The sequence below is a fragment of the Mytilus trossulus genome, chromosome 7 (genome assembly GCF_036588685.1).
Source record: "Mytilus trossulus isolate FHL-02 chromosome 7, PNRI_Mtr1.1.1.hap1, whole genome shotgun sequence".
NCBI classification, from domain to species: Eukaryota; Metazoa; Mollusca; class Bivalvia; order Mytilida; family Mytilidae; genus Mytilus; species Mytilus trossulus.
In genome coordinates, this window is record NC_086379.1 from 68,224,883 (window position 1) to 68,278,426 (window position 53,544).

The 53,544-nt window shown below is 32.6% G+C and overlaps 3 protein-coding genes across 3 annotated transcripts; 1 reads left to right on the plus strand and 2 right to left on the minus strand.

Moving 5' to 3' along the window:
* Positions 1–2,326: 2,326 nt before the first annotated feature.
* On the minus strand, positions 2,327–46,329 carry LOC134725656 (aconitate hydratase, mitochondrial-like). Its single transcript, XM_063589652.1, has 20 exons — positions 46,215–46,329; positions 32,008–32,073; positions 31,031–31,110; positions 29,711–29,777; positions 29,164–29,235; positions 21,534–21,653; positions 21,155–21,247; positions 15,611–15,769; positions 15,040–15,190; positions 14,100–14,204; positions 13,707–13,798; positions 13,187–13,292; positions 10,584–10,741; positions 7,394–7,652; positions 6,894–7,099; positions 6,414–6,511; positions 5,327–5,420; positions 4,649–4,781; positions 4,237–4,358; positions 2,327–3,525 (listed from the first exon to the last, which is right to left on the minus strand). The coding sequence occupies exons 1-20, from the start codon at positions 46,245–46,247 to the stop codon at positions 3,391–3,393; spliced, it is 2,349 nt and encodes a 782-aa protein (XP_063445722.1). The 5' UTR covers positions 46,248–46,329; the 3' UTR covers positions 2,327–3,390.
* LOC134726070 (uncharacterized) lies at positions 22,023–28,684 on the plus strand. The gene is made up of 4 exons (XM_063590466.1): positions 22,023–22,227; positions 23,126–24,620; positions 25,707–27,194; positions 27,707–28,684. Exons 2-4 carry the CDS (start codon positions 23,141–23,143, stop codon positions 27,724–27,726), a joined length of 2,988 nt encoding a protein of 995 aa, XP_063446536.1. The 5' UTR covers positions 22,023–22,227; positions 23,126–23,140; the 3' UTR covers positions 27,727–28,684.
* On the minus strand, positions 37,821–45,242 carry LOC134726071 (uncharacterized). Its single transcript, XM_063590467.1, has 5 exons — positions 44,825–45,242; positions 43,676–43,853; positions 42,937–43,034; positions 40,629–41,753; positions 37,821–39,907 (listed from the first exon to the last, which is right to left on the minus strand). The coding sequence occupies exons 1-5, from the start codon at positions 45,240–45,242 to the stop codon at positions 39,108–39,110; spliced, it is 2,619 nt and encodes an 872-aa protein (XP_063446537.1). The 3' UTR covers positions 37,821–39,107.
* Positions 46,330–53,544: the final 7,215 nt, after the last annotated feature.

Consider the following 53,544-nt stretch of genomic DNA (forward strand, 5'->3'; position numbering starts at 1 on the left):
ACAAGGTGTGAAATTGTTAATCAAGTCAATATCTATCTGCCCTGAAATTTTCAGATGAATTTGACAACTGGTTGTTAAGTTGCTGCACCAAATTGGTTATTTTTAAGGAAATTTTGCCGTTTTTGATTATTATCTTAAATACTATTATAGATAGAGATAAACTGCAATAATGTTCAGCAAAGTAAGATCTACAAATAATTCAGCATGACTCATCAGTGAATCTAAAACGTTTAAAATGCCAAATTAAGCACGAAGTTGAAGAGCATTAATAAGTATCCAAGATTCCAAAAGGTTGTGTCAAATACAGCTAAGGTAATCAATTCATGTGGGTTAAAATACCTTGGTATTTCGAAACATTTTGTTTCGTGAGCAGTCTATTTATAATATGATCATATCAATGATTGGTTCATTGCAAGTGCTGACTGGGCTGGTGCAACCTCCAGCAGCAGTAGCATCGAACTAGTAGTTATCAATTATCAAATGAACAATTGGGACACAACTTTTAAGCTTGATACAGCTTTGTATTTGGATTGTGATTAAATAGTTGACAGCATAGGTTTCTGACACAGAAAGAATGTGGTCTAATGAACCTATATTTTTTTTAAACTTTTGAGCAATACATTATGCTGTCAAATATTAATGCCAGTCCAGCTGTGTTGTTTTCTGTCAACAATTTGTTCAAGTTTTAGGGAAAGCCTTGGTGCTAAGCCAATGATATTTAGTAAGCAATAGTACAAGAATGAATGGTTAATCTATACACAAATTCAGACGAAATTCATGTTTGGGTAAACTCAACCTTGTTTTTGCAAGAATAAGGAACAAATCTTTATAAAGGATGCTAAATTTAAAGCTGGCTTGCTTCAAAACATTCCTTTTCAATGGTATGTTGCACAATAATACAGGCTCAAGTCAGCTAGCAGTTGATACACAGTTAATTGTATCTGTCGAAAAGATTGTCAATGAACCCCAAACATATGTCTTCAGTTTAAAAAAGGTCAAGTAGTTAGAACAAGAGGCTCTCAACAGCCTGAATTGCTCACCTTATTTTTTTTGCATTTATCTTTGGTTTAAGAGTGCAAGTGTCCAATTTCATCGTAGTTAGTTTTTTTAGTTTAATGTATATTAGTGAGTGTTTGAAAATGCAGTTTTTTTTATCATACTTTCTTCACCTCGGTTGGAATTGGTTCAGTAGTTTTAGAAAAGAAGATTTTTAAAGTTGGAAAACATGATAAACACATTCTGTAAAATTGCCCCTAAAGTGCAATAACTCGTTAAGGGGTCAATTGACATTTTTGGTCATATAAACTTATTTGTAAATCTTACTTTGCTAATTAAACATATTTGCTGTTTACAGTTTATCTTTATCATTAATACTATTCAAGATAACCAAAAACTGCAAAATTTCCTTAAAATTACCAATATAGTGGCAGCAACCCAACAATGGGTTATTAGATTCATCTGAAAATTTCAGAGCTGATAGAACATTACCTTGTAAACACTTTAACCCCATTTCAGATGAGATCTAACTGCTTTAGTTTTTGAGATATCAGTCAAAAACTGCATTTTACCCCTGTTCTATTTTTAGCCATGGTGGACATGTTTTTTGACTAAACAGAAAATAAAACATGAACTTTATGCTTGATACCAGAGGAGATGTTTGAAATAGTTTACACCAGACGGATGACAACGAGGGACAGCAAGTGATGGCTAAAGCTCACTGTTCCGACAGTTTCACATACTTTATTGTTAATAGTTATCTAAGGTACCAGGCTTATAATTTTATACGCCAGACACGTTTCTTCTTCATAAGACTCATCAGTGAAACTCAGATAAAAAGTTAGAGACTGAAGCAAGTATAAATAGAAGAGCATTGAGGACCCAAAATTCCAAAAAAAGTTGTGCGAATACGCCTTATGAAGTATATATGCCTGGGATTAGAAAATCCTAAGTATTTCGAATAATTCATACTTTTGCAAACAGTAAATTTATAAAATTGTCCATAAAATTGATATTCATGTCAACACGGAAGTGTGGATTACTGGGCTTGTGATACACTCAAAGATGAAACATCCGCCAGCAGTGGTATCGCCCCATTGGAGTTAATAGTTATCAAAGGTATCAGGCTTATAATTCAATACGCTAAACGATCATGAAACATTATTGCTGAAATCTGCATGTTGTACTTGAAATCTCAAGAATGATTACATTTAAAAAGCATACCAATGAAAGCAGATAGATAGTAAAATGTACTAGCAATAACAAGTCAGATAACTCATAAAGATGGTTACCTGGTCAGGTAGTCCACAAAATAAACAAAACAATGGTATAAAAACATAATCACGTTTTATTACAGAATTAAGTCAAGTTATATACAAAACTATCAGTAATCTGCTTAAATCAAACATGTATACACACTCATGTGACTCGTATTCTATATATCTGATTATATACACAACAAATGTGCCTTTACTTTAAAGGTGGGGTTTAATATGGAGGGTCAAGCATTTCATTACACAGCAAAAAATTATAAATAATGTAAATTAAAATCAATAGTTTTACTTTGGGTATTTATATGACTGGTCAGTATTCAGTGGATCTAAATTTATCTATCAAAACAGGCAACCAATTTTTATAATGAAAAAAGGCCTTAAAATACGGTTCATAGGCAGAGATTCAAATTGTAGACCCTGGAAAAGTGAGAAAAAAACACCGGAATGAAATTAAAATTAATTAACTGAATTTCTAATAAGTACATTATATTACAATAGCACAATGAGGTATAATAATTCAACAACAAAAAAGACAAAACTTGGCACTATCACATGTAAATGGTAAATTAAATCAAGTACTTCAACTTGACATAGCCTGCTATATCTCACCTAGCCATAGTGAGCCATAGGGTCATTCCTGTTCATACATGGGAAAACTACCCTGGCTTCAGTTACAGCAATTGCTATAGTAAGGTTATATTCCAATATATAACTTCTAAGAATTATGATAGTTTAGAGTTGTTCTTTTCTTATTCTTAACAGGCAGTCCTCTTCAAACTTCAAAACAACACCATTATTAGCCACTGCATTTGAAATAAATTATATTGTCCACCCTAAACATTTATAAAAGCTTCTAGACTTTACAAAACTACATATAGTCATCTTTTGTTTCAAATCAAAAAACCTATTTTAGCATTTTAACCTTTTAAATCCTCAAGTGAAGATGAATGAAATCGAAATAAATATGGCTACCGTCGATAACAATACTGTAATTTTGTAATTTTATAAAACAAATGCCATCTGTTTTTCATGATAAATGAGGTTCATATCTAGAATATCTGATGTGAAAATGACTTGTAAATTAAAAATCTAATAAATAAAGATCTATCACAAAAACTGTTTATTTGTTGACTTCCTTCATTCTGTTAAGTGCACTGCCAGCCTTAAACCAGGTTATTTGTCCTGCATTAAATGTATGATTCAGTTGTATAGTGTCTTTAGATCCATCTGAATGTTTTATTTCACATGTCACTGGCTGCAAAAGAAGCAAAAGAACCACATCAGAAATTCAACAATATCATCTGATATATGAGATCCATTCAATATTTTTCAATAAATTTTGAAAAAAAAAATATCTTTCATAAGTGTTTTTTTATAGTTGTAAAATAATTACTTTTATGTTTCTTTTGTTTAACATTTTGTTTTACCACCGAAAACACACAAAGATATAAGAGAGAAGGCTGGTTTCATTGATGTATGCTTTATATTTCCTTTATTCATTTCAAATCTCTAGACTATTATTGACTTTGCAATAAGACATGTTCTGTTTTTTTTTTATTTCAGCAGTTTTAATTGTGTTTCAGTGGTGAAAAAAGAAAAAAAATATGTAACAATATAATATTAAAGGAAATCACTCATGTTTGTAACATAACACACAATTTATTCAATAAAGTAGGGTGAAACAGGTTAACATGATTCTTTTTATCTTTAGAAAACTAAATATAGAATTGTTTTACGAGAAGTGGGTGTATTGACAAAGTGTGTAAAATCCTGCAATAAATTATTGACATTATTCCACTTTAGTAGACTTGCAGCAAAGTAGAGCTTGTCAACTGGCGTGAGTGATTCACAGCATGATGGAATCTACATATAAACATTATAATTTTGGTGTTGATGTCTCATACATGATGTGTATGTATATATCTCCTTTAATTGATTTTTTTTTTTAAGATGACACAATACATACCTTTCCAGGAGCCATACTACTAAGACCTAATAATGATATTTTATCTGTAGGCTGAATTTTATCATAATCTGATGGATTGGCAAAAGTCAATGGCAACATTCCCTGTTTCTTCAAATTTGTTTCTGAAAAAAATAAACACATTTCAAATTAATAATTTTGCTGCACAAAAAAAATATAATGTGATACATTTATTTAAAGTGTTTTAATCTTAAAGACTTCACAATCTCAGTATCCAGTAGTAATTCTTAAGTTACCATTGGGTATTATAGACTAGCTCATAACTAGCTTTTCATCTTCTAAAACATTCTTTATATTATCACATATCTCTTCTTTTTCTAATTTGCATATAAAGAACTTTTTTTTCTTCATTTTTACCACTAATTCTGAAACATTTGATTCTTCAAATACTGACCATGAATTCTGGCAAAACTTTTGACAATGACAGCCCGACCACCTAAATGTCTTGGTTCTAATGCTGCATGTTCTCGACTGCTACCCTCACCATAGTTCTCATCACCAACAACAACCCATGGTAAGTTCTGAGCCTGTAAATAAAAAGGATAAGTATCATAAATAAGAACCAGGCATTATTCTAAGCCTGTCAATTAACCAAAATTTCAATACTAATAGCAACCCAAGGTTTATTTGGAGTCTGTAAATAACCCAATAAGCCTGACACCAATAACAAACCAGGGTGCATGCTGTCATTCAAACAATATCCTGATACTAACATGGACTCATGCTTTATTTTGAGTCGGCCATAACAAAAGATTTAACTGAAAAATCAGTATAAGGGTTTTCCAATAGATATTCGATCTATTTACATGACTACTTCAAGATTTCACAAGAGTCATTGTCTATGGAGGTCTATTTAAGACTACAAGAAGGCAAATTTATAACTGAGATAATAAATTTTGATTCAATTATTGTTGTAATATCTGCTTTACACAAATTCAGTATCTTGTAATTCAGTTTATGGAAAGGTTCTAGAATTTAAGTTGCTTTAACTCATGATCTCGAACTTAAATGGAAACCATAAAACAATTTCTTTTGAAAAAAATAATTTACAGATGATAACATTAAGTTTTACCTTATAGTATCTACCAGTGGCTGGAACAGCTCCATATTCTTCTGTTAATAGATTCTTTACTTTGTTGATTTCACCATTTTCTGAATTTGTTGCCCTGTAACACAAAAGATATTCTTTCTATAACATACATGTGTAGGTAATTGTGTATTAGAATTGATTTCCTGTATTAATTGTTCTGTTTACACTCCTTTTCTTTTATTTTGAGGTTACAGTAATAAGGAATACATGTATGCAATATAATTTTCTTCACTGACAACAGGCATAATAAGCATTGATCCCTTTTTCAAATGTTACAGATATTTTCAATGGAATTACATAAATTTTTCAGCTTATTCACCTTTAAATTGACAGATTGCAAGTTTTTCCCTTTGAAGGTTGGTGATTCTCTCAGATTACTCTAGCTTAAAAAAAAACCCAAAAAACAAACATACAAGCAACAAGAATGTATCCCCAGTACATGAATGCCCCAATCACACTATCATTTTCTATGATCAGTGAACCATGAAATTGGGGTAAATACTCTTATTTGGCAGTTCTAAGTTTGAAGTCTGTTGGACTTTAATTTCATCAAAAACTACCTTGACCAAAAACTTAAACCTGAAGCGGGACAGACGGACGGTCGAATGAATGGACGCACAGACCAGAAAACATAAAGCCCCTCTACTATCATAGGTGGGAAATAAAAATTGATATTTTCCTTTATTCAAAGTGTCCTTGCTTTTATAAATATAATCTTACAGTTTAAATTTGCCAATAATTTAATTTTGGATGTAACCCATCTTCTGATTGGCTGAAGTTGTTTTGTTTATCAGCCCATAGACATAATTTAGTCACGAGACAACATTTAGTCAACATTAACTCTGGTTTAAAATAAAATTTAGAATTAAATTATAAGAAATAACTGTAATATTTTATCTGTCTATACGAAGTAACATACAAAATGTGGTGCACACTGAATACCCTGCATCGCGGGCTATTTTAAAGTGTGCACCACATTTTTGGTGTTAATTCTTCATAGAAAGTAAAATATTACAGTCTTTCCTCAAATATTCTTACTCACAGTATCAAAAGGTCATGAATTACTTACCCGATCATAAAGTTGTTTGATATGTTATCTAAATGACCTCTGTATTTAAGCCATTGTCCTGCAGCACTTATGTGGTCAGTTGTACATTTTCCTTTTACCTTAAAACAAACATGGAATCATTAAAAATTTAACACTGTATTTTATGTGTACAATTTCCTACCGCAAGGCAATCGCCTTATTACAAAACCACATATTATATAATATATATATTATATTGCAAAGCACAAATGTGATGCATAACTCTCCCAAACTAGAACTGAGTTATTTTTAAAACATACATAATTTTATAACTTCATTCTGTGTTTTTCATCGCAACAACCTGCATACCCGGTATTCACTTTAGGGATTCTACTGTATTGAAGATTAAGCAGGTGTTGGGTCACTGTCCTTTGTAATCCATAATTTGAGTTGTAAATTTTGAATGAAATAACAATATTAGAATATTGACATGAAGCAAGAATATCTATATGGCATCAATACCTTTATAAGAATTAAAGCATCTGTGATATCTTTACCATCCCATTTATTAAATGGAGTGAGTAGTTGTAACCTCTGACTCTGTTCATCAACGTTAACTTTCAATGCTGAGCCATCTGATGGTGGTGGTTGGAAGGTATCTTCTCCAGGATCAAATCCATTGGCTGGTAATTCATCTCCATAAGGTGTTTCAAATTTGAATTTTGAACCTGAAACATGAAAGTATTCTTTGAATTTCATGTTGAACCTGATTAATAGGGTTTATAAATGAGGAAATTAACATTTTCTTGAATAACTATCTAAGACGCTATGTAAATATCTTTTTGCACAAGGCCAATTCCAATAATTACCAAATAGTTTCATATGTTTCAATTTAGTTAAAATTACAATAAGATTATAGGTAATAATAATGAATGGTGTACGCAATTTAAAACTGAGAGTGATTTGAATATGGTAAATGCAGCAGATAATTAGTTTCAAGACCCCTCTAATTGATGACTTACCATCAGCAGCTGTTAAAAAATCAGTCTCAGGATTGAATCCTAAATCTCCAGCGATAGCTAAAGCTGTGACAAGTTCTGGTGAGGCAACAAAGGCATGAGTGGCAGGGTTGGCATCATTACGACCAGTAAAGTTACGGTTATATGAGGTTACAATGGTATTCTTCTCTCCTTTCTTTACATCTTTTCTGTCCCACTGGCCAATACATGGACCACAAGCATTGGCTAATACAACACCACCAATTTCTCTAAGAACTTTGGCCTGAAATCAAATTACAATAAATATAACAAATTTAGGATAATCTACTGGTTCCATCTCAAAATATTCCTAAAACATCTAACTGTTTAACGTAGATTGAGGGTTTTCCAACATCTTGGATAGAATAATAATAGAAGACAACATTTGGTTTAGATCTTTAATCAAGGGCAAATTTTGAGGCTAATTTATGAATGTGTTTATAGATAAATGTTTTTGTGTTCTGTTAAATTGTTCCTTTCAAAATGGTTACATGATGATGACTGCTGAACCCGTATTTTGACTATTTTTTTTTATTATGTCTGTTTAGTTCACCCATCATTGTAAATATAACGGAATTTGATGAGATTGTCATCAAAGTGAGAGGTTTAGTGCTTTAAAACCAGGTTAAATCCACCATTTTCTAAATTCTAAAATGCCTGTACCAAGTCAGGAATATGACAGTTCTTGTCCATTTGTTTTTGATGTGCTTTGTCATTTGATTTTGCTATGTGATAATGGATTTTTGGATTGGATTTTCCTCCGAGTTTAGTCTGTTTGTGATTTTACCTTTTTAGTAAGATTTCTTATTCAAATGAAGAAAATTAGTCCAGTCAAACTAAGATTTAACCTCAAACTAATTGCAACAGAAAATGTGTCAGTTCTAATCTATAGTATTATGCCCTTTATATAGCAATTTTACCTGACCATATCAGGAAATAGGTATTTAGTCGGATCTTAACACGTACGTGTGATTTGTTTAAACCGGTTTTCGATAAAAAATATACGAAGAAATGTCAAAATGTTTAGGACTTAATTAAATCCGTATTTCGGTAAGATTGTGCAAGCATACGATTTTTATTGCGTCTTACACTTTGAGAAGCGAATAATCTGTAACTACTTTATTCAAATATTCTGTAAAATGTTAATTTTGAGCTATGAAAGTCAAGTGGCTAGAGAATTTTTCCTGAGAAAGTTTTAAAAAAGTGCAAAAAAATATTTTTACAGTGGGTTAGCTTTCATTAGTCTTCACTATCTTTAGATTAACAACTTTTGGTTATATTTATAATTCAGAATCATCATTGAAGGTGGAGCGCGATTGCGCAGTTAATTAATTATATGGAGGTGCCATTTGTATGATGAGTGACATTCTGTGGTATTATGTGCCAATTCGAAAAAGTTATACGAGAATTGTCTCCCCTTAACAGGTTCATTTATTTTTATAATTATGTTTAGGTTTCTGATATAATTTTGAATAATTACAAAATGAATCAATGCAATATATTTCAGTTTTTGTTATTGATGTATCAAAACAATTGATGTACGAATATAATTTCATAAATTTGAAACGTTTAAAATTTTTACATACCAATATAAAGAACTTTTTATAATTTTTGAAATAGACTATGAATAAAAATTGCAGGAAATTACTTCCCTTTAAGATAGATTGATTGGGAAATGAGTCAGAGTAATCTATTTGTGATCACAGAGAGGGACTTGCAAGCAAATTTAGATTGCAGCTAATTCATTGTTAAAACAATATTCCACTATAAACGGTTGTTATTTTATACAAATATAAGGACTTAGTTAGCTAAATCTACATATTTTATTTGAAATTATGAATTTTTATTGCAATAGATTAATATGCTACTTTATATACACAGAAAAAAGTCCCATAGAATCTTACTTGAGGAAAACTCAAAATCAGCATTTGAAATTTCCTATGGAAATTAACATTGGGAGGGGAGATAACTCTTGCAAAAATTAGTCTTTTTTGTCAGTTTTTGGTTGTTTTTTCTTGAAATTTATGTACAGTATGCTACTTTGATGGGGTTATAAGTTTGTATTTGACTAAATTATATAATCTTCTGCTCATGAAATGTTATGGGTAGTTTTATTTTTTTCATACATTTTTCAACAAAGAAATTACTTTGTAACCATTTTGAAAAAATAATGTGAAAATTTGGTATTGCTTTATATCCGTATATTATATTTTTTCAGCAACTTACTTATCTTAGGAAACTTTAAACCATAAAAAGAAGAATACATGCTTAATTATTTTTATTAAATTTGAGATTCTTAACCTTGACATGTTGAAAAATTCAATAAATGGTCAACTAATAAATTATGAAATCTAGATTACAGCTTGTAATTATATATATAAAATATATGAAAACACCTTTAGAGGTGTTTGTTATACTCTGAAGACCGCTAAAAATTCAAGAATCAATACATTCTGATGAATAGAAGCGGTAAAGTTATAATTTTGTATCAATTTTTATTGATATTTCTGCCTTTTTTGCAAGAGTTATTTCCCTTTTCAATGCAAATCTCAATAGGAATTTTAAATGGTGATTTTTTTAGTTTTCCTCACGTTAGATTTTATGGGACTTTTTTCTGTGTATATTTGGGGTATAATGCTAAAGATTAAAACTTAAAAATCTTCTGTTGCAATTACTTTCAGGTAAGGGTCAAATTTATGCTAGATTGACTGGACTAAATAATGTTATTTTATCCCATTTTATGATTGTTTTTACAAATACAAAATATTTCATGTTTGTTTCAAGTTGTTTTCAATTTTACCAAATAAAGCAATAAAGGTCAGATAAAAGAATCTTTTTTTTTTAGACTGTACAGAAAATATTATTGTTTTGTTTAATTTTGTATCAAGAAAACAAGTTTCCTTATCCATATTTATTTTTATTTTCCGAAAGCACTTCATAAGAGCTATTTTTCCACTTGATTTAGAAGTTTATTGTTCAAAGTTTTTATGTATTCACAAAAATAGATTTTGTTCAATGTATAATCTTTCCAAAATCTGACAAGTTAAAAGTTTGGTTGGCTTGCTTGCTTTGTTTGTATCAATGCTTGCTCAAATATTGTGAAATAAGATTGACATTGGCAAATAATATAAGTAGGCAAAGTTTTATATACATTTAATATACAGTGTATATATACCTGTCCATCCCTTTCAATGGTAGCTCTAATTTGTTCTGAACCAGGAGTTACTGTGAATGCTGCTTTAGATTTGATACCCTTGTTTACTGCCTGTCTGGCAATACTAGCTGACCTACTCATGTCTTCATAACTGCTGTTTGTACAACTACCAATCAAACCTGAAACCAAATAATTTATTCAATAAATTATTTACTTATCCTGGAACGATGATTTTGATTGTTACATGTAAAACCAGATGCTCAGCAGGGCGTAGCTTTATACGACCGCAGAGGTTGAACCCTGAACGGTTGGGGCAAGTATGGACACAACATTCAAGCTGGATTCAGCTCTAAATTTGGATTGTGATTAAATAGTTGACACAGCAAAGTTTTCTGACACAGAATGAATGTGTTCTAATGAACTTAAAATTGTTGTTTTCTCTTAGAGCAATTCACTATGCTGTTGAATATTAATCCTCTCAAAAAAATGTTTGAAGAAGTTTTCTTTTTATTTATGAAATTTCAAATTAGAAAAATTGAACCCAATTTTTTTAATCACATCCCCCTTTCCCTTATTCCAAAACTAATCTCAATTAAAATTTCTAATGGAGTTTGCAACAATAACTACTCATTTAAATACATCATAAAATATTAAGATGTAAAATAACTGCTTGTTATCACTGAATGGTAAAGATTATTTTAATTTATCAGTTGGTAGTAAAAAGTAAATATACATTGTATATTTATATAACAAAGATTTAAGTTGATTCTGGACAAAGAAAGATAACTCCAATTTAAAAAAAATCTTGCTATTGCACAATATTGTGCAATTAGATATTTCTTGCTTACTATTCTGGACAAAGAAAGATAACTCTAATTAAAAAAAATTTGCTAATTCACAATATTGTGCAATTAGATATTTCTTGCCATTACGCAATACTGTGCAATTGAAAAGACTTGCTATTGCACAATACTTAATATAATAATTTAAGATCCTGATTTGGACCAACTTGAAAACTGGGCCCATAATCAAAAATCTAAAAACATGTTTGGACTCAGCATATCAAAGAACCCCAAGATTTCAATTTTTGTTAAAATCAAACTAAGTTTAATTTTGGACCCTTTGGACTTTAATGTAGACCAATTTGAAAACAGGACCAAAAATGAAGAATCTACATACACAGTTAGATTTGGCATATCAAAGAACCCCATTTGTTTAATTTTTGATGAAATCAAACAAAGTTTAATTCTGGACCCCGATTTTGACCAACTTGAAAACTGGGCCAATAATCAAGAATCTAAGTACATTTTTAGATTCAGCATATCAAAGAACCCAACCGATTCATTTTTTGTCCAAATCAAACTAAGTTTAATTTTGGACACTTTGGACCTTAATGTAGACCAATTTAAAAACGGGACCAAAAGTTAAGAATCTACATACACAGTTAGATTCGGCATATCAAAGAACCCCAATTATTCAATTTTGATGAAATCAAACAAAGTTTAATTTTGGACCCTTTGGGCCCCTTATTCCTAAACTGTTGGGACCAAAACTCCCAAAATCAATACCAACCTTCCTTTTATGGTCATAAACCTTGTGTTTAAATTTCATAGATTTCTATTTACTTATACGCACGTTATGGTGCGAAAACCAAGAAAAATGCTTATTTGGGTCCCTTTTTGGCCCTAATTCCTAAACTGTTGGGACCTAAACTCCCAAAATCAGTACCAACCTTCCTTTTGTGGTCATAAACATTGTGTTTAAATTTCATTGATTTCTATTCACTTAAACTTAAGTTATTGTGCAAAAACCAAGAATAATGCTTATTTGGGCCCTTTTTTGGCCCCTAATTCCTAAACTGTTGAAACCAAAACTCCCAAAATCAATCCCAACCTTTCTTTTGTGGTCATAAACCTTGTGTCAAAATTTCATAGATTTCTATTAACTTAAACTAAAGTTATAGTTTGAAAACCTAGAAAATGCTTATTTGGGCCCTTTTTGGCCCCTTATTCCTAAAATGTTGGGACCAAAACTCCCAAAATCAATTCCAACCTTCCTTTTGTGGTCATAAACCTTGTGTTAAAATTTCATAGATTTCTATTCACTTTTACTAAAGTTAAGAGTGCGAAAACTAAAAGTATTCGGACAACGACGATGACGCCAACGTGATAGCAATATACGACGAAATTTTTTTCAAATTTTGCGGTCGTATAAAAATGCATACTATGGCACCACTAACACTTAACATTCCTAGAATGAAAGATCATTTACATTTATCTTTGTAGAAAATTATTAAGTTTCCAAGTCTGGAAAAATCAGGAAAAATACCTTGAACAATTCTATTGTAGCAGGTACTAACGTATATGTAATCTTCCTTGTTTTGGTATGAGATATGCCAAAAAATACTCAATAGCATTCTTGCTGAAATAAACATAATTTTTTGGGGAAATAACAAGTAAATGTTAAAGCTCATAGCTATTAACTTGCAAATAAAACATCAATGCATATTTTCTTATAAATATCTTTTAACATTTTTTTTTCAATTTTTATTGTACCTTTATTCTGATGATTTGATCAAGGATACAATCTCAACAAGTGAATTATATGCCAGAGTAATGACTTACCAACTCTGATGTCCAATGGCCAGTCCTTCTCTTTAGCTATTTGACCAAGTTTTGAAATAGGATTAGCCAAATCTGGAGTAAATGGTCCATTAACATGAGGTTCCAACTGTCAAATGCATGAAATATTAATGATTCATTAAGTTCTCAAAATTTACAGACATCATAGTAGAGTATTTTCCATATTTTAAGTTAAGAAACCAAAATCACTTAAGTAAACTCTAATCATAATGCAATTGTATCTTACATTCAAAAAGCTAAAAATATAAGATCATTGAATATCTATATTACTTTTACACATTTGGTCATATTAGTGAGTCAGTTCAGTGAATTTTATAAAGATTCAAAGTAGATATAGCTTGGTTGATTGAACTTGATTCAGGCAAAATTAAGTTCAAATTGGTTTAGAATCTTTTGCATAATAATTTACTAATCACAAGATGTGTAACATAAATATAGTTTGAGCTGTTTGAAACTGTTTTTTTGTGTGTCAATGTAAGACAATATAAAGCACAGTATTTACCTCACTGAGATTTATCTCTATCAACTCGTCATATTTACAGTCAGGATCAGCTGATAACAACCCTTTGTAATTGTTGGCTAGATCAGCTATAGCTGTAATAAGAAATGAGGATCTAAATTAGAATTCTGTATTGTAATCATTGCTTTAAGTTAGTCAATAAAATCAATAATTAATCATTTTTTTGGGCGAAAACAATAGAATGGATATGACACAAGTGCACCCATCACACTCTCCCAGATAGTGTCATAATAAAACTAACATACTTAAATATGAGCATAATTTTTTTCAAACTTATAAAAATATAGTTTTGTAGTTTGGCATAAAAACAAACTATATATATGTTTTCTTGTTTCAGTATAGATTGTTGTTTGAAAGAAATATATAATAAGATACCTGATCTTTCAGTAGCTCTAAGATAGTCCTGCATTCTGTGGTTGTAAGGGAACACTGATGTTGTAGCTCCTATCTCAGCACCCATGTTACAGATGGTACCCATTCCTAATAACAACAATGAAAATAATCACTAACAGCATTTTTATTTTATCATAAACATCTCTAATTCAAATATCCTATATAACACAGTTGATATTGTGGAACTGTATAAAAGCAGCTGTCTGAATGAAATGTGAATAGTACCTGATATTAGAACACACATACCTGTTGGATAAACAGACTGACATTTATATCTTATTCTTGGAGCACACCTTTCTTGAACTTTTAACTATTGACCCCTAAATCAATCAGTTTCTTCTACATTCATTTGTATAAGGTTTTTTAAGATCAAGCAATGGAACTTGAGGTATCATCTGATCATGTTTTGAACCCACAGATAGACTGACTGTCAGACTACTATATGCTTTAAAAACAATAATTCCAGGACCATAATTACTTATTTATGCCAGAAAATTAATACATTTACTGTGTAGCTATTAAAAGGTATACCTTTGTGAAAAATACCAACTATTAAGTTGCATATCATTCAAACACACTTGTTTTCAATGTCCATAATTCTAAAAGACAATATCGATAAGTCTGATACCCTTTTTTTAAGATTAATACTCATAAATGTTTGCAGTATAATACATGGTATAGGCACTTCTAAGCCTAACCACACCTGTTGACTACATGTTAATATAGGTCTTTAGTGTGTTTATCTTCTTCTGGTTACGTTTACTGGAACAAAGATCTACAATAATGTAGTCTTGACACACACTAAAGACCACAGCTGACAATATAGTACAAAACGGAAAAAAAATCATCCTTCGTATAAGAAACAAAAATACAAAAGAAGTCTGAAAATTACAATTTGATAATTTCTGTCTGCAAATCTTACCTGTACATGAAATAGAATCCACACCTGGACCAAAGTATTCAACAATAGCACCAGTTCCTCCTTTGACTGTAAGTATACCAGCAACTTTAAGAATGATGTCTTTTGGTGATGTCCAACCACTCAATTTTCCTGTTAGCTTTACTCCTATCACCTTATAAAAGATGGAATAATTACATGATTGACTAAACTGCATACTTGATTATGACTGACAAATATTTCAGAAGTGTTTGACTGTGTATAAGATCATAAACTTAATGGTATTTTAATATTAATCTCATAGAGGGCTTTGTCTTAATGGCATATGTCCATTATTCAACATGTTCAATGACACAAATATGTCATTTAAAGTGACCTTCCATCCTTATCAATGCAATCAAAAGGTTATCCATTCCATCTGACCATAATGACCAAACTAATCCTAAGCTGAAAACTCACAAATTTATGTAATTGCAAAAGTTATTTGACTTGCTTGGTTTGATTTATTGTTATTTAGAGCAAAATGCTTTATCTTTCCAGGATATGACTTTATTATATGTTATGGATTTGTGACTACATGGAAGACAGTTGTTACCTTTGGACATTTGAGTTCCCAGGGGAGACCAGCCATGACATCTACAGCATCAGCACCACCTACACCAATACACAGTCCTCCTAAACCTCCTCCATTAGGTGTATGACTGTCAGTACCTATCAGTAACACTCCAGGGTAGCCATAATTCTCTAAAACTATCTGTAAATATACCAGTTCATTATACAATTTACATCTTTTCTGTTTCATAATATCGGGTAACATAATTCTTCATCATTCAAAATACAGAGTTGATTAAATTAATTTGTTTGCTTGCTATAAGTATTTTTAATGTCTGTCTGTTGATATACTTTTGTCCTCTGTAAGTCTCCAATGTAATTAGTCTACATGTATGTGCAATCCTTGCTCAATCCTAAGTGATTCTAATAAAACTTGTTTTTAGTACTTCATGCTGATCAAGTTTTATCAAGCTGTTACACCCCTATCTCAGGTAAGTGGAGAGTTGACCACTCCCAATCATATCTTATCTTGTCACATTCTGTATGAGCTTGCTGAAGTCGGGAGCCTGTAATTCAGTGGGTGTCATTAGTTTCTGTCCCCATGTGTTTTTGGTTTATATTTTTTTTCTTATATCAGGCCATTGGTTTACTTGCTATAATTGTTTTACATATATCAGGCCATTGGTTTACTTGCTATATTTGTTTTACATATTGTCATGTCAGGTCTTTTAATATCTGACTATAAGGCCAACTAAAATAAATAAGCAGATTTTCATCCAGATCTTTTTTTAAAATGGGGCGGGTGGGAGGATTTTATTTTTTGAATTTTATTTTATATGAAACCCTCTTATGACCAGATCTTTATATATGCAAGTAGAATAATAAGCTTATATCATGTATATACATGAATAAGGAATCGTACATAATTTTTCAATTAATCTTAGATAAATATCTCTGATGGCAACCACTGTTCTACATGCAATTGCCGCTTTAGAAACCTATTTATAGTACAGCAAAATATTGGAGAAATGCTCTCTTCAGTTGGACTACCTTCACCAAATTTATTTTGCTTTCTAAGCTATGGTTTGTTATCCCCTTTAAATGAAGCAAATACATTGGTATGCAACACAAGTATTATGAGTACAGAATAAAATGAAAACTCAAACAGTGTTGAAAATCATAGGATTGGTGCTTATGTAAGATGCAAATATGATTACAACGTAAAACATGATTTTAACAAAAAAGAAGTCATTGTTTAATGGCTTTATTGAGGGTATTGGGACAGAGGGTGTTTGATGTTTGTCAACAAAAAATGACAGTCATGGGCAATTCATGGGCTTGCAATAATAGATAATAAAAATGCGAATGTTTGTCGACTTTTTTTCAACTCAAAATATCAAAATACGGTCATTAATATATCAAGTTTGTGCTTGTGTCAATTTCTTTAACCCTTTCAACGCTACACAAAAAAATAGAAAAATGGCTGCTGCTGCTGCATTTTTTTTGTGTTCATTCATTAGAACAGTATATTCTTTTTCAGACTGCTGTATCTTTTTTATTATATGAGATACAGAGAAAGTTATTGCATGAAAAATGCTCAGGAAAGCATGAACTGTAATGTTAGGCAATTATTTTAATGAAATTATTATCAGGTTACCTGCATTTTCAGGTAATTAACAGGTAAAAGGTGTAATTTATTACTTTTGTATTGAAATTTGAATAAAAACTACTTTTAGTTTTCATTTATTTTGTTGTTTTATCTGCCATATAATAAAGAAGACACCAGTTGCTCGATTCCGTAGCGTATTGCACCAAACATAATGTTTTATGTAATCGAGGCACAAATAATTGGCTCCGTCCTAAAAAATTTCAGTCAACCTCCGTTTTCCCCCCTTTTTCTACGTCTCGTAATGATCGATCAAATCATATTTCCCACACGAATTAAATGTAATAAACACATTGAGATAACAAGAAACCTTTTAACTAATCCTCGTTGTTAGTTTCGCCATAGAAATGCTGAAATATTTCCATATTTACAGCTTCGTTTCCGATTTCCGCCATTTGCATTTGTCAAAATATTTGTTTTTATTTTCCTTCTATTTTCCTTCTACTGCATGATTTTACAATAAAAATTGCCGGGATTTCAAGCGCAAATGAGACCTTGTATATCCTAGATTCAAACTAGGAAAAATTAGAGAGAACCCAAATGAAAACCGAATGGTTTAAGAGTCCTTATGAAAAATCCTTTGTCATCGCGGCATATGCCGCGAATAGCAGTGGGGAACGGCGTACGTCATCGTGGCATATGCCGTGTATAGCGTTGAAAGGGTTAATCCAGTCATGTTTTTGTCCCAATGTGTTCAACGATTCTTGCGCTTAGGATATTATTCACAGTCCAAATTTCCTGACAAAAGTCTTTGCATAAATAACAAAATCCACGGTATTCTAATCACAAAAATTTGTGACATCCCGCGATTTGCGTTTTTAACCACAGCGTTTTACGCGTAACCCGAATATTTCATGCCCATCTCGTAATCAATCTCTATTCTTGGTAGATGATGGTGTCATCATAGAGCAGCAGAATATGTCGACTAAATCATTTTGGTTAGATTACTCAAAGAAATACTAATCAAAGAGCTGAAAGCTCTGAAGAAAAATGACGCCACTGTCTCTAATATTGGGATAGTTTTTATGCAAGTCTTGATTTTCACATACCATAATTAGTTTAACAATGCAACATGTCTTGTGAGCATATAATTGATATTCGTATATGTGTGTGTGTGTGAAGTGAAGGTGAAAACTGGCTGTTTTTTCTAAGGCAAATGAATAGGTCAAGACTACCTGAATTGTACAAATAAATACCGTAGAAAGGCTTGTATATTTCTCACTGGTAAATAGTCTGAATCCTGGTCCGTTCGCGCCCATTCACGTTTGCGCCCACTCATGTTTGCCCCCTCTCACTTTCACACCCTACATGTTCGCACCCAATCTTAATTGGTTTTGTGTTTAATAACTCTGTAAGCAAGTGTTTTCTTATAAGTATAATTGTTGTCATTGTCTCAAAATAAAGTGAGACAGCAGTTTTTTTGTGTGTTGAATAAATCTCAATCATGTTTTGGATAGCGTATTGTTAAAAATAATAATAATCCTCTCTAAATAAAGTGGTATTTTGTCAACGTTTTATTTTGTGTTGAATAACTCTTAATCATGTTTTGGTTAGTGTATTGCTATGATTGCTATAACTTTGTTTCATTGACTTGTTTCAAAATGAAGTGAGATTCTGACTATGTTTTTTTCTGTGTGTTGAATAAATTTTATCATGTTTTGGTTATAATAGTGGATTGCTATATTTTGGTTCCTATATTTTATTGTTTCGTTGTTTCAGATCAAAGGGCCCAAGCTGTTAAAAACAATTATCTTTTGTGTTTTTCCTTTAAAATCTTCAATGGTTTACTCATACCAAGCTATAAATACATCCAGTATTTACACCAAAGCAATTTAAAACAACAATCATGATTTTCCAATTATTCAACTTGAATTTGAATTAAAATTGGGCGCGAATGAGTAGAGTGCGAACAGACCTTGGATGCGAATGTGCGAACGTGTAGGGTGCGAAAGTGTATTGGACGTGAACAGACCTGATACCACATAGACTGAACCCCCTTCTTCCACAAAATATCAAACATTTGTCAAAGAATTCTAGTCAAACCGGCACCTGGACAAATCAGCACCTGGTTAAATCGACACCTGATATAGTCAATTCGTCACCCATGTTAAATATATATTTTTAACAGTATTTTAAGCAAAAAGAGTAAAAATAAGAAAGGGTTGCCAATTTTTTTTTCAGTATTTAAGCAAAAAGAGTTAAATACTAACTTTCACATTTTTGGGTGTTCATGTACATTTTGTATAAATTTATTTTTCTCAACTAAATGACTTTTTTGGTATATTTTTAATGATATAGATATGAGTAGTCCAAATAATTATTACGTCTGGCAAGGCTTTTATAATTTTATTCTGGGACACCTTCCTATGACCGCAAGGCTATGTTAATTTTTTTCTGGGACGCCTTCCTACGAACGTCGTAGGAAGGCATCCCAGAAAAAAAAAAATAGCCTTGCCAGACATCATAATTATTTGGACTGCTAATACATGAGATATTGGATATTTTTATGCATTATTTTAACCAGTTGAGCATTTTACAGGATTGTTGGTTTAATGCTGTTTAAACTTTACTGAAAAAAAAACACCTTAAATTTGCTAATTATTTGGCATGAAAGTTTGATTTATTGAAAGGGAATGCTGTTTAAACTTTACTGAAAAAAAAACACCTTAAATTTGCTAATTATTTGGCATGAAAGTTTGATTTATTGAAAGGGACTCATAGTTTTCCATTTTATTTTAATAATTGTCCAATTGTTAAAACAACATCTTCGGTAAGGGCTTCGTTGTTTACCTTTAAACACAACAACATATTCACTTTGGTTTCGTTGTTTACCTAAATACACAACAACATATTCACCATGTACTTGGTAACAGTTATTAATTAATTGAATAGAAAATATTATAACAAATATTATTGGATGCCGAATTGACGTCAAATAGGTGCCGATTTGACTAGATGCCAATTTAACCAGGTGCCGACTTGACTTGTAAGTTTCAATTCCTCTGCGATCGTTTGCGGTATTTTCTTGAGAAAACCTATTTTCCATCATCAAAGAGAACATGAAACTGATTGAAAATGATTCTGGAACGCTTCATGATTGTTAAAATAAGTTTAATTCACTCAAAACACAATTTTAAAACTTGCGATGTTTAAACAGGAAATTTCAAAAGCACGTGTGAGAGAAGAAATTAACCGGTGAGAGAGGAAATCGGTACATGACAAATATCACTATAGTACGACTTTGAAAGCAAAACAGTTCCATCCTTTTGTAAAACAGTCTTTAATATACCTATCACATTAATGTTTGAAGGTTCTTAAGCTTATTCAAACCATATAAGTCGGTATGAAACACCAAAACGGAATGAACAATAACCGATTACGTTTTGTAGTTTACAAATTCTAAACTGGTTCCTGGCTGATTACTACACAATGCTCATGCATAATGATAACACAAGCAGATTCCAGTTTGTATGGAAAATAGTAAATACGAAACCAAGCGCGGTAGGCAGAGAAATGTTAGCTTATGAAGTTCAGGTCGCCAGTAATGGAATAATGACTGCGTCATTTTCCAAAAAACGAAATTTGATACAGGAAGTTATGAATGAAACGAAATTATCGACTGTTACCGGTAACGGAAATGAACAAAATCCAGAAATTGGAAATTTTTACAAAATAAAAAATATCGGGGTGTGAAGATTTCAGAGGGGCGGGTGGGATGAAAATCTATCAATTAATTTTAATTGGCCTAAAGAATTTGATTTGAAAATTGTTGAAGGCAGTACAGTGCCTTAACATTGCTTAAATCCACATCATTTAAACACTCTTCAATAGTTTTCTAACTGACTATAATACCACATCTCTCTCATTTTATATCAGCACTGACTTAGGCAAGAATTTACCTCGTTGAAAAGCTAAAATTACCTGATGGATGATTCCACTGCCTGGTTTCCAGAATCCCACACCATATTTAGCACTGGCTGAGGCAAGGAATTCATATACCTCTTTATTGATGTCCTGTCATAAGAAAAACACCATCTGAGTAACTTAATATGTTTTAAATAATTTACCACTCTTTTAACACTGAGACATTAGAATTTTTGATATTGATAATTGCTGTATTTCCTCTTAAAACAGTTAAAAGAAGACTTGATTTGTACATTTGATTGTTTGTATATTATACAGATACAAAAAATAATATCTTTCATTAGTTTATAGTTGGTACCTTACAAATGGTCATAGCTGAAAATAGCATTTGATTTAAATTTGATTTTTAAAATATATGATTTATTATATTTCTTACCTTTGCTCTGGCTAAATCTTTTTCACCTCCAACCTGAGCTTCTATTAAATGGTCACAATGAATAGTGGAAGGGACTGCTACTTTTGGAAGTCCACTGGATATAAACTGTAGCATAGCCATCTGCAAAATTAATAATCAATATCACTTGAACTATGCCAAAAAAGTAATCAAGACTTATAGCAAATCGTCAGAGATACGGCTGTTGTAAATCTTCTGTAGTGAACTCTATTTAAAAAGTTATTTGATACAAGAATATCAAATTTGTCTTACTAAGATGCTTTCTGTTCAATATAACTTTCTAAACTATAATGGTTGTTACAAATACATCTTTTATTAGGGACTCTGTGGGATTACGACGTCAAAGACGTTATATCTGCCACTGGACAAAAAATGAAAAAATGAACTTTCTTTAAACTGCCGAATTAATGTTTTGGAGGCAGAACATGTGAATAAAAATAGATATTTAGGAAGCAAAGATTGTATTTTTTCTCAAACTGTAATATATGTGCATGAAATAAAATATTTTTTCACCTTTATTTACGTTTACAAGAGTTTTATACGCGACGTTCGGGAAAGACGGCCGTTTTTTAGCAGCACTAGACATATTTCGTCTGTTCGTCGCTTCAAGCCAAGCAATCAGAAATACACCAGAGATAACTAAAAGTAAAGTTTTTTAGCTCATTAAGATTTTTAGGTAGGTATAAAGCTTGAAATCAACCATTAACTACCGTACATTTTATATTTTTACAGGATTACCAAAAAATAGTTATATTCCCTTATCTTTCCGTAGCTTATACCTAGTTCATTCGATTGTGTGAAAGTTTTTCTTTTAGAAACCGGTCTTGTACAGTAATAAAATTTTAAAAGATAAAAGCGATTTTTGTTTGAAGTACCGCATGTCACTCTAAATTGGTGAACGTTTTCGCTATAAACGTCGTCCAGATGCAAACGTAAAAGTTGAGGGAAATGACATTATCGGACATTTCGCTTGCACACATAGGTCTAAAAGTTGTTCAATTGCAAGCACGGGAAAATAATAATGCAAACAATAAAACTTCCCGATTTAAAATTGAGATAAATCCTACAAAAAAGTAAAGCATTAATAAGGTACGGCATTTATTCATATATTTTTTAAACAATCTCCATACTTTGTATGCAAAGTACTGCAAAGGCAAAGTGTCGCGTAAATCGATTTGTTTACGATAGCTTAGCAACCAATAGGTAAAATAAATCTTGCTTCCCCGATCAAGACTATTTATAGACACGAAAATAATAAATTGTATTCATATATTTATATCATGAAATAAATAAAATAAAGGAAATTAAAGCATGTTTTAAAAATTGTTTTACAAACATATTTACGCAAACTTGTAACAGCTGTTTCAAAACTGTACTGGTCAGTGGTAATAAAATCCGTTTTTTCAAGAACACAAAGAAAAAGAAAAATGTGAAATAAAAAAAGGCAAACCAGAACTTTTTTTAAATTGAAATACTTATTGAAAAAATAAGAAATTATAAAAAAAAAATATATAGATCTGTAGATGAAGTCTATAAAAAGGTATGTTTATAGAATATGTAAATATTTATTTCAGAGAGCCGAAAATAAAATGAAAGAAAAATATGGGATGCTTAAGAACATTGGATTTAATACTGAAAAACATGAAGCATTAAAACTGAATGAAATAAATTTTAGCCAAATTGAAATCAACTTATTTACAAATGGCGTTTTGTTAGAACTAGATCAGTTACGCAGACAGCATGGAGCGTCACTTCGCTATCTTCTTAAATGGTCATTTCAGCTTCTGTCAATTAAAGACGACCTTTGTGATAACAATATTCGAAAGCTTAACTTTGGTTTGCGCAAACTTTACAAAGTAAAATTGAACCTGTCCAAAACAAGAAACGGGACTTACCACAACAGAAAAAATGAGTTCCTCCATAAAGTTTACTGTAACTATCCAAATGAAATAATTGTTGACAGCAACGAATCAACCGAAAATAGTACTGTAAATAAGGAAACTCTTACGAAATTAGAAAATGCTTTCAATAAAGTAACAATACAGAGCAAAGTTACAAAAACAGAGAATACAAAATTAAAGATAGAAAATATCAACCGAGAAAAAATAATACAAAACCTAGAGAAAAAATTGAAAATGTCTACCAATGCAAAACAAAATAACCATGAATCTACTAAGAAAAGAGATGCAAAAAAGAATATACACGTCCTTAAAACAAATATTAAATCCTTAGAAAAAAGGTTGCTGCTTGAAAAAATGCATATTAAAACAGTTAAAACCATATGCAGAATGGAGAAGAAAAGGCTGAATGGAAAAATAAAGTATTGGGAAGGTATTGCCAATAAAACCCGTCACGAAAAGCTAACAGCAATCAGCACTCAAGAAATACAGATACAAGAACTTAGAATAAAAATAAAAGTAAATGAAGACGAAATTAAAAGATATTCAAAAATAGTAAATGAGCAAGCCGAGCAGATTGATTATCTTACAGATTTAAATGACCGTACAATTGATCTTACTACACAATCAAAAAATGGTCAATACACTTATAACAGTCAAACAGATCAGTGTGTAATGGACCTTCTTGACTGTGGACTTTCATTTGAGAAAGTTGGACCAGCAATTAAAAATGTTTTAAGTATGTGCGGATTAAGATCAAAAGACGACCGATATCCTAAAAAGGATTATGTTTCTAATTGTAATATGAGGCGTTTAGCAATATCTCAAGTACAGACTGCAGAAATTTGTACAGCAGCTGCTAATCAGACATTGTACACCGACGAAACTCGAAAGTTTGGAGAAACATTTTCTTCTTTCATTACAACGGATGAGAATAAGACTCCTTTTCTACTCGGTCTTAAGCAGATGTCCAACAAAGCTGCCCAGACACAATTAGATACTTTGAAAAGTATTCTTAATGACATAGAAACCAGGATTAATTGTCTAGTCGATCAGAACTTACAAACATCCAAATCATTTAATATACTAAAAAACATTAAATATACAATGTCTGATAGAGCTGCTACAGAGATAGGCAGATTTTACAATAAGAAGGAATTATTGTTTTTTTGTATCCATCAAAAAAGCAATTGCTGAAACTGTGAAACAGACTGTGTAATGGAGTAATGCATTATGTTATTGAATAAAATGTGTCTTTCTGAGTAAATAAAAATAAAAATTACTCTGTGCTTGTGTTTTTTGTTAGAATTAGAGGGTTTTCAATTTCAAAATATTGGACATGGAATAGACATCATGACCTACTTTACTGACATCCAGCTTTTTTGGAGTGGAATTTTGAAGTATTATTTATAAGTTGAGCCTGATCACATGGACTTATATTTTAATAAAAAGTCTTCTTTTGTGTTTTAATCATAACTTTAAGGCAGATTTTTATTGGTAAAGGCTAAAAAAGGTAATTTAATAATATTGTTGCTAACGTCACGTCTTTTCCGTCCATTGTGGTATGTCACGATCGCAATTTTCTTGTTGGTTCTCAGACAGGCAATTGTAGTTATTTTTATCCCGGGTTTTATAAATAATTGAAAATAGCAATCATATTAAATTTGGATGACGTAAGGGGGTCAAAGGACTTGAGGAATCAATATCATTGGCTGTTTTATTTTTTGCGAACGTTACTACTTGAGGTTTCCGTCCAAATCAGTGTCACGTGAGCAACATATATTTAGATCTGTAACTCTCCTGTATAGGAGTTACGATATCGCCCTTTGCAGAATTAGATTCGGAGTCAGTTCCTTCACATGATGGGGTAGCAAAGAAGGTTAGTTGTATGTAATATCGTTACAAGAGGACCTTAAATGTATTCCGTCCATCAAAAAGACGTTCGCAACAAAACGTAATGTCATGATAGTAGATGTTGCTAATGTTACTATTACGAATTGGTTTCATGTGTATTCATTTGATATAAAGTACACCTGCAAATGACATTCTGTATATTTAGAAATTCTAAACCAGACTGTACAATTTTATTACTTCAGGCATATATTAAACATCACTGTGTGCATACATTTGAACTTTTAAAGATGTTGTTGCTCATGTTACATGTCCAAATGTCGCTAACGTTACTTATTTTTGTCTCCGTCACGTTAGCAACATGAAAGTAGGAGACAGAACACAATACTGTAAAATCTGCCGATAGTTTTTAACCAGCTTTTAAAGGACTACCGAGATAAACTTTTGAAGGAACATGTGGAACAGTACGATGATTTGCCTGATGTTGAAAAAGATATTCTATCGCGTATGTACAACTTTTTCTGTGGTCTACATCTAACAGTTAATATTGCAGATGTTATAAATAAAGTGTTCATGCAAACAAAAAATATCGAAGATTTTGATAGCGATTTCAGTCATGAAAAAGCAGGTGAGGCCGATATTCTTAGAGCTTTAAGATGCGTTTGCAAGGCTTTCGCAGTTGGTGGTGATGAAAAATGCGGCACATCTCTTGAATTCAAAACTTATCTGAATCGTAATGACATTAAAACTGTAGATATCAAACCATTTCACGGAAACCGTTTTAATATAGTTTTTCATAATGGTGGAACAGCTTTTCATTTACGAGATTACATTCATAAATTTTTAACAGAAGTCAAGTCTGAAGGACATGTATCTAAGTTAAATGGTTTGTTAAGAGCTGTTCTGAAATCCATCAAAGTCCCAGAAATAATTACAGGATTTCGTGCACTTGGTATATGCAACAAATTTATAACTACTCCTCTATTGAAAGTTCTAGAGAACAAATCTACCCATATCTTTGATATGAACCAACGATACCAAACTTTGGTCACTTATCTTGAAAACGTATCTGTTGACCTTGAACGTACACAGGAACTATTGACAGGAGAGTATGTACCTTTCCCAGACATCGCCATAAAAAAAGATGATGTTTGGGCTTCTTTGGTGCATAGCGAAAATGATGCGCCCTGCGCAGCTCTTCTTGTTGAAATGTGCTCATCTGTTTGTAAGGCTTTGAAAGATAAGGTTGCTGACCATTTAGAAGATGGGCAATTTTCTGGAAACCACGAAACTGACCGTGAGCAATTTTCATCAGTTTTACCCCACAATAAATTGCCAGAGAGGGTGTTTGGGCAGTTAGACTGGTTACTGAGACACAGACCTAACGCAAGTAAGATAGCAAATGAGGCACATATTATGTACAGCATGAATCGGACAGCCAACTGGTTGCAACAAAAAGACGACAAAAAAGTCGAGGAACTCATTTCATGGTCCAAAAAAAATTTGAAAAGTATGAAAGAAACTGAAAAACTAAGAATACAGGAACTCGATTCAAAATTAAAACAAATCAGCATCGATAAGGAAAACAGAACCAAAGCTTTGGCAGCAAAATCAAAAGAAAGAAAAGAGTCTTTGACACAGGAAATAGTGAAACTTGGCTTTTGGGATAAAAAGGGTGTTGTAAATGCTAAGTTAAAGAAATTAAAGACACAAACAGCTAAACGTAATGCGTTGAAATATCAAATCAATTTCAGGAACTATGTTTTGGAACAAAAAGCAGACATAAAATATTTCCGAGTCACCAAATACCAAAGACAAACTGTCACAATTAATCAGTTGAAAACCAACTTATTGACTCTGATTTCCATGACAACGAACAACTGTGAAAGTAGAGGTAAATATATATTTTGTTTTTCGACTAAAATGTTAAAACTTTTGTTTGCATATTCAAATTTCAAAATATAAAAAATAAATCTTAACGAATACTTGTAGAAAAACATTACGACTTTAACATTGGTTTTTGCTCCTTTGCTGCTCAGTTAACAAATATTAAGAGACAGACCAATTACATGATCAGGTGTAATTCATCTAGCACTATATAAATCAAACTTAGTGTGTCCTGTTTATCGAGTACATCGCAGGTGTTATATCCATGTTTATGTTTTTTATATATTTGTAATAGTTGCCACTGTTCGTTAAACACCGCATCTATATTGGTAATCGCACTTTTAACTAGATTGTACCTGATGAATATTATATCAGAATCTCAAAGGTGTCACGAAATACAGCGATCAATGAATAATATATATATATTAGAGAGATATTCTACGGCTTGACAATTAATTGAGAATGACGGCAGAAATATGTTATTTTAATCTTAATCGAGTATTTCAATTTTATTTGTAGAGAACAGAAGTGAGGAATAAAAGTGATCGAACGAGAAGAGGAATGTGCTAGTGATTTTAGACAATGTGATCTTAAGCTTCCAGAGTCAATAAATTCATTCATTCAAATCACCTGATATTAGTTGAAGAGGTTGCTATGTGTGACCTTGGTTGTTTGTTTTTAATTTGTTATTTAGTCATGGCCTTGTCTTGTTTATCCATTCGTATATCCGGTACACAAATATTGAGAATTGTTCTCCATACGTTACTTAATAAAGTAAGTTTAATAGTATCTTCTCTAAGTAGATAAAATTTTATTCTCAATCTGTCTCCATAATACAATACGTAATGAAGATATTGCATCTTTTATAACCCTGCCAAATTGTCATATAAAAATATGGAGCTATCCACCAAAGTACCAATGAAGTGGATGTAAAAATAATAGATAACCGTAAGTCCTTCAACAATGAAGAAAAACCCATAACTTATAGTCGGCTATAAAAAGCCCAACATTACAGTAATAGGAAACAAATAGATTGAACAATCAATTTCAGGTGTATAATTTACTTCATAATTTTATGTAATCAATTTCACGATTTCATGGATCATTCATGGAATTAAAATGAAAAGAGTTACCTCCCATTCAAGAAATGATTTTGGTGATAGTTATGCACAGTTGAAGTTGTCTATATATAATAATTCATATTATACACGTCTCAAAACATGATCTAATAAATATTCAAGCAATGCTGTGTATTATTATAAACATGTCCAAATATTTGCAAATGCCAGTTTTTCACATCCTTTTAGCGTTTTTGGAAAGTCAGTATTTCTTTGAAGTATATCATTTTTTTTCATTGTTTCAACAAGACCATGTGTACAAGAAGTATCCTCAATAAGACTACGGTTGGTATTCCATATTCCATCGTATTTAATGCATGATCGGTAATGATGTAGTCATATAAAAATAAAGTAAAGCATATTTTTCAGAAAATAGAAATTTGGCAGAAAAAAAATGCACTTGCATGAAAATCATACATATGCTTAAGGTCAAAGGTCAAACAAGAATATAAAAATGTATGGCTCATTTTATTTGTACTATGGGGTACAATAAAAAAATATATACTTTATGTGTATTTATTGCTTATGAAAATATCCCACAGAGTCCCTACTTTTATTGTGAAGTCAATCAAACTATTCCACAGAATCAGGATGAGTTTACCTGTCCATTAAAGATTATGTAAATAGCATGGTCCCATTGAATGAATACAATCATTTGACAATAGCTCTTGTTCTCTATGGAGTTCAAACTTTAAAATTTCTACCTTTAAAACAAACCATTCATTTATTATTTTTGCTGTACAAAAAATAAACTCATAGTGATGAAAAACCATACACCAATTCTGGAGAATGACTCATATCAGAACAAGAAATAAAATTACAAAATTATGTCAATAAAAGACTATAAATATCATATACCTGAGCTGTGGCATCTTGCATAGCAACTCTATCTGGTCTCAAGTTCAAGTAACTCTCCCCTCGTTCTACTTCCTGTAGGTCAACAGAGTGCACTATTAAAATATGTCTATATATACCTTATTCAGAAATGTGACTTTCAGTCTTGATGTTTAAATAAGAAATCAATTTGTTGGTTTTCTTTTTCAAATTGTTTACATTTTGATATCCCATGGCCTTTTATAGCTTCATATACAATGTATGGTAAGGGTATTCAATGTAGCTCATTGTTGAACGTTGTACAGTGACCTGTAGTGGTTCATATCCATATCTTTTGGTTGATATTTTTCTTATTGGCAATCCTACTTCTTTATTTATATTGTACTCATTTCAGTAATTTCTCATGGTGATTTTTCATCATATACATCATCATCTTAGTTCCAAAATTATTTTTAAATTTACAAATTATACTAAACATTTATTCCATATTCTTTCATATTATTGATTTGAAGTGTTGTGATGTTGAATTATAAAACCTGACAAAAATGTACAAGTAAAATGTTGTTCCTACCTGATTCTTTGGGCTATCTATGTGGCTGTATAGGATCTTCTCTGACAAAGTAAATGGTCGGTTTAATCTGAAATAATTGGATATTTTTAGAACAGTTTAAAGTGGGTTAAAATCTCTTTTGAGCTTATGCCATGCCTTTGTTTTTATACTTTGTCATCTCTAATAATTTATTATTTAAATTTTTATTATTTGGTTACTATATCAATGCACCATGCACTTTTTCTATAATTTTCTTCACAAGTATAGTTATAGACCTATACATCATTTTGTAAATTCAATATGTGAGTATATAAGTTTTTTGAAATGTTTATGGATATACATATGTACCAGACAAATATGATCACCAGACTACAGACCGGAGATTGATAAACTGTTAAGGTAGTCACAGGAAATATGATCACCAGACTACAGACCGGAGATTGTTAAACTGTTAAGGTAGTCACAGGAAATATGATCACCAGACTACAGATAGGAGATTGATGAACCGTCAAGGTAGTCACAGGAAATATGATCACCAGACTACAGATCGGAGATTGATAAACTGTTAAGGTAGTCAAAGGAAATATGATCACCAGACTACAGATCGGAGATTGATAAACTGTTAAGGTAGTCACAGGAAATATGATCACCAGACTACAGACCGGAGATTGATAAACTGTTAAGGTAGTCACAGGAAATATGATCACCAGACTACAGATAGGAGATTGATGAACCGTCAAGGTAGTCACAGGAAATATGATCACCAGACTACAGATCGGAGATTGATAAACTGTTAAGGTAGTCACAGGAAATATGATCACCAGACTACAGATCGGAGATTGATAAACTGTTAAGGTAGTCACAGGAAATATGATCACCAGACTACAGATCGGAGATTGATAAACTGTTAAGGTAGTCACAGGAAATATGATCACCAGACTACAGATTGGAGATTGATGAACCGTCAAGGTAGTCACAGGAAATATGATCACCAGACTACAGATCGGAGATTGATGAACCATTAAGGTAGTCACAGGAAATAAGATGGTTATAAGCATTTTGCCTCAATTTTCTTTGTAAAGGATGTTGATAAGTCACCATTAAAATGAATGAATTAAGCTCAAACCATGAGTGCTATATTGATTAATAAAAGCAACTTTTGTTAAAATTATCATTCATTTAAAAAAAAAAAATGGAGAATTTTTACAATGAAATTGAACAAGAAATCAAATATGCAAATATATTGAAAAAAATCAGAAAACATGTTGGTGTTGAATTTAAAACTTTCAAAAGCTCTTTAATTACATGTAAGTAAAAATTGTAAATAACAATAATATTTACCTTTGCTTGACAGTTTTAAGATTATGTTCTAGTTTATCATAATCAAGACATCTGTCTGTATCAAATCGACTCATGGCAACCTAAAATAACATAAAGTTCTACATTAGTGTTTTTTTTAATTTTACTGTGGGTTCATTTATTTCCATGGTTACCAATTTTACTGAACTGAGGAATATTTATATTTTCATGGATATTTGATTTTGTGGTTCTACCAAAGTCTGCAAACAAGCCTATAGAAAACATTTTCTTTGTTGTACTTTTAAATTCCTGATGGCCTCAAACTCTTCCAAATATTGGTTTCCCACAAAATCTTAGTTTAACTACAATGTAGACCATCCCTGTGCAGTTGTACGCAAATTGCATGCAAAATTTTATAAAAGATTAAAAATTCAAAGTGCCTCACTGGACCCATGTTATCATGGTTATGTTTTAAGGACCTGCCATTATAATGTAACTATATACAAACTGCAACTTTTTAAAAACAAGTGAAACTGCGAGCTACTGCTCACTGATGATACCCCCGCCGCAAGTGGATAATATTAATAGTGTAAAAATATGCAAGTGTTCGGTAAACAGGAAGTTGTTGAGTGATGAATCTGAAAACGCATCACACGGTATAGCTGACTTATATAAATCCTGAAACCAATTTCAGAAATCCTTGTATTGTAGTTCCTGAGAAAAATGTGACGAAAATTTTCAACTTGGCTATCATGTGTAAAATCATACAAGTGTTCGGTAAACAGGAAGTTGTCAAGTGATCAATCTGAAAACGCATCACACGGTATAGCTGACTTAGATAAACCCTGAAACCAAATTTCAGAAATCCTTGTATTGCAGTTCTTGAGAAAAATGCGACGAAAAATATTCATGGGACGGACGGACTGACTGAAGGACAGACAGAGATAAAACAGTATACCGGGTTACCCCCCCCCCCTTTTTTAAAGCGGGGGTATCATAAATAATTATTTATATATTACCTGAGAAGCTGATGCTGCTGGGGAGCAGTTGAAACATCTTGTTTGGCCACGAAGACCAGATATCCCCTGAAAAATCATAAATAAGTAACACTTTGAATTATCATTCTTAATGATATAAGCTTTAATTGTCTATCTAGAATTTGAATCTTTTATATTAATATAATATACATGATGTATATATATCAGGGATGGAATCTCACAGACTTACAGATGTCCAGTAGCTAATGGCTTCTAATATTTGAGCTGGACAACTAATGTTTTCCCTGTTTTAGCATTAATTGTGCAACAGCCTTAGTATACTTCATTTGGTAATCAAATACATTGTACAACACATTTCTTGAAAACCATTTGATGATCCTACATGTACCTACATGTATACTTTAAACAAGGTGCTTAGACAAACAACAACAAAAATTTCTGCACAAATGCATGAAGCTTTTGAATTTTTGTTACTATGTATTCTAAAATATTGATTTTCTTTGACTTTTTTTAATACGGCACTTTCTACTGTTATTGAGGACTTCATCCTGACAATATTTCCATGGGGCATATCTCTTTTAAAAATAATTGTCAGAACAGCACTCAAGACATTTTCTAAATGATTTCCCAGAATTTACTACCAAAATATGTCACTTCCGAAGAGTATAAAATATTAAACTTGGTATCATTTGATGGACCTGAATTTCCGGAATGTTCGATTTGAATTATACAGAAAGTCAGGTCTGTCAAATATTACTGAGTTTAATATTTTATACTCTTCGGAAGTGATATATTTTTGTAATAATGGGAAATCATTTTAAAAACAAAATGGATATTTGCCCACCTCAAATGGAATCGTATTTCATTTTAGCATTCCCTTTGGATATTTTGGGAAATATTTTGCAACAATAAGCACAAAAACGTTAGGACTTTCTTACTATGTAAAACATTTAAAAGTCTCTCATGTCTCTAGATGGCAATACAAATTTCATGCCAAAATAAGTTGTCAAAGTATCCCCCAAAATTTGCTCTCAATGACCAGCGTGACGTCGTAGGAATGTGTTCTAGAAAAAAATAGCCTTGCCAGACATCCCCTAATCTAGACCGAGATTACTCTGACGATCAACTGCTGTCATGCCAGACAAGCTGGGGCCGTGGGACGTCAGAGCTTGTCCTGTATCAAAAAGTGGATATTTGCCCCCCCAAAAAGGATGCGCTGCTTCATCGCTTCTGGAGCCGACTGAGGGCCTTGGAATTATATAAATCGGGCATCAATCTCTTCATTTTTCATTTATCTTTTCATATATGTAAGTTCACCTACATTTTGTACCTGCCAACCTTTTTTTTCTATGTTTTAACAGTTTTTACAGAGACCAATCGGTTTATGCATTTTGACTTTCACTTTCAAATGGACATCAAGTTACGAGAGAGTTCGTGGCCTCAAGACTCAAATATGCAAATATTTGTATTTTTTAACCTCCTTTATAGGAGATCGATGTGTTAACATTTAGAAGCAACCACATTTTTTTCACCTCCTTTACAGGAGATCGGTAGTAAGCATCTAGTTCCGACCATGATTACAATCGGAAGCTCTGGGACATTTAGGTAACTTGCATCGTAAATGAACGAGGTGTTACATTATGGTCATTTGCACTGTTTTCTCGTGGTCACGTGATAATCTTTGAAAATGAAAGGCATAATGCATTAACCGATGGGTCTCTGTAAAAACTGTTAAAACATAGAAAAATAAAGGTTGGCAGGTAGGTGAAACTTACATATATGAAAAGATAAATGAAAAATGAAGAGATTGATGCCCGATTTATATAATTCCAAGGCCCTCAGTCGGCTCCAGAAGCGATGAAGCAGCGCATCCATTTTGGGTGGGCAAATATCCACTTTTTGATAACGGACGAGCTATGACGTCCCACGGCCCCAGATTGTCTGGCATAACAGCCGTTGGACGTCAGAGTAATCTCTGACTACCCCTAGTCTAACCCTAACCATGCCTGAACCTTAACTCTAAACTATAGGGATCCTAGTCCAAATAATTATGACGTCTTGAAAGGCTATTATAATTTTTTTCTTGGACACCTAACGTCGTCAAAGAAAAAAAATATCAAAGCCTTTCAAGACGTCATAACTACAGCTAGGCAATATTCCCCAATCGGGAGACAGTCTCCCGATCTAGAGATGCCTCCAAATTGGGAGACATGGAATAATGTAATTTGTCTCCCGATTAGGAGATTTTCTCCCAATCAAGAGACACATTATAAGATATACTATATAAAACTGTGCTGGCGCAAAAAAGTAGAGATCGGCGGCTTTTTTAAATAACATTTTCAGAAAGATGACGAAAAAAGATCGGTAATTTACCGTTGTTCCAAAAAGGTGCACCGTCGATTTTTCAAGTTATTGCTTCCCAGAGACATAAAAAAGGATAATGTTAACATTTTCTCTGGTATCTTGCTACTTCCATTCAATTATTTGTGTACATGTTACTAAGTTTCTGTCCCCCCTAATTGATCGTCGGCCATATTGCAAATTGTATATAAATAAAAAACAATTCCGGATTGATGTCAAATACGGCCCAAAATTTTAAAAGGGTGTGAGTAAAAATATTTTTTTTACATGCATTTTCATGATCTGTATTAAATGTGGTCAGTATTACAATCAGTGTGGCATATATAACTACCAGCCAATCACATGGCCAGGGGGTCAGTGCTGGATGTCATGTTTATTAAACTTTTAAAACAATTATTCTGATTTTTTTCAACTTCTTTATTCTTCTTCTTTTGTGGGGGAACTTTTTTTTCTGATTGTGTTAACAATTTAAAATTCTCTGTTTCTTTTATGGGGGATGTTTATTCTGATTATTTTAACAATTTGAATAGTCATGAATCAGACTTAATTAGGTATTTTTTTAAAATAGCATTCCATTTGAATCTCAATAATCTGTTGTCATGGTTGTTATACATCAAAATTGGCTTTTTTTTAAGTGTTAGAAACATTGACCTGACAGCACCTAATGACACATGTCTTTGGAAATGAGACTAAATTGATCTAACATTTATTTTGACATACAATCTGAATCATGCATAACTATTAATGGCTTAAGTTTGGAAAACTATGATATCCTGAAGTTCTAACTTCTAGAGAGAGAAAAAAATTGAATATTTTCTTGGAATGATAATGGTTACATTTAGCTTTGAATGACGACATCAAAAAATATACTCAGCAGCCTTTGCTACTTTGAATGGTGTGTCTCCTTCCTGTATATAGGGTTTCCAAATAAATATTTTATTATGTTCTGGAGGTCTATGAGTTAACAATTTATCAGATTGTCTAGTATGCTTTCAATATGCTAAGAATATGAATACAGTCATTCCTTAGAGAATAAATGCTTCTTGGTTGCTCAATTTGGCTTCAGTATTCTCACTAACTTTTCAAAGTTCTCCAAATCATCACAACAAAGCAACACTGTCACTGGTTGGTGGGTGCCATTCTCTAATTCATAAATGCAGGCATGGCAAATAGAATTAGTGCATATTGACAACTAATTATATCCTTTTCCATGTTGTTGAGTTATTTCATAATGAAATTTTAATCTTCTTACAAATGGTTATGTTGAAGAGGGTGGGCCATCATTAGAGGTCTCATCATCATGGAATATTGAACTCACATTGTTTCAAAAAAAGAAATTACCTCCTTCATTTTTATTTGTTTTTGGTGCCAGGCATTGTTATAGTAAAACCTACAAATGAAGTTATGAACCCACACATTTAAACTCTCATACATATAATGAAAACATTATTGTATTTGTAATAGACTTTTACAAATTGTGACTTAGATGGAGAGGTGTCTCATTTGCACTCATACCACATCTTCTTATACATGTATCTATAATCCACTTTTACTATTAATTAAAATTACATGTACCTCTTATGTACATTTGAAGATTTTTTTTCCTGCTTGTCAAATGCTCCATATTGACTGTGAAACAAAATAAAATCAAGCATACCAGGTATTTATGTCTCTGATTATCATGATTATTGAACATGTCAATTATAATTATTTCTAATTATAAAGAAATTAAATCAGTAAAGCATGCTTAAGGATCGAACAGAGGAATTACTGTTCCTGTAGCATTTATTTGAACTGTAAACTTGAACCAGGCTTATTTTAATACTTTAGTTTTATCAAACATGATGAACCATCATAATCCATATAAAAATAAGCCTTAAATGAAATATATATAACCAGGTTAACTTATTATGCCTTCTCACTATACATATATACATGGAAAATAAAACTTGTCCATCTGAAAAAAATCCATACAATTTGATTTACTATATATATATATATATATATATATATATGTTTGTGCTTGGGTCTCCATTGGGAACAGCTGCTGATGTTTTTTTGGTCTTTTTAATAATTTTTTCAAAACGACATTTCTTGGTAGAAAAACTTGTTGTCTAATCCATTTGTCCTTGTTGAGCAATGAAATATGTTATATCTTTATTCTCATCACCAAGTACATAGGTACAGAGAAGACATGCATATATAATACAATATATTAACTACATAAACATAAATATACAATATATACAACAACAACAAAGACAAAAAGAACTTATTCAGGGGGACACAGTACTGCTTGTTTATAATTCGTTAAAACTAAACCTGATAACTCAATACATATGTCCAATTATAGTTTTTAATCATAATTAAGCTTGGTTTATATATGACTATGATACTTTCTACCTCAGATTTCTTCACTATCTTTGTCTTTAAATTTGGTACTGCTCTTATCAGCTTATGAGATTTCTGTCTCATACAATCCTTTTCAGTAAATATCATATCAACTTGAATTGTTACTTCTAGATACCATGCATATAAAAGAAGCAACTACCCAGAAGATCCTTGTTTATGAACTGCATTCCTGAACCAACATAAAAATTTGACTGATATGCTAGGATGGTGCATGTGGCACCTAGTATTGACCACATTCTGCTCCCGACATAATTAATATTGAAACAAGATTGTTTCTAATTGAGCTGTACGTGCATCAAATCATATACCATACTATTGGTCATGATGCACCAAAGTTTATTTGTAACATTAAAAGTTCAAAAGGCTCTTTTACGGCATGTAATATTTCTATACATGTACTTGAAATGCTTTAGGTTGAACTTAATATCTCTCTCCTCACTCCTGACAACTGCTTCTCATATGAAAATGCACAACTGTTTGGCATCCTACGGCTATTTCTGTTTTTAAAGTACATTGTATACAAGTAGATTTACTTAGCCAAAGTGGAAATGAGTCTTTTAAATGTTACCAAATTTACCATGCATATATAAGATGCATATATTTATATTAATTCAATCAGTATATACTAAAGTATTAAAAGGGGGGGGGCACTTCCTATATACAAGTTGATAGGACTTGCCACTGGAATGGGTTTTTTTCAACTTGAAAATATGGGAATAGGTCTGGAAAACTATCAGAAATTACTCAAATATATGATAAGGTCTAAAGTTGCAATTACATGTACATGTATATATGAAATAAAATTTTATCTTCAAATATTCCACTTTTCCAACACACCCCATGAACCTCAACCAAATACGGTTAAAGGTTACAATTTTACCAACTCAATATATGAAAAGGTATACATCTTTAGATCTATATTATACATTTATGATAAGGGTGGGGTACCAGAACGCCAGCGATACCCCAGGCCCAAGGCCAGGAATTTTCAAAGGGGGGTTTGTTGGACTCACAAACTCGACTTTATCAGTCCAAATTCGAACAGAACATTCACTTTAAGGTAACAGGTACGTAAATGGCTTGTCCACCGAATTTTTTAAGAAATTGTATTCACGTAGAACTTTTAAAAACAAACAGAAAAATTGAAAATTTTGAGTGGGTAACCGATCTACTTTCAAAGTTACAGTCATTTGAAATTGTTAGAAAAACACCATGAAGTACATAGACATAACGTCAAATTTACGCAAAAAGTAAGAAATTTCCAGCTTATTTTAAACTGCAGTTAAAACCATTCCCACGATTTTTCTATAAAAATTAAATGTTTTTATGATAGAATTTTCCTTTCTATTGATATATAATTTTCCTATGGTTACCGGACTCCTTTTTTATATATCAGCCGTTGAAAGGGTATTGCTGACGGTAAAAGATAGAAATTGCATGACGTCGCCGAAGAGGATTACGCAACGTCAAGTCTCTATCAGCAGAATAGTCACCAACATAAAAATCTTGTCAAATGAAGACAACGACCGCTACCTCAAGGCGTCTCTTTGTTTACAATGTGTTTTTAAACTAATTATGCGCTATAGCGCTTATGAAATAATTATCCTGTCTGAAAAAGTATCACTAGTTATTACGGATATTCATTTGTTTACAGATTAGATGAGACCCTAGTCATGTATAACTTAATTTTTCTATCAGTGTGGGGTTTACGTCAATGAACAACAATTAAGGCACTGATTTAATGATAAAAGAAAATCTTTAAACAATGGACTGGTAGTTTAGAATCTGTAAAAGTTTAAACCAAGTAAACGGAAACTATCATTGAAATCCACAGAATGACGATATACATTCATTGAATACATTTTCGACCCGAAAATACATGAAATATTTGCTGCTGCTCAATCAGTAAGGAAAACGAAATGTTCCAAAGATGAAAACAAATTGACAATGCCGCAGAAAAACTGTAGAAAAAGTCAAAAGACAAACTGTACTGAAAAACACATTTTTTTACCTAATCGAGTCATCAATGTGCCGATGAATCGTCGTACGACGTACAACACAAAAAATAGACAATAGTACTGATTTATTATTCCATCCTGAAATTAGATGGTGACTATGTTTTATATTATAAAAGCAAAGGGGATACACGTAATTTATAGATAAAACCTACACAATATATCAAAGTTTGATGCAAATCTTCATTATCCTTTTATCCTACTTTTTGTTTTGTTCAATGATCGTGAATTGATGTCAATATTATAAAATCGTAATGTGTTTTATCTAGAAACTAAACGTGTAATATAAAATAAAAAAAATAATGTATAAACGTTCAGACAATGTTTTTTTTTCTAGTTTTGCAATGACATAATATGTTCTGAAATCGAGTCCAGTATCTTCTTGTCTTTGGTAACTCGGGGCTTCCCGTCGATCTGTTCTGTAAGCAATTCGCGTATACCATCAACACCTCCTCTATTTCCTGCAAGGATGAGATGGTTTAATCGTAAACCGGATTTGGCAATTTTGTTCAGCATTGTCTTTGAACAAAAAGAAGATGGTATGTTGTTAAATGACTCCAGTCTAGATTTAGTTAGCTGCAGCTTACTGATCATGTTTACTGTGTAGCGAACAGAGAAGCTGTGTTTTTCAAGCATTCTTGGAGAAACTTTTAACGTGTTGATCAGCTGTTGCAGGGATTGCACATCACCAATGGCATTGTGTGCATCATAACTAATTCCAACAATATCTTTCACGAGTGATTCCTGGTTGTATGACTGCTTACTTGTCTTTCTGTCTGGTAGTAGTTCTTTCGTCAATGATAAGGTGTCAATAAATCCAACGCATTTCAATTCAAAATCTTTCATGACATTATTATTTTGTAAAGCCTTAGTCAGAATCCTGGAATCAAAAATTTTTGAATTGTGACCAATCAGAATGCATTTTTTTGGAAGCCAAGAAATAAACTGCTTAAAAATTTCAGTTTCTTCATCTGTCTGCATAATTTCCCCGTTTTTGTACAAAATTAAACCACTTTTTGAAAACCCGGTTACTTTAGAGGCAGATGGCGAGATACGCTGACTAGGTACCATATACCGATTATAATTTTGGTTGGCATATGCTGCAGCTAATTGAATGATATCACAATCAGTACCTGAAAAAGAAACAATTCAAAATAAGTCTTTGATATTAATACTTAAAAATTGCCGTCCTATCATTCATCTTACGATGCACACAGTAAAAAACTACAATGATTATCGTTTATGTTAGCAAAACTAACGGAAACGCATACAATTCAATGCAGAACAAAACGGTTGTTGTTTCATGTTAAACATTATATGTAGCGATTGCGGATGTGAAGGGGATTTTTTCTTTTTGTAGTGTCCTCTGAATTTCTGAATTCCAGTTAATTTCTCTCTTTATTCATAATTATTTAGCCTATTTATTATGTATGCATAATGTTAAATACATTTGATATTATTATTCAAACTTCTTAGTATTGGTAAAAACGCTAAGACATTTTAAATATACTGTGATACTATAAAGATTTCTAATAATGTATTCAGGTCCTATAGAATAGCAACGCATTATATTCCAAGTTGTATTTTATCCCTTTTTGAATGACAATAAGACATATAAATATTAGGCATACATATAACATTTACATACTGGTGTAGCCTGATCGTGTTTTTTTATTTGTTGTTTTTGTTTTTTGTTTATAAATTTCCAATTACTCAGTGTAGATTCAAATCAAAGAAGATCTGGCTGTTTAAGTTCTTCATAAATAGGAAAATAATCTGTAGCCGAAAAAAGATAACGATTCTATTGGCTATATAATAAAAGACAGCCATCAACAAAAACAATTAATTTCTTACCGAATCCTGTAGTTTCAAGGTCAAAGTAAACAAATGTTTCGTCTTTCAAAGACACGGGATCTTCTGTCACTTCTGGTTCAGGATCAGGAATGGGTGAAATATCATCAGCTTTCTCTATCGAATTTCCTGGTGCAGATATAGAGGTTGCATATGTGATGCCTTCTCGTATTTCTTTGGCCTTTAGATTTATGTTGAATTTTCCTTTTTTGACTAGTCTTTTTCTCTTTGCCTCCCGGGTACTTGCATTTACTTTGTCATGTTTGCGCTTTTTGTCTATTTTTGCCGTATGCATTACTGTAAATTTTCCCGGTGACAAATTATGAGCTTCGTATACTTGTGGTATATAAGAACGACCTTCGTTTTTCTGAATAACACCCACGCATACTCGGAAAGGAAGGGATTGGCTACTCCCAAAATGCTTAGCTTTTGGTGCCTTTAACGCGATTATTTGATTTAAGGATTCGTTTCCTTGTGAGCTGCCACAGTTAGCTAATTTATGTGAGTTCTTTGCGTAAGAATCAAACAATTTTGACAAATCAGCAAACATTTCCTCTCCGTTTAAATCTTTGCCATACGGAAGACTTTTGTGTTTGTAATTTTCTGGATCTTTATGGTAGTTACACCACGATAAGTCACAGTGAGAATGATCACCAAAAGAATGGGGAATGATAGCATAAATATTCTGGCTCAATTGTTCTGCATGATTCTGGTTTTGGGCTATCGCATAATCTAAATCTTTTGTCAAGTAGCTTATAGTACTTGTTGACAATTTACCTTTGTGTTTTTCATGTAAGCGGTATAAGTCACTAACAATATTTTTTCTCTGGTGGTTTTTGTCTGACCTTTTAACAATATCAGAATTAATGTTTTGTTTAAGTCTAGCTAGAGTAGTGGTATCGTCATCCATTATTATACATGAAACTGTGCATCCTTTGCATTGCAGGTCCTGCACCATTTCAACGGCTAAGTTTGGCTCCATCGACTTTGCACTTCCGCTGTGATTTTTCCTACAATCGTGCTGTCCATCTCCCTTTTCATCCACATACATACACTTTCTGCAATCTGCTGATTTAGTTCCTTGACTCACACATTTTCCAGTTTTTTCACCAATCATTGTAGCATGACCTACCAATATAATTATATGATTTATAACGACATTCATATTCAAGCTTGGTACAAGTCAAATATTTGACATTTTACAGGTTTCTGAATAAATGTAGTCACAGAACTTAAAATAAGTAATATAAATTGAAATTATATTCATATATTATTACTGTTGTGCAATACAAGGTGCTGTTGTGCAATATTTAGTACATCTGTTGTCAGACTATAAACAAATAAAGTTCAATTTATTCTCAATGCCATATAAGAAATTTATGAAAATCAAAATGGATTTTACATATTTAGATATAAACAATTTATGAAAAACGAATGGGAGCTCACAACAATAAATATAAACAATTCACCAAAGTTATATGAGAATTGGTTAAAGCGTTTTTGCGGTAATGTCTGACATGTTGATGACGGACGGACGGACCGACGAATGAACGAACAACAGTATACTATAATACGTGCCGTAAACGGACGATGTATAAAATTGAAAAGAATAATTTATATGAAAACCCAAATGCCCCGCCCAAAGCTTTGAAATATTTCGAGTTAAAAAGAGCATAATTTCAGAACGGCAAAAGACCCAATACTGAAATTCGAATACTGTTTACATGTTGTGATACTCAGTAATGTATATGAGATTTATAAAATTCACATGACATATATAATAAGAAACAATGTTCCCATTTAAAAGGGCATAACTCTAGAATAGTAAGCGATTCACAGCCCAAACTTGAACCATGCATACCACTGTCCCAGGTTAGGGGAGGGCTGGGATCCCGCTAGCATGTTTAACCCCGCCACATTATTTATGCATGTGCCTGTCCCAAGTCAAGAGCTTGTAATTCAGTGGGCTTTGCTCATTGTTGGAGGCCGTACGGTGACCTAAAATTGTTTATGTTTGTGTCATTTTGGTCTTTTGTGGATAGTTGTCTCATTGGCAATCATACCACATCTTCTTTTTTATATGTCTGCAAATTGTTGTATTTAACACTGAGAATTTCTTTTATTAAATTTAAGCAAGATTGTATAAACAAAGATGGGACAGACAGCCGGACGGTGAAGGATTACTCTTAATGCTTCTTCTCCTAGACTCTGGGCATACAAAATCATTAACTAAATAAGAAGTGATTTTTGGGGGTGACGTGAAATCTCTGTTTTAGCTATTTATCGTTTTACTATATGCATATAGGCATACCTGTCAAGCTACTGTAGCTTCTTCCACTTCCTCGTTTCTGCCAAGCACCATCAAAAGAAACTGTTATTGAAGGTCCATTTAAATTATCATCTTCATCTCTAAAAATATATGTTTCTTGTTAATGGGTAGTTTATATAACTAGGTCTATTTAATCACACACGCTGGCAAGCCGATTAACTTTGTTTTCAATATATCTGACTATAAATCATCATTTATTAAATTAAATATTATTGATTGTGAGGAGATCCCTGAATTTTGTTTCGTTTTTTCATAAAACTGAACACATCGACACTTCAAGATTTAATTTTAGATGTTCACCATTTGCAATGATTTATTTCTTCATAAAGGATTTTTTTTAAATTGTTCAACTATAAACTACATGCATAGAGACATTACTATCCCAAGTGTGTGGTAGCCAGGATAAGTTTAACCTCACCACCTTCTATATGTGCTTGTCCCAGGTACGGAGCCTGTAATTCAGTGGTTGTCATTTATTGATGTGTTTCATACTTATTTTCATTCTATTATTTTGTACGGAAATTAGATCGTTAGTATTTTTCGTTTAAATTGTTTTACTGTATTTCGGGGCCTGTTGAAGCTACCTATTCGTTATGATCAGCCGGCCTTACGGTCTTATACATGTAGTTGTTATGTCAGAATATATCGCGTGGATAGTTTTCTTAATACATGCATCATACCAAATCTTCTTATTTTTAATAGATATAAAATTTTGACTTACCTGCTTAAATCTATTTCTTCTTGTAAAGCTTTCTGACAAGACATTTCAGCACACTTTTCAATAGTTTTACCGATTTCTCTTTCTCTGATCTTTAAATTCTTAACTGCTATTGGGGGGATGTTAATGCCAGCAAGAAAATTCACTGTCTGGTGTGGACCCATTCCAGCATCTAAATAGGCTAAACAAACGAATTTTTTTCATAAATACAATGTATCCGATATATATGTAATAAAATTTGATTTTATTGGAAAGACATTTATATGAAATGTTTGTACTTGAAAAATACATATTACAAAAGCAAAAACCAACCCCAAAGTCTACATTTTAATACTTTTTTTTTAATGAAATTGCAATAACTAGAGACATATATTTTCCTATTTCAAAATGAATTAATCAATGCACGCACAAATTTCCTAATTTTCTGTATACTATATGAACTCGCCTTATCTTTTAATTTTTGAAGCGGCGGTTATAACGGATAATCATAAAACACGATACTATTCTTATCAAATCAAAATAAAATAAACTTGTAAACTCTTTTATTTTATTTTTTTATTTGATTTAAAAGACTACTTTGCTTCCCGTTTGTCTGTGTGTGCACAATGTCATCCATATTTCGTATCACAGTCAATTTTATTTTCCTTTTCTCTTGCTTATAATAATCACTTCCGATTTATGCATTTTGAAAATTTCATTTCACGCGACAATTAAAATTCAATGTTCAATATTTCTAGTAAAAATTATTTGTTTAATCCTACTTTTTTCACTCTCGGTATTAGCAATTTCCACTTCTATTAATAGACCATATTGCGGACGTGAAAGAAAGCACTGTAAACAACGGTTTCTATTTGTATGAACGTCCAAATGTTTATATTAGAGTGAAAAAATGATTGTCAAATCAATAAAACTCATTCTCATTATTTAGCATATAAAGGAGTATTTACTCTTTATTTATTTTCTTGAGAGAGTCGAATTGAGTGTAGACAGTTGTTTTTACTTTTAGAAACGATATTGTACATGCAACTACTGTAAAGTAAGTGTCAGTCTTCAACTTCAAAGATTAGAACGAAAATAAAAAAAGTCAACGTTACATAGTACGCTTTTATTTGTTATTGTGTGTATATATGCAAGTTTTTGTAATATTCTTACCCAAACTGCATTTAGTATTCACATCCCATATCAACATTCCCTTTTTGGATGTTTCTGATCTGTGTCGTTTACCAGTGTTTATTAAGTTGGTGTAGGGACAGCTGCCACAAGGTATATACAATATACTTCCTAGGCCATATCTTTGTTCTTTTGAGCAGTTGTGAAGATATAAAGGTGAATAACAGTTCTTACACGCTTTAAGTTGGTCAGCTAATAATCCCAACTCAACCACTCTTCGACCATCACGCCATGCCAAGGTACTATTACTATCATTTTCTTGGGAGGGAAGCAATGTTTCATTTGGACAAGACATTTCATTTACTACTACCACACTTTTTGTTAGATTTTGACGAGAATTGTTGAATACTTTACCACCAAATTGACCATTTTTACGTCGAAGCGGAATTTCTCCCGACATTTTGAAAATATTTTTTCTGGTGTAAGGGGAATAACTCTCATAACAACGAACGCAAATTTTCCCGTTTTCCGCTAGAGGCGTTCATTTACGTACCTCTCACCTTAACAGTGCTTATTTGTTTTCAAGGATGGGTTCGTCCGAACCCCCCTGGCTACGGGTATGTACCCCCATATAAATTAAGTACTGAAGTTTCCCCACCCCCCTGAGGTTGAAATGACAGAATGTATAATTAATCATATAATTGTGATTATAACTACAGAAAATTGTTTTTTTTCCCAACAATAAAGGTTTGTTTCATACTGTCATTTTAGAGGAAACGTATCTAATATATATGTCTTTTTCAAAATACCATATCTCATTATCTGCATGTACGAAGTAGCCAGAAAACTTTTAAATGTACAGTGTATAACTAGTATAACTACATGTAGTATTCAAATTTAAAGGTTGTTATCCTGATAATTTAAGTGATTTGGACATTAACCATTGACCATGTTAACATTGTCTCCAAATCGAGATACATCTGACTATATTCATGATCTTTGGTGTGTTTTGAATCAATTTGTCTCCAGATCGGGAGATTGTCTCCAGATATGGACACTGTCTCCCGATCGGGGAATATTGCCTAGCTGAACTATTTGGACTATCGGGATCATTACAGGCTACAGTAAAAGAAGGCCACTGCTGTGTAGGATTACATCAGAACATGCACGACACACTCCCCCCATATCGGGCACGCCGAGTCAAGTATAAAGGAGTATGGTGAGGATATATAACATGATGTTTGTACAGTTAACCGCATTTTTGGAGAAAAAAAATTGAAGGTTATGCCAACTTGTGGGACGTTACAGGTAAAAGTTGAATGAAAACAAGTACAGACTGTATTTGTTTGTCATTTTTCTAGAACTTCTTCATATTGTATGTACCCGAGTAATTTATTTGAGAATTTGCTTTCTACACATTTGTAAATATTACCGTTTTAGCAGCTTGACGAAAAATGTGTGCCATTTTTCAATTTTTGTGTGTCCTGTGACGTCACGAAGGGCATAGGAAATACCAAAGGGAGATAAATATTTGATAGCTGTGTGTGTGTACCGAAATTTAATTGTGAAATGCAGTAGTAAATGACGGACAACATGACTATAATGTTCGATAACCACACAAAAAAAAACTTGAATGACGTCAAATTGGGTTTTCTTTCTAGTTTGGAATTTCCTCCACTTTCTTCACCACCATTAAGGTAACGTTAGATCACAGATTATTTTTTTTATTATTTGCAAAAATGAAGATTTTACTATGCTCTTTTCAAAAATTTAATAAAAAGGATGGGTCACCGTGCTATTTTTCAAGCTATGAGTCGTTTAAAATTGCCACAATTTGGTTAGTTTTTTCATGATAAAACACATTAGTTTGCATAAAAAAAATCTATGGGATAGAATTTGAAATAAATTGTGAGAAGAAAGATTTCATAATATGTTTTAAAAAAATAAAAAAGAAAACATGGTGTCACCGAACTTGTTTTCTTGCTACAAGGAAAATTAAAAAAAAATCCCTATTAGCCTAGTAAACATTTTGTACCAAAAGAGTTATCTCCCCTTAAATGGCTCATTTAGAAAAAAATGATTTTAAAACCAAAAAAATGATATTTTTTAAAATATTTTGTATAATACTATTAATTATCAAGTTTTCTTTAAATAGACAAAAACAGTCTAATTATTGAATTGCAAATTTGGAGAGATTTAGGCAAATAATTAGACCGATTTTGTACTGTGATTATACAATCCAAGATAGCAGTATACCATGAAACTCCCTAAACTGAGACCATTAAATGGCCCAGCTGAGTGATAAATTTGTAGTACACTAAGCTATAATCAGAAACAATCTTCTGGATGATACTGGATGTGCGTGCTATTCTTGTTGTTCTGTACCTTTCCTACACTGTCTGGCGAACTGTAGAATAAGAATAAGAATATAATAAACATTTTATCAGTTTAAAATCAAAACAATAGCCGGATTTTTACTAACAAAACAAAACAAAACAGACGGACGAACGGACAGACAGACAGACAGACAGACAGACAGACAGACAGACAGACAGATAGACAGACAGACAGACAGACAGACAGACATACAGATAGACGGACGGACGGACGGACAGACAGACAGACAGACAGACAGACAGACAGACAGACAGACAGACAGACAGACAGACAGACAGACAGACAGACAGACAGACAGACAGACAGACAGACAGACAGACAGACAGACAGACAGACAGACAGACAGACAGACAGACAGACAGACAGACAGACAGACAGACAGACAGACAGACAGACAGACAGACAGACAGACAGACAGACAGACAGACAGACAGACAGACAGACAGACAGACAGACAGACAGACAGACAGACAGACAGACAGACAGACAGACAGACAGACAGACAGACAGACAGACAGACAGACAGACAGACAGACAGACTATAGCTACACGTTCAATAGTCAAAATCTACGTAGCACTACGTAGCAGCTTCGATATTGAACTCGATCCCGCTGTCAGTTTTCATGCAGCTGGTAAAACGGATATTTCATTATTATTTTTAGAAAAACAAGTACGAAAAATTACAGAAGATACCAAAGGGATAATGCCATATTGTAAGTTTAAGAAAAAACCCAGATATAACCCTGGCCCAAAAGACTACGAAAAACGATAAAAGACAAACAACAAAACACCTTCTCCGAATGTGACAATTGTCATGTTGCTCATTGCCAAAATATCTGTCGATGTCGCAACAAAAGATAAAAGGCTGAATTGTGGCTACTTTATTTCCTGAATGGTGCCTTTGGAAACCTCTTCTGCCTGAAGGAATTCCTCGAAAATTTCTTTTACGGAAACTGTTGGAAAGTTTAATTTCAAGTGTCATTTCAAAAAGTTATAAATGAAATATTTCATAAGATCCTGAATCAACAAAAAATACACAGAAACTTCATTATGAAGGTCAAACGTAATTCATGCTATTGATATAATTTATTTCCTCAACATTTTCAACTGGAAATATCTGAACGATGGGTTTGCTATAGCGGTAGGTTCATGTTATTACCAAACTCAATTTTGTCAAAAGGTTCGACTGAAAACTAGAACATGAAATGGAAATGTTTATGTTCAATGTCATTTTCCTCAAAAGTTCACAATTTTATTGCAGTGTGTCCTAGGGAAACTGATATGCTATATTTGAGTATATTGCGATGTTTACTGTTTACTGTTTGTTTCCAGAGAACCTTCATCATGGAGGGTTTCCTGTTAGGAAACTTGAATGAAACGTGTTCTAAGGGTGTATCTTTACAGTGATTGGCAATGACATAATATTCACATGTAACTTTTAAAAAAACCATGGTACTACCAGAAAGTGCAGGTGACAACAGATACAATAGGAAAAATGTAGGTGACAACGACTACACATGGAAAGTGCAGATGACAACATAAAACTGAAAAATGCAGATGACAACATAAAACTGGAAAATGCAGATGACAACAGATACAATAGGAAAATGCAGGTGACAACAGATACAATAGGAAAGTGCAGGTGACAACAGTTACAATAGGTAAATGCAGGTGATAACAGATACAATAGGAAAGTGCAGGTGACAACAGATACAATAGGAAAGTGCAGATGACAACAGATACAATAGGAAAATGCAGTTGACAACAGATACAATAGGAAAGTGCAGGTGACAACAGATACAATAGGAAAATGCAGGTCACAACAAATACAATAGGAAAGTGCAAGTGACAACAGATACAATAGAAAAATGCAGATGACAACAGATACAATAGGAAAATGCAGGTGACAACAGATACAATAGGAAAGTGCAGGTGACAACAGATACAATACTAAAGTTCAGGTGACAACAGATACAATAGTAAAGTTCAGATGACAACAGATACAACAGTAAAGTTCAGATGACAACAGATACAATAGTAAAGTTCAGGTGACAACAGATACAATAGGAAAATGCAGGTGACAACAGATACAATAGGAAAGTGCAAGTGACAACAGATACAATAGGAAAATGCAGATGACAACAGATACAATAGGAAAATGCAGGTGACAACAGATACAATAGGAAAATGCAGATGACAACAGATACAATAGGAAAATGCAGGTGACAACAGATACAATAGGAAAGTGCAGGTGACAACAGATACAATAGTAAAGTTCAGGTGACAACAGATACAATAGTAAAGTTCAGATGACAACAGATACAATAGTAAAGTTCAGATGACAACAGATACAATAGTAAAGTTCAGGTGACAACAGATACAATAGGAAAATGCAGGTGACAACATAAAACTGGAAAATGCAGATGACAACATAAAACTGGAAAACGCAGGTGACAACAGATACAATAGGAAAATGCAGGTGACAACAGATACAATAGGAAAATGCAGGTGACAACAGATACAATAGGAAAATGCAGGTGATAACAGATACAATAGTAAAGTTCAGGTGACAACAGATACAATAGGAAAATGCAGGTGACAACAGATACAAAAGGAAAATGCAGGTGACATCAGATACAATAGAAAAATGCAGTTGACAACAGATACAATAGGAAAGTGCAGGTGACAACAGATACAATAGGAAAATGCAGGTGACAACAGATACAATAGGAAAGTGCAAGTGACAACAGATACAATAGAAAAATGCAGATGACAACAGATACAATAGGAAAATGCAGGTGACAACAGATACAATAGGAAAGTGCAGGTGACAACAGATACAATACTAAAGTTCAGGTGACAACAGGTACAATAGTAAAGTTCAGATGACAACAGATACAATAGGAAAATGCAGGTGACAACAGATACAATAGGGAAGTTCAGGTGACAACAGATACAAAAGTAAAGTTCAGATGACAACAGATACAATAGGAAAGTGCAGGTGACAACAGATACAATAGGAAAATGCAGGTGGCAACATAAAACTGGAAAATGCAGATTACAGCATAAAACTGGAAAATGCAGATGACAACAGATACAATAGGAAAATGCAGGTGACAACAGATACAATAGGAAAGTGCAGGTGACAACAGATACAATAGGAAAATGCAGGTGACAACAGATACAATAGGAAAATGCAGGTGACAACAGATACAATAGGAAAATGCAGGTGACTACAGATACAATAGGAAAGTTCAGGTGACAACAGATACAATAGGAAAATGCAGGTGACAACAGATACAATAGGAAAATGCAGGTGACAACAGATACAATAGGAAAGTTCAGATGACAACAGATACAAAAGTAAAGTTCAGATGACAACAGATACAATAGTAAAGTTCAGATGACAACAGATACAATAGTAAAGTTCAGGTGACAACAGATACAATAGGAAAATGCAGGTGACAACAGATACAATAGGAAAATGCAGGTGACAACAGATACAATAGGAAAGTGCAAGTGACAACAGATACAATAGGAAAATGCAGGTGACAACAGATACAATAGGAAAATGCAGGTGACAACAGATACAATAGGAAAATGCAGGTGATAACAGATACAATAGGAAAGTGCAGGTGACAACAGATACAATAGGAAAATGCAGGTGACAACAGATACACAAGGAAAATGCAGGTGACATCAGATACAATAGGAAAATGCAGGTGACAACAGATACAATAGGAAAATGCAGGTGACAACAGATACAATAGGAAAGTGCAGGTGACAACAGATACAATAGGAAAGTGCAGGTGACAACAGATACAATAGGAAAATGCAGGTGACAACAGATACAATAGGAAAATGCAGGTGACAACAGATACAATAGGAAAGTTCAGATGACAACAGATACAATAGTAAAGTTCAGGTGACAACAGATACAATAGTAAAGTTCAGGTGACAACAGATACAATAGTAAAGTTCAGGTGACAACAGATACAATAGTAAAGTTCAGATGACAACAGATACAATAGTAAAGTTCAGGTGACAACAGATACAAAAGTAAAGTTCAGATGACAACAGATACAATAGTAAAGTTCAGATGACAACAGATACAATAGGAAAGTGCAGGTGACAACAGATACAATAGTAAAGTTCAGGTGACAACATATACAATAGTAAAGTTCCGGTGACAACAGATACAATAGGAAAGTGCAGGTGACAACAGATACAATAGTAAAGTTCAGGTGACAACAGATACAATAGGAAAATGCAGGTGGCAACATAAAACTGGAAAATGCAGATTACAGCATAAAACTGGAAAATGCAGATGACAACAGATACAATAGGAAAATGCAGGTGACAACAGATACAATAGGAAAACGCAGGTGACAACAGATACAATAAGAAAATGCAGGTGACAACAGATACAATAGGAAAGTGCAAGTGACAACAGATACAATAGGAAAATGCAGGTGACAACAGATACAATAGGAAAGTGCAGGTGACAACAGATACAATAGGAAAATGCAGGTGACAACAGATACAATAGGAAAATGCAGGTGACAACAGATACAATAGGAAAGTTCAGATGACAACAGATACAAAAGTAAAGTTCAGATGACAACAGATACAATAGTAAAGTTCAGATGACAACAGATACAATAGTAAAGTTCAGGTGACAACAGATACAATAGTAAAGCTCAGGTTACAACAGATACAATAGGAAAATGCAGGTGGCAACATAAAACTGGAAAATGCAGATTACAGCATAAAACTGGAAAATGCAGATGACAACAAATACAATAGGAAAATGCAGGTGACAACAGATACAATAGGAAAACGCAGGTGACAACAGATACAATAGGAAAATGCAGGTGACAACAGATACAATAGGAAAGTGCAAGTGACAACAGATACAATAGGAAAATGCAGGTGACATCAGATACAATAGAAAAATGCAGGTGACAACAGATACAATAGGAAAATGCAGGTGACAACAGATACAATAGGAAAGTGCAGGTGACAACAGATACAATAGGAAAGTTCAGATGACAACAGATACAATAGTAAAGTTCAGGTGACAACAGATACAATAGTAAAGTTCAGATGACAACAGATACAATAGGAAAATGCAGTTGGCAACATAAAACTGGAAAATGCAGATTACAGCATAAAACTGGAAAATGCAGATGACAACAGATACAATAGGAAAATGCAGGTGACAACAGATACAATAGGAAAACGCAGGTGACAACAGATACAATAGGAAAATGCAGGTGACAACAGATACAATAGGAAAGTGCAAGTGACAACAGATACAATAGGAAAATGCAGGTGACAACAGATACAATAGGAAAGTGCAGGTGACAACAGATACAATAGGAAAGTGCAGGTGACAACAGATACAATAGGAAAATGCAGGTGACAACAGATACAATAGGAAAGTTCAGATGACAACAGATACAAAAGTAAAGTTCAGATGACAACAGATACAATAGTAAAGTTCAGATGACAACAGATACAATAGTAAAGTTCAGGTGACAACAGATACAATAGTAAAGTTCAGGTGACAACAGATACAATAGGAAAATGCAGGTGGCAACATAAAACTGGAAAATGCAGATTACAGCATAAAACTGGAAAATGCAGATGACAACAGATACAATAGGAAAATGCAGGTGACAACAGATACAATAGGAAAACGCAGGTGACAACAGATACAATAGGAAAATGCAGGTGACAACAGATACAATAGGAAAGTGCAAGTGACAACAGATACAATAGGAAAATGCAGGTGACATCAGATACAATAGAAAAATGCAGGTGACAACAGATACAATAGGAAAATGCAGGTGACAAGAGATACAATAGGAAAGTGCAGTTGACAACAGATACAATAGGAAAGTGCAGGTGACAACAGATACAATAGGAAAATGCAGGTGACAACAGATACAATAGGAAAATGCAGGTGACAACAGATACAATAGGAAAGTTCAGATGACAACAGATACAATAGTAAAGTTCAGGTGACAACAGATACAATAGTAAAGTTCAGGTGACAACAGATACAATAGTAAAGTTCAGGTGACAACAGATACAATAGTAAAGTTCAGATGACAACAGATACAATAGTAAAGTTCAGGTGACAACAGATACAAAAGTAAAGTTCAGATGACAACAGATACAATAGTAAAGTTCAGATGACAACAGATACAATAGTAAAGTTTAGGTGACAACAGATACAATAGTAAAGTTCAGATGACAACAGATACAATAGTAAAGTTCAGGTGACAACAGATACAATAGTAAAGTTCAGATGACAACAGATACAATAGGAAAGTGCAGGTGACAACAGATACAATAGT

What these genes read in the sequence shown, in the direction of transcription:
- LOC134726070 (XM_063590466.1), top strand. Translation starts at nt 23,141, where the DNA reads ATGAAAGAAAAATATGGGATGCTTAAGAACATTGGATTTAATACTGAA. An exon ending in GAAGGAATTATTGTTTTTTT is followed by an intron (nt 24,621 to 25,706) that starts GTATCCATCAAA and finishes ATCTGCCGATAG; the next exon opens with TTTTTAACCAGCTTTTAAAG. An exon ending in GAACAACTGTGAAAGTAGAG is followed by an intron (nt 27,195 to 27,706) that starts GTAAATATATAT and finishes TTTTATTTGTAG; the next exon opens with AGAACAGAAGTGAGGAATAA.
- LOC134726071 (XM_063590467.1), bottom strand. Translation starts at nt 45,242, where the DNA reads ATGTCGGGAGAAATTCCGCTTCGACGTAAAAATGGTCAATTTGGTGGT. An exon ending in AAGCTACAGTAGCTTGACAG is followed by an intron (nt 41,754 to 42,936) that starts GTATGCCTATAT and finishes TTATATTGGTAG; the next exon opens with GTCATGCTACAATGATTGGT. An exon ending in CCTTGAAACTACAGGATTCG is followed by an intron (nt 39,908 to 40,628) that starts GTAAGAAATTAA and finishes TTTCTTTTTCAG; the next exon opens with GTACTGATTGTGATATCATT.
- LOC134725656 (XM_063589652.1), bottom strand. Translation starts at nt 46,247, where the DNA reads ATGGCACACATTTTTCGTCAAGCTGCTAAAACG. An exon ending in CAGCAGCATCAGCTTCTCAG is followed by an intron (nt 31,111 to 32,007) that starts GTAATATATAAA and finishes ATGTTATTTTAG; the next exon opens with GTTGCCATGAGTCGATTTGA. An exon ending in CTTAAAACTGTCAAGCAAAG is followed by an intron (nt 29,778 to 31,030) that starts GTAAATATTATT and finishes CAATTATTTCAG; the next exon opens with ATTAAACCGACCATTTACTT.